Source organism: Salvia hispanica, chromosome 6, assembly GCF_023119035.1.
Source record: "Salvia hispanica cultivar TCC Black 2014 chromosome 6, UniMelb_Shisp_WGS_1.0, whole genome shotgun sequence".
Lineage (NCBI taxonomy): Eukaryota > Viridiplantae > Streptophyta > Magnoliopsida > Lamiales > Lamiaceae > Salvia > Salvia hispanica.
In genome coordinates this window covers 40,731,691-40,797,851 of record NC_062970.1, presented here as the reverse complement: position 1 = coordinate 40,797,851, position 66,161 = coordinate 40,731,691, and the positions used below count along the sequence as shown (strand labels likewise).

General features: G+C 35.3%; 14 protein-coding genes, 1 long non-coding RNA gene and 1 other non-coding gene across 22 annotated transcripts; 9 read left to right on the top strand and 7 right to left on the bottom strand.

Moving 5' to 3' along the window:
- The first annotated feature begins 677 nt into the window (after positions 1-677).
- Positions 678-3,269, top strand: LOC125197544 (armadillo repeat-containing protein LFR). The gene is made up of 8 exons (XM_048096310.1): positions 678-906; positions 1,372-1,541; positions 1,620-1,762; positions 1,863-2,119; positions 2,233-2,338; positions 2,424-2,562; positions 2,645-2,772; positions 2,867-3,269. The coding sequence occupies exons 1-8, from the start codon at positions 702-704 to the stop codon at positions 3,120-3,122; spliced, it is 1,404 nt and encodes a 467-aa protein (XP_047952267.1). The 5' UTR covers positions 678-701; the 3' UTR covers positions 3,123-3,269.
- A 1,720-nt stretch (positions 3,270-4,989) lies between these two features.
- Positions 4,990-6,035, top strand: LOC125192464 (uncharacterized protein At5g64816). Its single transcript, XM_048090044.1, has 2 exons — positions 4,990-5,105; positions 5,541-6,035. The coding sequence occupies exon 2, from the start codon at positions 5,546-5,548 to the stop codon at positions 5,924-5,926; it is 381 nt and encodes a 126-aa protein (XP_047946001.1). The 5' UTR covers positions 4,990-5,105; positions 5,541-5,545; the 3' UTR covers positions 5,927-6,035.
- A 221-nt stretch (positions 6,036-6,256) lies between these two features.
- LOC125192463 (major allergen Pru ar 1-like) lies at positions 6,257-6,820 on the bottom strand. Its single transcript, XM_048090043.1, has 2 exons — positions 6,637-6,820; positions 6,257-6,555 (listed from the first exon to the last, which is right to left on the bottom strand). The coding sequence occupies exons 1-2, from the start codon at positions 6,818-6,820 to the stop codon at positions 6,257-6,259; spliced, it is 483 nt and encodes a 160-aa protein (XP_047946000.1).
- On the top strand, positions 6,444-6,912 carry LOC125192465. The gene is made up of 2 exons (XR_007171401.1): positions 6,444-6,529; positions 6,643-6,912. It is a non-coding gene; the product is annotated as an uncharacterized LOC125192465 (long non-coding RNA).
- Positions 6,913-7,770: 858 nt separating this feature from the next.
- TRNAK-UUU lies at positions 7,771-7,843 on the top strand. The gene has a single exon. It is a non-coding gene; the product is annotated as a tRNA-Lys (tRNA).
- Positions 7,844-8,430: 587 nt separating this feature from the next.
- Positions 8,431-10,273, top strand: LOC125191964 (transcription factor UNE12-like). Of its 3 annotated transcripts, none has more exons than XM_048089406.1 (6): positions 8,431-8,733; positions 8,907-8,981; positions 9,173-9,286; positions 9,366-9,431; positions 9,506-9,571; positions 9,679-10,273. In XM_048089406.1, the coding sequence occupies exons 1-6, from the start codon at positions 8,518-8,520 to the stop codon at positions 9,934-9,936; spliced, it is 795 nt and encodes a 264-aa protein (XP_047945363.1). In that variant the 5' UTR covers positions 8,431-8,517; the 3' UTR covers positions 9,937-10,273. The 3 variants fall into 3 exon arrangements, with proteins under 3 accessions (XP_047945363.1, XP_047945362.1, XP_047945364.1); XM_048089405.1 differs by having other exon boundaries at positions 8,904-8,981; XM_048089407.1 differs by lacking the exon at positions 8,907-8,981.
- Positions 10,274-11,901: 1,628 nt separating this feature from the next.
- LOC125196418 (rRNA-processing protein EFG1-like) lies at positions 11,902-15,013 on the top strand. Its single transcript, XM_048094926.1, has 7 exons — positions 11,902-12,193; positions 12,541-12,670; positions 12,781-12,908; positions 13,265-13,403; positions 13,845-13,950; positions 14,265-14,319; positions 14,399-15,013. Exons 1-7 carry the CDS (start codon positions 12,020-12,022, stop codon positions 14,774-14,776), a joined length of 1,110 nt encoding a protein of 369 aa, XP_047950883.1. The 5' UTR covers positions 11,902-12,019; the 3' UTR covers positions 14,777-15,013.
- Positions 15,014-15,889: 876 nt separating this feature from the next.
- On the bottom strand, positions 15,890-16,980 carry LOC125196670 (auxin-induced protein 22B-like). Its single transcript, XM_048095277.1, has 2 exons — positions 16,684-16,980; positions 15,890-16,585 (listed from the first exon to the last, which is right to left on the bottom strand). The coding sequence occupies exons 1-2, from the start codon at positions 16,812-16,814 to the stop codon at positions 16,222-16,224; spliced, it is 495 nt and encodes a 164-aa protein (XP_047951234.1). The 5' UTR covers positions 16,815-16,980; the 3' UTR covers positions 15,890-16,221.
- Positions 16,981-28,738: 11,758 nt separating this feature from the next.
- LOC125196326 (auxin-responsive protein IAA7-like) lies at positions 28,739-30,135 on the top strand. Its single transcript, XM_048094797.1, has 5 exons — positions 28,739-29,068; positions 29,158-29,387; positions 29,466-29,601; positions 29,693-29,754; positions 29,848-30,135. Exons 1-5 carry the CDS (start codon positions 28,848-28,850, stop codon positions 29,883-29,885), a joined length of 687 nt encoding a protein of 228 aa, XP_047950754.1. The 5' UTR covers positions 28,739-28,847; the 3' UTR covers positions 29,886-30,135.
- A 1,724-nt stretch (positions 30,136-31,859) lies between these two features.
- Positions 31,860-33,390, bottom strand: LOC125197489 (magnesium transporter MRS2-3-like). 2 transcript variants are annotated; one of them, XM_048096241.1, is made up of 4 exons: positions 32,891-33,390; positions 32,672-32,803; positions 32,418-32,594; positions 31,860-32,343 (listed from the first exon to the last, which is right to left on the bottom strand). In XM_048096241.1, the coding sequence occupies exons 1-4, from the start codon at positions 33,335-33,337 to the stop codon at positions 32,056-32,058; spliced, it is 1,044 nt and encodes a 347-aa protein (XP_047952198.1). In that variant the 5' UTR covers positions 33,338-33,390; the 3' UTR covers positions 31,860-32,055. The 2 variants fall into 2 exon arrangements, with proteins under 2 accessions (XP_047952198.1, XP_047952199.1); XM_048096242.1 differs by having other exon boundaries at positions 32,672-32,800.
- Positions 33,391-33,930: 540 nt separating this feature from the next.
- Positions 33,931-36,076, top strand: LOC125197111 (magnesium transporter MRS2-I-like). The gene is made up of 10 exons (XM_048095813.1): positions 33,931-34,134; positions 34,427-34,456; positions 34,648-34,774; positions 34,873-34,994; positions 35,076-35,150; positions 35,226-35,357; positions 35,431-35,475; positions 35,560-35,604; positions 35,708-35,857; positions 35,954-36,076. The coding sequence occupies exons 1-10, from the start codon at positions 33,931-33,933 to the stop codon at positions 36,038-36,040; spliced, it is 1,017 nt and encodes a 338-aa protein (XP_047951770.1). The 3' UTR covers positions 36,041-36,076.
- A 676-nt stretch (positions 36,077-36,752) lies between these two features.
- On the top strand, positions 36,753-40,418 carry LOC125197110 (magnesium transporter MRS2-I-like). The gene is made up of 11 exons (XM_048095812.1): positions 36,753-37,172; positions 37,478-37,507; positions 37,829-37,985; positions 38,179-38,300; positions 38,716-38,790; positions 39,071-39,295; positions 39,453-39,497; positions 39,701-39,745; positions 39,833-39,862; positions 39,946-40,065; positions 40,149-40,418. The coding sequence occupies exons 1-11, from the start codon at positions 36,915-36,917 to the stop codon at positions 40,233-40,235; spliced, it is 1,194 nt and encodes a 397-aa protein (XP_047951769.1). The 5' UTR covers positions 36,753-36,914; the 3' UTR covers positions 40,236-40,418.
- Positions 40,419-42,214: 1,796 nt separating this feature from the next.
- On the bottom strand, positions 42,215-43,642 carry LOC125194229 (40S ribosomal protein S15). Its single transcript, XM_048092340.1, has 4 exons — positions 43,554-43,642; positions 43,326-43,471; positions 42,783-42,840; positions 42,215-42,649 (listed from the first exon to the last, which is right to left on the bottom strand). Exons 1-4 carry the CDS (start codon positions 43,554-43,556, stop codon positions 42,401-42,403), a joined length of 456 nt encoding a protein of 151 aa, XP_047948297.1. The 5' UTR covers positions 43,557-43,642; the 3' UTR covers positions 42,215-42,400.
- A 1,197-nt stretch (positions 43,643-44,839) lies between these two features.
- On the bottom strand, positions 44,840-47,932 carry LOC125194228. 3 transcript variants are annotated; one of them, XM_048092339.1, is made up of 8 exons: positions 47,744-47,931; positions 47,064-47,133; positions 46,770-47,006; positions 46,617-46,691; positions 45,641-46,532; positions 45,358-45,461; positions 45,186-45,280; positions 44,840-45,097 (listed from the first exon to the last, which is right to left on the bottom strand). In XM_048092339.1, exons 2-8 carry the CDS (start codon positions 47,098-47,100, stop codon positions 44,957-44,959), a joined length of 1,581 nt encoding a protein of 526 aa, XP_047948296.1. In that variant the 5' UTR covers positions 47,101-47,133; positions 47,744-47,931; the 3' UTR covers positions 44,840-44,956. The 3 variants fall into 3 exon arrangements, with proteins under 3 accessions (XP_047948296.1, XP_047948295.1, XP_047948294.1); XM_048092338.1 differs by having other exon boundaries at positions 45,641-46,529; positions 46,770-47,133; positions 47,744-47,932; XM_048092337.1 differs by having other exon boundaries at positions 46,770-47,133.
- Positions 47,933-49,938: 2,006 nt separating this feature from the next.
- LOC125194290 (stAR-related lipid transfer protein 7, mitochondrial-like) lies at positions 49,939-53,351 on the bottom strand. Of its 2 annotated transcripts, none has more exons than XM_048092432.1 (6): positions 52,825-53,351; positions 51,609-51,774; positions 51,093-51,269; positions 50,910-50,993; positions 50,657-50,738; positions 49,939-50,584 (listed from the first exon to the last, which is right to left on the bottom strand). In XM_048092432.1, the coding sequence occupies exons 1-6, from the start codon at positions 53,217-53,219 to the stop codon at positions 50,127-50,129; spliced, it is 1,362 nt and encodes a 453-aa protein (XP_047948389.1). In that variant the 5' UTR covers positions 53,220-53,351; the 3' UTR covers positions 49,939-50,126. The 2 variants fall into 2 exon arrangements, with proteins under 2 accessions (XP_047948389.1, XP_047948388.1); XM_048092431.1 differs by having other exon boundaries at positions 51,609-51,777; positions 52,825-53,350.
- A 1,157-nt stretch (positions 53,352-54,508) lies between these two features.
- On the bottom strand, positions 54,509-57,471 carry LOC125192757 (protein WVD2-like 3). Its single transcript, XM_048090392.1, has 7 exons — positions 57,355-57,471; positions 55,824-56,370; positions 55,629-55,714; positions 55,416-55,500; positions 55,257-55,328; positions 55,047-55,157; positions 54,509-54,964 (listed from the first exon to the last, which is right to left on the bottom strand). The coding sequence occupies exons 2-7, from the start codon at positions 56,352-56,354 to the stop codon at positions 54,725-54,727; spliced, it is 1,125 nt and encodes a 374-aa protein (XP_047946349.1). The 5' UTR covers positions 56,355-56,370; positions 57,355-57,471; the 3' UTR covers positions 54,509-54,724.
- Between the last annotated feature and the right edge of the window lie 8,690 nt (positions 57,472-66,161).

Here is a 66,161-nt window from a genome sequence, read left to right as displayed (position 1 = left end):
ATAACCTATAGGGAAATGAAATGAAATAGGAAAATTAGTAGTTAGATGCTCAACTAACCAATCAAATTAAGTTATTGAGGTGGTGGTTGGGATAAATATTGTTCAAGAAAAGGGAATTTTGGTTAACAGTTTCCAACAACTCTTTTACTATCCTAATAATGCATACGTATAGTATAAATATAAGGGGTCTAGTAATCAAACCAGTGGCTATTTTGGAGTGACCAAGTTTTTAATTAAGACATAAAAGGAGACTAGAATAATTTGGCACTAAAAACAGTCGGTTAACTATAATTGGAAGGCTTGTTGTTAGGCAATTACATGTATTATCAATTATCATGGTGTTTGTTTTGATAACTATAGTTCGACTGATTAGATAGGGTATTTAATCTTGAGATTGTTCCACATATGTATTGTCTTGATTTTTTTATATGACAACATTGATATTTGGGCCAATTCAATTTTATGGAACCTCATGAGAATGGATTTCTTATTTATGCTGTTGTCGTGGTTATTAGATAGGAGATAAATAACTTAGAGCATTTTTAGAAGATGGAGTACTACTGTAGTGCTTGCAAATTCCAATATTATTTGGGCTCGAAAAGGCCCGCAATTCAATCAATTTTAAGCCCAACTAATGAATTTCAAATTAAATTAGCTTTATGACGTGGCTCGAAGAAGCGATTCGGCCCGTTCAGAGAGAGATGCAAAAGAGAGAGCAAATCAAGCTGGGCGGAGCTGCCGGCGGCTCCGCCCCTCCCGCCGCCAAGAGAGGCCGTCCAATCGGCAGTGGAACCAACCACGCCGCGTTATCTGCTGTAGCGACAGCTGCGGCCGCGGCTTCTGGTGATTCTATCGCACCCTCCATCCTCCTCGGGCCCTCGCTACAGGTCCACTCCGCATTCGCCGGTAATTCCCTACCAAACCCTAATTCCTCTGATAGTCCAAAATTATGTTTACAATTGTATCTATGCCCATGATTCTACTCGGAAATGCTGTTAAAATCGTGAATTTGTAGTTTTGAGCTTTGTGACCTATTCCGCGTGGTGGATTTGTTTAGTAGTTAGAATAGGGGATTCTTCTTGTGTATGTTTAATTGTATGTTTTTAATGTGTGCTTTAGCTATCATACTTGGCAATTCTTTACAGAACTGAGATAATTCATATGTTAAAGACAGCGGTTTAGCAAGATACAGATTTCCTGGTTTGTGTCCATAGGAAAAGTCGAAACATAGGGTGTATAGATTAGATATGAAGTGTCCAAGCTAAAGATATAGTATGGAAATGTCCTTGAAAGTGGTTTAATTTTATTTACTTTCTAATTTGCTTATGGTTTACGAGTTTTTTGTTTGTCCTTCTGCAACTACTTTACCAGAGCAGAATAACAAAAGGATAGTTATGGCTCTTCAAAGTGGATTAAAGAGTGAGTTGACATGGGCATTGAATGCTCTCACATTGCTTTCATTCAAAGAGAAAGATGATGTCCGAAAAGATGCCACTCCTCTAGCCCGGATTCCTGGATTGCTTGATGCTCTACTTCAAGTTGTATGTAACGATTTCTGCGTATTTACTTACCTTTGTTCTATGTATTGAGCTTACATGATTAGTTTCCAACTTGAGCAGATAGATGACTGGCGTGACATAGCTCTACCAAGGGTTCTCACAAAGACACCAAGGTCGAGACTGCTGGGTGCTAATTCTGCTGTTACTGGATTTGGGAATGATTATGAGACTGTCAATTCCGGTGATTCTGTTCCACATCCTACGTAAGGAATAATTAACACCGTCTCTCCTGTTGATTCAACTTCATATATTTCAGTTTGTGATACTGGCTTAAATCCTGATATGTATTTGTGCGTATGGTAGTGCTGGCTCTGGTTCTTCAAATAAAGATCCATCTGCCCAAAAGAGTACTTCGAAGTCTCGCCCTTCAGGTTGGTGGTTCGAGGAAGATGGCCTCTTTAACCTCAATGATGAAGGGCGTGCAGAAAAGCAGCAGTGTGCTATAGCTGCTTCAAATATAATTAGGAACTTTTCTTTTATGGCTGAGAATGAACTCGCGATGGGTCAGAATCGTCATTGTCTTGAAACAATGTTCCAGTGTTTGGAAGATTATGTTACAGGTTACGAATCTTGTGTCATGTTGTTAATATTATAGTGCCCCTAAGTTCTCCATTTTTTTGTTTACTTTCACCATTCTTTTCCTAAATTTTCCAAAATGCTTGAATATGAACAGAAGATGAAGAACTCGTCACAAATTCCCTTGAGACAATCATGAATCTGGGCCCATTGCTAGACCTCAGGATATTTAGCTCATCAAAGCCTTCGTTCATCAAAATGACGTAACTCTTTTGACTCAATATTTTGCTCTTGTCATGGATGTGCTGCATGTGACCCGTTACTCTAATTCCTATTATGTCTATCCAGAGAAAAACGTGCCCTCCAGGCCATCATGGGGATGCTCGGATCTGCTGTTAGAGGCTGGCATTGTGCAGCTGCTGAACTGCTTGGCCGCATGATACTCAACCCTGAGAACGAATCTTTTCTCATGCCGTTTGCTCCACAGGTCACTTTGTCTATTATATAACACGTAGCTTAGATACCTTTCTTCTCCTAGACTCGTGCCAAGTAACTCATACAAATTGCAGATATACAAGCGATTGGTTGATATTATTAGTTTCCCAGCTGGCGACGCTCAAGCAGCAGCTGTTGGTGCGCTATACAACCTTGCAGAAGTTAACATGGACTGTCGGCTGAAACTAGCTAGTGAGAGATGGTTAGATGCAATTCGCAAAATCTGCTAAAATTCTTCTCTGTCTCTCAAGTTAAAAGTTCGTGTCTAAATAATTCCAGCGATAAATATTTTTCAGGGCAGTGGATCGGCTTCTCAAGGTGATAAAAACACCACACCCGGTGCCAGAAGTCTGTAGAAAAGCAGCGATGATTCTGGAGAATCTCGTACTGGAGCCTCAGAACAAGCCAGTGCTGCTAGCATACGAGAATGCGTTTGCAGAGATGCTCTTCTCTGAGACAAGGTACGCTGACACGTTTGCTCGGATATTACATGAATTGACATCTCGACCCAGCAACAAAATCACATCTGCTCGTGGTATTTGGGGCATGTAATAGACTCAAACTGTAAAGTGTGGCTTCTTGCTTTATCTTGGACGTGTATCACGCTTAGTAAGTTTCTTGATCTGGATAGCTCTGCTCTGTAATGTTATTACACATTCACCTCTTATCTTTCCTTATATATATGGTCTCTCCCATGAATTATGCAAGTAATGTATAATAGATAATCACAAGTGCTCATGGTATACAGTCTTCTCCCTTTAGAAGCCTGCAAGCTCCTTGCTGATGTCCGAGGGCTGAACGGGCATGCCCACAGTCCGTGCTATCTCTTTGAGCATATCACTGGCATACTACTTACGAAATGCCTGATCAGAAATGCCATGGTTCAGCTTGTCAACAATCTGGAGACGGAGGTGGGGCGTCTCAAAACTCCGCCTGCTGCATCTTGTGCACCTGGTCGTAGATCCTCGGCACTGGCAGTGGAGAGGGCGGCCAAGAAATCATAAAGAGCTGACTTTCTACTGCACTTGTACATAAGAATGAAATCTACAAACTCCCAAGAAAAAAGATCCCAAAAACACCATAAACAGAGCTCTTGTACATAAGAATGAAATCTACAAACTCCCAAGAAAAAAGATCCCAAAAACACCATAAATAGAGCTCATAATCTTTGTTCACATTGAAGAGAATGAAAGAAGAAACCAAGAAAAACTCTGAAACTCAGTGAATACCGGACATCTCATCAAAATAGTACGATCAAATATCATATTGTTACCTAGACCTGCTCAAACCGAACCGAACTGGTAGTTAACCGTCGGTTCGTAACCGGAACTAGAAATGGCGCGAACCGCTGGACGGTTTGGCGGTTCCTACGGTTCAAGTTCAACATTTTGAGGAACCGGAACCGCCGGTTCGCCGGTTCAAAGTAGGTTTCCGATCTAGGATATACGCTTTTCAGGCATTGCAGGCGTAGGGGTGCAGGAAATCGGTTTAAACCGCCGGTTGCGGCAACTTTTCAGGTGGCAGGCATAGTTCGGCAGGTCTAGACCTGAAAACCGGTCAGAGATTGCTGGTTTTAAGTCAGCTACCGTGGACTTGAACTGCCGGTTCCGGCGGTAAATCTCTCCTTCGCCGACTAATTGTTCAAAACTTCAATTATTTTTGTAAGTCTAGTTGAAATTTATAAGGGGGTGTTCGGTTGCCAAGATTAAATCCCATGATTAATTATGTATCATGTTTGGTTCTTAAGATTGAACCCTACAACTTAATCCAAGATAGATAGTCTCATGATAATTAGTTATAGTCTATCCCCTCCAACTAAAATAATCTCACAACCTAATCCTAGATGGATAGTCTCATGATTATTAGTCATGCAACCGAACGCCACCTTAGTATATTTAAATTTATTGTTTAAAACTTTAAGTCTTTTGTAAATTGTAATCGTTATAAGTGTAAGTTGTAAGTTCTAATTTGTAACTTGTAGTCTCGTTAAAATTTATATCAATAAAATTGCAACTTTCATCCTTATTGTTTTAATTTTATTTATGCACCTTTTGTAGATAATTAAAAACTAAAAAGACAATTAAAAAAACTGCCGAACGGGCCCTGAACCGTCGGTTTTAGGGCCGACGGTTCTGAACTGTGAACTGGAACCGCTGGACACCTTGCTGGATCGGTTTAGGTTCAATTTTTTTTGAATGGCGGTTTTTGAACCGTGAGTAGGTCTATTGTTACCTTATCAAAAATTTTCGGAGTATACCGGTATTTCGGCATGGTGAATTTTAAAAACCGATACCGTGGAATATTGCTCTTTCAGTTTATATTGCATGAATTGCCGTATGGGCTAGCCCAATAAACAGAAAATGATTGGGCCTAAGCTGGGCAACAAATCGCGATAGCATCGAATTTATCATCTTCTTCTTTTTTTTTAATTATCGAAGCGCGACATTTTTCAGGTGTTTGAATTCCACCCACCGTCCTCCGCCGGCCATCTCTGCGAGCTAGGGTTCCGGTCAAGAGACCGAGCGCACTTGCCAGGTGACGCGAGCTGAAAGACTACTTTCCTTTCCAGATTAATTTTCTCGTTTTATCCAATGTTTTTTGTCTTCTTCCCATTTTCTGCAGTTTTAGGTCAATAGCGAGCTTAGGGATTTGCATTACTTTAGTTCTCACTCTTTAACTGAATTATGAGTTTAATTGCAGTTTTAAATGTAGAATTGGGATATAGTGAAATCAAACTGATGAAAATGAAAAATTGAACAGAAGCTATTTGAATTTGAGATTTTAGGCATTTGTTGGACTATCTCTTAGTTTGGCTGAATTTTCTCCCTAAATTGGGGAACTGCTTGAGAAATGAGAATGATGCCTCAATTTGAACTTGTGAATTTTGTGATTAAAGCATGCATTTTAAGAACTTCAAGCAAAGTGAAATAGAAAAATGATTCGAGAAAGTTGAGATTCTCTCTGTAGCAGTTGTAATGGTGGAGGTATGGTGGACACTGCTCGGTGCAGCCGTTCCCGTTTTCGCTGCTGGTCAAGCTCTGAGAATCAAGGCGAGACATGCTGAGGAGCAACGGATCAAAAGTGCTCGGGGAAGGGAGAAGAGCGCAGACGACATCTTTGTCTGTGAGAGGGTTTGCACGTCGAAGAGGATGCTGAAGAAAGTGGGGGGCTTCTCCAAGGATCCAATCCCAGACACATGTGTCACGGTCTGTGGAGTTTCTGAGCTTGATGCTTGCGCGGATGCCTGTGCTCGGACTGTGTGCGTTAACCAACACCAGGTACCCAATTGGAACGACGTTTGCCTTCGTAGATGTCAGAGTGAATGCCTCAAGTTATCTGCTTCTCACTCTTCATGACATATATACATGTTCTTGTTGTATCTCCTTTATCAGTTTGTGAGCAATGTTGCACAAAATGGTTGTTTTTGGAAACTTTGGAGTTATGATATGTTGCTCATTTGCACCATGTTTCCTTGTTTTCCTTCATTTCTAGTGATATTATTTCATGATCATGTCAATTGTTTGTTGATCTCTAGTTAACTTTTTAGTTGATTAATACTCAGAAAAATGTATTGAAAGTGGAACACATTTTATTACCCCTCAAAAAGTTGAACAGGAACACCAAAGCTGCAGTGAAGGAAAAAAAAAAGCAAAGAGAGGGGGGGAGAGAGAGCATATGACATTGAATCAAACATAGGCATCTGGGTTCTGAATGAGGAAAGCTTCAACAGCTTTGTACATTCCCAACACCCTCTCTTTGCCTGCCTTGACTTCCTCCTCCTTCAGAGTGAAGTCCCCTGCAGTGTAGTACTTGCTCGTAACCTTGGAAATTGAGCCCCCATTGCCGGACTCCTCGAACTTAACCTCGTAGGTTATCTTCTCCAGCTTCGCTGCCAAAGCATCGCCTTCCACCAATGTGTAGCAATAAGTTAGTGTCTTCTCATCCAGTTCGTCCACGCGGTATTTCACACACTTGAGAGGGCTACCTGAACACGATGCTTAAATTTATCAATTTTCCAATTAGCATAGCACTATATATAGGGGAAATAATAACTTTGAAAGCTGACCTTCAGCAAAGTTGATCTGCTTGATGCTCCCAGCACCTCCATCACCTTGTGTGATCTCAATGCTTTTGATGGCCTGCGGCAGGAGCTTCGGGATCAAGTTGTGAGAATCAACGATCGAGGCCTTGAAGATCCTCAATGGCGCAATTGGGGAAGTGTATTCGTCACAGAATGTGGTAACACCCATGATTCTTCTCTTGACTGATGAAGGATTAAGTAGATTTCTGTTGTGACTTGATTTGGGATGAGGATGAAGAAAGCATGGGTATTTATATGTGATTTTGGGTTGTTGAGATGATTCCAAACCGTGTCTTTAAACTGCAGACGGCCGAACTTATACCATAATTATTCCATTTAAAAGTTAGAGAATAGTTTTTTTATGTAATTTAGTGTCCCAAATTCACATCCAATCTGAACATGTAAGACAAAGAAGAGCATATCTTGAGCTTTGCTCCAATACAAACAATAATTCAAGACTCAGAATAAACTTTTATCTTTATTTCACCATAATTTCCAATGAGGGGCAAAACAAAAAAATGGATTTGTACCTGGATATATGCTACTCTTTTTTACTAGCAAGCACCAGCTAAACTTCGTCATGGCTAAGTTCATCATCATCCATGTTAACGATGGTGTAAAAAACGTGGCCCTGTCCTTCCTCGTCTGCTCGAGCTTCTCCACAATGCCCTTTGGAACTCCACAGCACTTGAGGTTCGAGCATCTCTTGAAAGGTAGCTACAACACCCATTGTACCTCCCATCAGCTCTAATTCTCTCATCTGTCTTGCAATTTAAAAGTCTTCCGCAGATATCACACTTAGTTTTTGAAGCTGTAAACAAGAATCAAACACTTTCTCAGCTTGCAAAAAACACCCTCCCTCACCATAAGCATCAATGTTTGCATAATAGCACTCAGGAAGTCATCCCCCTCCACGGTAAAACCTCCGAAACCACGACCATGACTCATCCACCAAGCCGGATTCTATATATACATTCTAGTCAGGGGAGACCGAGTAAACTCATCAATCCCCAATCCTCTCTCATCCATCTTCGCCGCCAGCTCCTCTGCCTCAACAACCATCTGCTGATTAATACTGAAATAAAATCATTACGAATCAATTTGTCCATTAAACAGCAAGCCGTCTTAGCTCAGCTGGTAGAGCGCATGGCTTTTAACCATGTGGTCGTGGGTTCGATTCCCACAGACGGCGATTTTTTATATATTTCAACTGTATTTTTTGGAGTTATATTTCTGTTTTTGCCTTTTTTACAAGTATATGTAGTTTAGCTGATGTTTATATAAGACCTCTTCGGCGACGGCCTCATTCGAGAGCCATCATTCCATTCCATCCATCTAGTCAACACCTCGCTCATTCTACGCTCAAAACAAATAAACACCGCGAAGTGCTTAATTCAATTTTCAGTTAATTATATCATGAATAGTAAGTTTGTCATGTCTCATATGTCTTACTATTTCATATTCATTCAATTAGATATGGTTCTCACATGCCAAAACCAATTATAGGATTTAAAATTTTCTACATAATTTACAAATTGCCCTTTTCTGTTGAACTGTAAATTATCCTAAAATACTTAATAAAGGTTTGGTAAGACAAACTAAAACGCAATCATTAACCAATACCAACATTTTTCTATGAAAAGAATAATTAAATCTTCCACAACCTTTTAATTAAGTTACTTTTGTTTAATTTAATCAAACCTTTTATAGATGAGATAAATAGGGCCACAATAAATAAATACACAAATAAAAATGATTAAATTCATATAATCGCCACTGTTGTCATTTCTAGCTCCCACTTTCCAATTCTTCACACCTCGAAAACCTAATCCCCAAATTTTGAACGCAATTGGCACAATCTCCGGCATGGCCACGAACCCGTCGGAGGGCTACGCCGCCGACTTCTTCGACCAAATCCTCTCGATGCCTTCCTACGCCGGACTCACCGCCACCGCCGTCGGTAGTTCGTCGGTGACACCGCCGTTGAACCCTAGTGCCTCGCAGCTCTACCAACCGCCGTCCATGTTTCCGCCCGGCCTCAGCATGGGTAGCTCCCTTGCTGCCGTCGGCAACGCTGGACTTGTAAGCTCGATTTTTTTAGTTGTATTGTTTTTATCGGTTGAATTGGGTTAATTTGGTGCCTTTGCGTCGATGAATTGGTTGCCGATTTTGAGAAAAATTGCAGTTTTCTCTGGTGAAGTGGTGTGTATTTGTGGTGAATGCTCCTTGATTAGATTTCCTCTCTGTTTCAGCAGGATGCAGTAGCTGTGAATAGCATGAGCAATTTGTATCCTTGTTTTGATCAATCACAGACTCATTCTATCTCTCAGGTTCAACAGATCATTCTCTAGCATTCATTTGTCATCTTACTTGCTTGCAGTTGCGTGCGTCCTTTTCAATTGTCATCTATCTTTGGCTGAAAAACCATTTCAAATTGCTAGCATCTGTGGGTTCCTTTCAACAGTTTTCTCGTTTTTCGCCTCGCACTAGAGATAAACGAAGTCTTTGATACCTTATGCAGGCATTTCAAGGTCATCCTACATCTGGTCCAGCAGTCTCTGCGCCGCCTTCCATTAGGCCAAGGGTACGGGCACGAAGGGGGCAAGCAACGGATCCGCACAGTATTGCTGAGAGGGTATATCATTATCAAAGCAAGTTGCTAGAGAATTTTTTGTTTTCTGTTTCTAGTGAATCTGATTTATGTTTTGATACAGCTGCGTAGGGAAAGGATATCGGAGAGGATCAAGGCATTGCAAGAAATCGTTCCCAGCTGCACCAAGGTGCGCGCGTCTATTCTTCAACAATGTTTATGCTCGTTGCACATTTTGTGATTATGGTTATACTCTTTTGGCAGACGGATAGAGCTGCCATGCTCGATGAGATACTGGATTACGTCAAGTTCCTTAGGCTTCAGGTCAAGGTATAAGAGTCGCTTATAATATAGTGGATTTAATCACCCTGTGTGAAATGTGCATTCATACATTTGGTGATGAGATAATTTTTGCATTCATTTTCATATTGTGAAAGGTTCTGAGCATGAGTAGAGTGGGTGTGGCTGGAGCGGCAGCACAGATCAATGCTGAACCTAATAATCCCGTGTGCGAGAAGTGGGCGAGCGAGGAAACAGAATGTGAGGTAGCTAAACTCATGGAAGATGATGTGGGAGCTGCTATGCAGTTCCTCCAATCCAAATCACTCTGCATCATGCCTATCTCACTTGCATCACTAATCTACCCCACTACTCTACCTGACGACTCTACACTTGTCAAAGCTGAGCCCTCATGAACCATCTAGTAAACTTTTTGCACGTGCCTTTGACAACTCCCGGTATCCCCTCTACTCGCCTATAAATGGATGTAAAAATCGCTTTCTACTCAGTTGTTTTGCGAACTTGCAATATGCATTGATTGCAGTCCCACACTTTTGCCTTTCTCGGCTTTATCATGTCTTGTGGAAGTCGACTCGACTACTACTTTTTTCGTCAACTCTCCCTATGACCCAGCTGGAAGGCTAAACTTTGGATAGATGCTCCCAGAATCATGATATTGTATGTTGTATGTAAATCTAATATTAGGTTGGCATTGTATGTTGTATGTAAATCTATGGTCATAATTTTGCCTCATGTTCTGGCCCTTTATTTTGTTGGCGATTATATTGGTGAAAATGGACTTTTGCATCATCATCATCGACAAATCAATTCAATTATCAATCAAACTGGCCGATTAATCACCACCTAATCCAGCATGTTTACCTTGCCTATAATCAGTGGCGTATCCAGGATATTTGGTTTGAGGGTGCGCAATAATGATATACTCCCTCCATTCGCAAAATGTTGTACATATTTGACTCAGTGCGGGTATAAGAAATGTGGAAAAAAGTGAGTGAAAAAAGTTAGTGAAAAAAGTTAGTGAAATATGAGTTCCATGTTTATATATTAGCAAATTATAATAGAATGTGAGTGTAATGAGTTAGTTAAAAGTTTGCTCCACTCACCAAAAATGAGAAAAAAGAAAGTGTACTATATTTCGAGTAAAGATCGAAATGACAAAAATGGACCACATTTCATTGACGGAGGGAGTAACTTATTAAGAGTACAAGACAAAAAAAATTATAAATTATTTATTAATATAAATTAAAATTATGATAAAGAAAGAAGTGTACAAATTGAGATAAAGAAAAAAAAAAGAAGAAGAGTAAAAAGAACTTGATCCCATTGAAATGAAAAAAAAAACTATAAAGAAAAAAGTGGACAACCTAAGATAAAGGAAATAAAATATTGAGAAATTAAGAAGTGTATAAGATAAAAAAATAAATTAAAATTAAGATAAAGAAAGAAGTGTACACATAAGATAAAGGAAAGAAAATATTGAGAAATTAAGAAGTGTACAAGATAAATAAAGAAAGAAAATATTGAGAAATTAAGAAGTGTACAAGATAAATAAAGAAAGAAAATTGAAACAGATTAAAAAGTAATCCACAAATTGGCAGTGCTAAGATTCGAACACGGGCAAGTAAATTAAATATGCTAGAGCTTTACCACCAGATCACATGCAACAATGTGTATTCTTACCTCAATAATACAATTAATTTTGAAATTTTGGGGGTACAGTTGTACCCCTTGTTCCCACATGGATACACCGCTGCATATAATGTGACCACTCTTGTATGTGTATAATGGAAGTGCTTTGATTAGAATTACAACATTGATGGAAACAAGAAACAAATAAATAAGAGACTTTTTTTTACATCAACAAACAGCACAGAGCATACATGGTGAGGAACTTAACCTCAAGCAGCCATATTGTGTGAAATGGATAATTGTTAGCCAGCAATAAAGTAACAATTTCCTAAACTTTTTTATGTATTTTCAACACAACTTCAAAACGTAAGATAACTTTAGACGAGGGATAACTTTAGACTTTTGGGTTGATGGTGTTAGGAAAATTTAAAGAAGATAGACTTAGAAAAGTGAGAAAAGACAAAGTGCAACTAATTTATGACATATCGTGTCCGACATTAAATTCGCATTAAAAGTGACAAAAAAATGGAAATCATTTATTTTGAAATTCAAATCCCGTCTATTTGCATTGCACTGTTATCATAATTACGTAACTAATGCCAACTTTATTCCTACTAATTTGAGATTATCATCAAATCAAATACTATCAGATATACTGATGATTATACAAAAATCATTTAAATTAGAAGCCCAAAGTAAAACCTAGCTAACACATAACATGAAAGCCCAAACTAAAATACGTAATTGAAAAGGAATTTAATTAAGTGGCGCCTCCATTTCTTTCTCTCTCCCTCACCGGCGAAGCCCTCCCCCACCGCGCCGCCGCGCCGCCTTCCTCAGTTGTTGAATATGGGGCACGGAGGCTACGGGAAGCGCAAAGGCGCCTCCACCATCGAGAGGAAGAAGCCCGCCGCCCAGCGCCGCCCCAAGGCCCTAGCAATCGACAAGAAGTCCAAGGCCGGCAAGCCAAAATCCGTCACTTTTAAGAACCAAATCCGCTCCATTGAACGCATGCTTCGCAAAGTATTTCCTTCCACTTTCCCTTTTTTAACGGTTTTCCCTGCTGTATGTTTACTTTTGCTGGCTATGTGGTGAAATTTTGCGTTTGATTTGGCGAAACCCCTTATTTTGGGGGTAGATATCGGTTTATTGAAATCAATTTCTGTTTGGTATTACACTGAAAGTAAGTTATTGGCTATTGCAAAGTATGTAAATTAGGGTTTTTTTAGGTTAAGCATTAGTCTTTTCGGATGCTAGAACTTGTAAAACTCAAGAAATTGGATGTCAGAGTGTTGATAAGCTAATAAACTCTTATGAATTTGCTAATTTTAACGAAAGGTGTAGATGATCAATTCTATGGTGATGCACAGGATCTGCCTCTTGAGATAAAGGAAGCTCAAGAGAAGAAGTTGGAGGAGCTCAAGAGACAACAGGATATTCAAAATCGTCTGGCTCTGGAGCGTAAAATATTTTTGCGGTATAGAAGGATCAAATTTTTTGGTGAGTAGAGAAATTTCGTTTGGTTCTTTACTGCAAATGTCCTTGTTCTTAGTACTCCAACTCTAAAGAATTGCTGGAAGTGTTTACTAATTCCAATCTTTCGTTGCCAGAGAGAAGAAAGATCGAAAGAAGGATAAGGCGGCTGGAGAAACAGCAGCGAGCTTCAACTGGGCAGGCTCAGGAAGCAGATATATCTGAGCAACTATCTAAACTGAAGGAAGATCTTGAATATGTCAAGGTATGTTAAGGCATGTTATGCTGCTGAACAGATACTAATTAGTCATCCTCGAACTGTATATGGTCGTACTATCTTTTAATCATAGCTATCTCTATCTACACAATAAGAGCTATAGATTCTGTACCCATCTTAATCAGATTTGCTTTATGTGGAAAAAAAGAGCAGCTATTCCTAGGTGATTTGTGGTGATGAAACGGAGCAGAATAAGTTTATGCACAAAGTGATTTGGGTTTATTCAACGACATATAGTGCTATAAGATTGCATATATTCTTTTCTCATTGAAATTGAGTCCGTGCATTAGTTTCAGAAAGACTCTAACTAATAATTTATTCTTTATTTTGTAACATCAATGCAGTTCTTTCCAAAAACCGAGAAATATGTCTCGTTATATGTTGGAGGTGACGAGGCTGAAATCATGGAAAAAAGAAATACTTTGCGCAAGCAAATTAAGGATAATCTGATTGCAGCTGCTGCAAGTGGAAAGGAGTTGGAAGGTACTTTTTTTTGCTAAGTAAGAGTACTAGTTTTGCTTAAGCTGGGTAGTAGTTGGGTTTTTCTAGGAGATAGAGTGAACGGATTGTCTTATTTGTATTCTCCTAGGACCAGTATCATACTTCTCAAGTAATTATGAAGTTTAGAGGCCATTGGTATAGAAGTTAATTGGAAAATCATATTATGCAAAAACATTGGTTTGTTTATTGATTGTTTTGTCGATTAGTAAGTGAATAATATTTTGCTGGAGCTACATTTCTTATTATAAAATATAAGTAAAGCAGTAGCTTCTATTTTAGATATAGCTTTCATCCCCTGATGATGCTAGTATTGAAGAGAGCTAGTGTGTGATGTGAGAGCACAATATGTCATGTTTTTTATCACTACTGTATATTTTTAACATTACTTCAATAGAATTATATCAGTATCAATTTATGCCACAGAAACAGGGAGTGAGGATGATGGTGCCTTAGATCCCAGTGATGATGATTTCTTTCTAAATGGGAGCTCTAGTGAAGAGGGTGAAGCAGATGATGAATGGAGTGCAAGGTACTCATCCCAACTAAGGGCTGTCTCAGTTTTGCATTTCATTTCAATTCAATATCCCAGGATCTCTAGAAATTCTGCTTTCGTCCTTTGATTCTCCAAAGCCCTATTAGAATGTGAGCCCCAAATATTCAATTAAAGATGCTGTTCTCATGCTATGTACAAGCCATTGCATTGTCTCGATGATGGCAATATTTAATTAATCTTCTTGTCGTAGGAAGCTTTGCTCCATAAAGTGTATAATTTACTATCAGCTTCTCACTTTCTATTTCTTCATTGAGTACACTATCAAGAGAAACTTTTCATTTGGCATGCAGGGATCAAGCCTCTGGCAAGGCAGCATCCGGAATGTCCAGTGACGAAAGAAATCAGGTTAGCAAGTGGTATAATGGTTTCACTTATTTCATACTACAAGCTGAAAGCTGATATTTCTTTTTTTGTATACTTTCAGAAGCTGATCTCTGCTCGTGCTCTAATGCCACCTCCTGGTCCATCCAGGAAGCCAGTTGCAAGTTCAACTAAGAACGAACCAAAATTTGCAGGATACAATAAGAAGCCATACAACAGAGCTGAGATATCCACATCTAGCAACACTTCTAGTATCAACGGTAGACCTACCTATGATAAGAAGCCATACAGCAAAGCTGACGGTAAGAAGCCTTACAGGAGAGCTGAAATATCCACATCTAGCAACACCTCTAGCAGCAGCTTCGGTAGACCTCCCCCACAAAAGAGAGGCCCCGTGGACTCTACTACTGGTACCTTGAGCTCCAACTCAGACGCTAGAAAACCACGGAGAAAGAGGAGGCCTAAGAAGAAAAAGCAATAGACAAAATAGTCATGAGGCATGTTTGTGTTAATCTTCTTACTACGATCTGAGGTGATTTTGAATTTGATTCTTGATTAAGGATCGACTCAACACTGGCTGAAGAATGTTGTCCTTTCTAGTTGTAGGTTGATTGGCCTACTGTTGTTAAGATATGTAATTTAATCTTCCAACTTCTCATCTGTAATATCTAAACCAGTTTTGCTATCAATTTCTCAAATTTAGTTATTTTTTGTGACATTGTGATAGACTCCCTTTTTACGTACTCCCCTGTTACAAAAGGAATCTTACTCAACTTAGGGACATCCCAAAAATGACTCGCTAACATTGAAATGTCCCAAAAATGAATTTGAATCACATTGAAATGTCCTAAAAATGAATGCGAATAACTAAACAAGGGACTAAATCACACTTTTCTTCAAGAATGATTAGGTAATCATGCCTTTTTTCACGCAAGAGCGGCACAAAGACTGTTTGGCCATAAGTAAAGAGGGGCAATGGTTAGTGCTAACATTAATATCTGTATTTTCCTGGAGAAAAAAGAAGCTGCTTTTCTAGCACAGGGCTCTAAAAATAGTGCAAAACAATGCTTAAAAAAACTTCTTTAAAATATCATCGAATTATGATGGATGGAATTATAAATCTAGGGTAGTGATAAAATGCAAACTTATATATTGTACAAACTCAAAACTCCTCAATACAGCTTCAACACTGTTTCAATACAATATCAACACAATATCAACACAGTGTAAAATTTTAAGATTTTAATGTCAACACAGTATCAACACAACATCAATCATTGACAACGTTGAACTTCTGTTGATATTTTCCTGTTGATGCTTTTTTGTGATCTGTTGACAATTTTCAGTGATCCAGATCATAGTTTTGAGTTTGTACAATATTTAGAGTTTTCATTTGATCACGTTACTATAAATCTATTTGTATATATAACTATAACACCAAATTTAGTTTAAAAATTTAACTACAAAAATCAAATCTCCATTACATGAACTCTCTCATTTTCATCTTGCATCTACCTGATCACTGAAAGATTCTTGATGTCCTGACACTAAAAAATCTATGGATCTTACAAACAACAGTAGAATCAAAATCACATGAACTCCAAATAGTCAATGATTCATTTCATTTCAATGTGTCAACCAATGACACAAGATACAACCATTGAATTACACAACACATGAAGAACCTCAACCCAAAACTCGAAAAGAAATACACTGTATTTACACAACAGCACCAAAATTGTGTATGCCTTCGGTTTACTCTCCCCCCCCTAATTGCAACAACAAATACATCCCAGGTTGGATGCTGCAATATTATCAAGAACACCTCTGTTCCAAGGGGAAGTTTCACTATCTTGTTTCATCTTCGAAAACCCAAGCTCCAGGATGATGATGATGATCTCTCCACATCCTCTCTCTCTTGATGATTCATACAGCACAGCCTAAGCCTCTGGCATCTGAGGCTTTCATGATCCTCAGCTTCTTGCAAGATGACTTGAACATCTCCCATGGAACATCCCCAACAAGCATCAAGTCACCATCTTTGTCTTCATAGGCAGGTGCATATTCAGACCCTTTGTATCCCTCTCTCTCACTGTATTCACCTATGGTGAGCTTAAACATCTTCTCCAAACCCTCAAGAAGCTCCAAATAGCCATTGTAAACCTTCAAATCAATCTTCCTGAGGTAAGGAGCTCCATCCATGCTCACCTTCACAAAACTCCCACTTTCCACCTCCGCCAAATTGTTCTTCCGGTAAGATCTAACCGGCGGCCACCCCACAATCTGTGCCCTATTGTCAAAAAACCATTCACGTAAGGTCAGCCACAGCTACAAAAATTACAAAAATTGAAACCCTAACACAACAAATTAAAGCCCAATTCTTCTTACTTGGGAGGTGAGGGGGCGGAATCGGAGTCAGGGGATGAGCGCTTGTTGTTTTTGGGGGGAGAAATTGCATCGGTGGTGCCGGGAAGCCCCAATCGGAGCTCGGTGGCCTTCAAATTGAGATCGGAATCCATTAAAAATCGAGTCTTGGAAGGGGAAAAGTGAAATGGTGGTGATGGGTGAAGAGGATAAGGATGGAGAGGTGGGTTATAAAGGAAGGGTGCGTGAATATGGGAGAAAGAGAGGGTAGAGTTGTCGGAAGGGGGAGGGACAGGAATGGAGGGAGGAGGGGACAAGGGAGGGACAAGCTCAGCCGCCCAGATGGTCAAGATGCGTTTTTGGGGGTTTTGTATAATTGGTTTTTGGGAAATTTCAACACTTGGACGATTCAATACCAATTTTTTATTTTATTTTCATTTTTTAACTTATTTCAATTCAACTTTTTTATTAGATGTATTTATTTAAAATTTTATATTTATAAAAGTAAAGAAATGACAAATAAAAACCAAATTTTACTAATTGAAATTTCAAATTTTAGAAGAGTCTGTGTTTATTGGGATTCATAGAAAACTAGAACTAAGATGATGGTGTATTCATTGATTCAAATAATACTATAATCCGACTCAACTACATTCGTACAGTAATAATTTACTCTTCTAATTTTGATTATTATATGAAAGTTCAAATAATTAAAATTCGTGTAAATAAATATAAATGCAAAGTTTAATAATTTTTTATGTTAAAATGGAGTAATAGTTATGTGGAAATAGACATAATAGTATTTGATTTGCTAGATATGATTATTTGAAAATTAGTTGGTTCGTTGGAATTGGCTCTAACCGGACTCTGTTTAATTGAATAAATTATAGGAGTACTATCTATATATGTGGAAGTGTGGAACGTGAAGTCGGAATCGGATAACTTATTTAATAATAATCTCCAGTTGATAGTTTGATTTTCATTTTTCATTTTTTAATCTCCAGTTGATAGTTTGATTTTCATTGCATTAATAAGGGTTTTTTCGCTAAGTTAATCTCTACCACATAGTAGTATTATATTACATTTGTTAAAATCCATCATTTTAACTAGAAGTAGTTTATTTCTTTCTTTTTCTACTACATTAATATAACACGTTTTTAATTTTAAATAAAACCACGCACATTCATTTTTATGTAGTACTACTAATTTTAATGACTTAGGCCGTGAGATTTGACTAACCAAATGTTTATTATGTTCACTTCTTATTTTCGAACTATCGATTCATGAAGGTTTATTTTGCCAAAGAATAAGAAAAATAATTGTTCAACAACTTTATACAACTATAAATAAATAAAACTAATAATTCGCTATAATGATTAATTATCAATCATTACTATTGATTCTCCAAATGGAGTAGCATTATTTAATGCAATATTATTGAATCTTATATGAATTATGTCAACTTAAAATTAAGCATTTTTTCTATAAAATACTCAGTGCTGCAAGGAATATTAATGACGACCCCAATAAAATTATTGTGTTCATTTAAATATTAGGTTGCGATTCCTGAAGAAACGATTTTGATTAGTTGAAAATTTCAAAATGAATTATGAATCCATTTTCTAAAAATAAAAATCTTTTATTTAGAAAAGATACCATTTTCTGTCTGCTTTCTGTATGACAAATTATATTTAACATTTCTACTTTTTCTTCTTGATTATTAAAAGTGACTTGATAAATTTATTTTATTTCTTCGATATGAGAAGATGATGGGATCAAGTTTTAGAATATAATCACAACCTTTCCACACAACTGATTAAAATGTTAGATGTCTCATCATTTACCATTTTAACTAATTTTATTTAATGTGTGGAGCCAACTAAATTTAGGGTCACATGAAACGAAGCTAAAATCTTGATATTTGCCTGACAAAGAAAGGGATACACAACTAACAAACACCAAATATCATAAAGAATTGAGCAACTCATACTTTGTTTCTTATCCACACAAAAAAAGAGAGAGAAAAAAAATACACTAAACATTTGATGAATTATGATGTGTGGATATGCCTAAAGTTCGGTAGAACGAATTAATTAAAATTCATAATCCAAAAAAAGAAAAAAGAAAAAAAAATTAAAGGATCCCTACAAAAGGTTTGCAATGCACTAGATTAGTTAAAGATCACTTTTCCAAAGACAAATGTCTTTTAATTAGCAAAAATTGATTAGACAATAATCAAACTTAGTGCAAACTAACATGCAAATGTAACATTATAATATTATGTATATGTGTATATTAGAACAAAGTTTGGTAGATGATCATGGCCACCTTGCTTTGATAAGAGAGTATCCTTAAAGCCTAGACATGATGGCACATATGTTGTGCAATTATATGTGTATTTCATTATTCAATTCACAAACACAAGCATTAATCATTTTATGTCTACTAAATGTTATGCTCTTTCGCAAGATGTAAAGACAACAAATTAAATGTCGTTAGGCTAGGTTAGTTGAAGAATAGGAAAAAGATAATATCGGTTTGATTTCTACAATTTCTCTTTCCCTAAATATTTTAAACAAAATTACTACTACTATATACTAATGTTTGGACATTCACTTATACAAAAATCACAATTTTGCTTAACCCATGTACTTAATCATGATCATTCCGTTGTTTCATTTTTCGGTCCTTAGCTGAAGGAAAGAGACAAATAATTGAGGCAAATCAAGCTCTCCGACTAGCTAGGACAAGAGTCGAGGCTGTCAGTGCAATTTCATAACTAGTTGGTGCGTTCAAATAATCAAAAGAGTTTCTAAACCCTATTTTAATTGCATTCACTCGACAGAATCCAATTTTGATACAACACAATTTAAAATTGAAATAAATAAGAAGTGAACATCTTTCTTAGTAGCGGGGTCGGGGGAAAAGAATAGGAAAGGTGATTTCACTATATTTCTGGCCGGGGACAGGGTATTTTTTTTTATTAGGGCGGTAGCTCTAAAAAGACAAATTTCCTACCTTTTCTTTCATTTCGGGAGAAATACGATCGGATTTATAATGTGTGATCGGAACATATCTATATACTAAGAAAAATAACTCAGATAGCTATGAAAAGAAAAAATTAACTCCTCCTCGGCTCAAACAATGGCATATGAAGTTAGCAAGAACCTTCTCTAGCTGTTAGCCGGTGAATTCCGGCTCCACGAGTTTTATTTTCTGAATAGGATAAAATATTGGAGTTTCATGTAATAAATCCGTGGGTGTTAAATTGTTGCATCTCTGGATCCAGAGCATAAATATCACTAGTTATGGGTCCATTGCATTGTACTGCACTTCACATGTTATGGATATGCTCAAAAGTTGTAAGCTATTTTGTGTGCTCTAAATTTAGTCACGCATCATTGTTTCTGTTTACTCACCACTCACCAACCCTACCTTAATTCATCATAAAAACATTATTGCTTGAAAAATATACCCTCAACTTGAGTTGTGCAATATATAACAAGCCAGCAATAAATAAATAAATAAATCAAATCAAATACTCTATCGAAACCATTATTAAAGTAAAGCAACGAATGGGCACAAGAAAACAAAACAACGGGTAGTATGCATTCCAACATTATATGTTATGCTCATTCACTAAATGTGCATTGTATTGTATTGTTTGACAAGTACTAGAGAATTTAAAACCGACGAATACTTAGCCAATTCACCATAATAATGCCTAAAATCGAGACATTGGCACACCTAAGCCAAGCAGCAATGAGCATATATCCATATCTAACGTATGCGAACCCATACTCTGCTAAAGAGAATCAAGAAAAAAACAAACAAGAAAATACTCCACACAAAATAAAACTTGGAGGGAATCGTTAATTCTGTCTAGAATCAACTAAAATTGTTTGGCAAATCTGATTATAGATAAACACTCATAAACATAATAATCAAGTAAATCAAACACTATGATTTGTAAAAGTACGTAGTTATTATTGTGGAATTTGTGTGTTGACATTACTTTTACATACGCGTGTACAACAAAAAACTTACACCATTATTTTGTAACTGGGGGAAATATATAGCCAATGTATGAATAATGTGCAGGCTATAGGTGAAAATTAAAATATTTCAGCACTTTCTAATATTAATCAAGTTTACAATCTAGAAACTTAATTAGAGCATAGTGAAATAAAATAAAACTAAAATTAAAAAATATATTGTGGCCCAAAAACTTCCACCCACCAACCCAACAACGCAACGCGCACGTGTTCTGTCACTAAAGCGTGTGGAGCCCTCCAACTTCACACGATTGGCTGTTACTTGTAATGTCTATTTCATTCTAATAAATAAGACTACTGTTAGTAGAATTTTACTAAATGTCGATTCGGATTACTGGATTAGTAATCAATCATTGTTTTCATTCCTCAAATCAACAAAACATATTATACAAAATATTGAAAGATGTTGATATTATGAGATTATTAATTAAAGTAAAATAGATAAAATAAAAAAGGTAGTAGGAGTAGTGCACTATGTTGATATTATAAAATTATTTACTAAAATATAAAATAAATTATTTTAACTTACAATTAACTCCTTACTTAGAAATTATTACTATCATTTGGTGACTTTTTTAGTAAGAGACATGTTTCTAGTAGTATCAGAAATGCTTTTAAAGAACAATATTTATCGTAATAACACACTTATGTTATATTGTAGTAACATATTAAAAATGCTTATTGGATGATTATTTAGAAAGAGTTCAATCATCTCTAAGCCACGATTAATCATAAAGTCCGTCATTCGATTTGCTTGATATTTGTCTCTGCAAGCCATGGTTTATCAGCCTAAAACTAGACATGTCTAATGATGTCATAATTGTTGCCCCTATTTCTTTGCTTGTATGCAAGTTTTATGGTCATACAATAATTTGTCACTGAGTGAAATGAATATATATTTGTTGATATGGTGACTATAAATCTAAAATATTTTTTCTTCTCCCAAGATGATTCGGTATGGTAATTTATCATGATATTCAATTGATTAATGTTAGTACTATTATATTTCAACTTTCGATTTGGATTCGATTTGATTGAGTTTGAAATCTGCTCCCTGTCAGTACTTCTCCAAAACAGGGCAGACCATAGCCACACTTTTTGCAAGTTGAAAGTCATGCCACGTCAATAACTATTTTACCAATCATTTCTTTTTGGAGTAATATTTTTATATTCAACAATTAAATAAGCGATTTATTAGCATCGATATTGTTTGATAGCAAATTTATTGCGGTGATTGAGAAATAGTGAGAGACAAAAATGAGATTTTAGCATAAATGAGAAATTGTTAGTTGAGGAGAATGATGTTAGAATACAGCAAAGAAATGTGGTTGTCTTTAGATGAAAGCATGATCTATAAAGACGACGGGGCTTACTACCTCCGATTCTTAAAAATAGAAACTATTTTTATTTGGTATCTTTTATTAAAAATCGAAATTATTTAAACTTTCTATTTTAAAAAGTGGATCCCACAATTCACAAACTCTATTTCCACTACATTTTCTCTTTCTCTTTCTTGCTTTACCAATTCTTATCTCATACTCCTTCTATCCCAAGGAATATGATCCTTTTCTTGGGCGACACGGGATTTTATACACTTTTATATTGTGTGTTAAGTGGAGAGAGTAAAGTAAGAAAGATGGAATAAAGTAGAGATAAAGTGATTTCTACTTTTAGTAATAGGTCATCTTGGGTGAGACAAACTAAAAAGGAAAGTGAATCATCTTCGGTGCGACGGAGGGAGTACTTCATTTCACCACTTGTGTATTAAAACTCGTGTCATTTCAAATACTTTAGTACTGGATTTTGTTAAAACGGAGGCAGTACTATTTTGATGGATTGACTCGTCACTAAATTTTAATTTTATCAGATCAAATTCGTGACTTACACCTCACATATCCATTCGCTATAATCTACATGCAAGATCAAAATATATTTTTGATCTTTTTTAATCAATTTAAATTTCATGAAAGAAGTATTAAATTTTGGCTAACCTTTTTTAATCAATCAACGTGGTTTTTTAGTTTTTACAGATTAATTTAATCTTCAGCTAATCTTACCACGCCACTTTCAATTTTTCATGATATTAGAGATAGGATAATGATTTTCAACTTCACCAAAATAGATTGAAAGTACACATTGTTTTGGGCCTCTAACATGGGCTTAATGGCTCGTGAGTGGTCCATCAATGGTTTAAATAAGTGAAAGAGATATTATTAATATAAAATCTAAATGAAAAAACATGAAAAACAACGAGAGTTTAACATGGATGGCATATTATCACTCTCACAGTCGTTGTTATTATTAATTTCAGAAAAAGAATTAAATTTCGGATAATTATAATAATGGCTTGATTAAATTCATAACGGGGTCTGATTGTGATGGGAAGGAATGTCACAGCAACAGTTGTTCTCTGTTTTGGTCCAAATAATAATTGGATTATATTTACAGGGAAATTCAAAAATCAGATTTATGGCAAAATTGACTCTTAACTTATTCTGGACAAAAAAAATTAATTCTCATGGTTACCCCATCCATATTACATAAAAATATTAATGTTACAAATTAAACATATGAGAACTTTTATAAAATTACTATCACTATTATTCAGTACTACAAATCTTATTTGATTATTAAATCTACATTGTTGCTTTTTACAATCGATTTGGAATAAATATCCATCCAATTAAGTCCATAATAATTTGACTATAAGAATTTTGATAGTTTATTCGTGTGTAAGCAAAAGGGTCTTTGGTGACGCCGAAATCATAAACTTTTAGTACTATCAAATATTTAAATACGAAAACTTTAAACTGCACAAGGAAAAGTGAAGTGGTTGGTGTTAGATTATTTGATATTCTTACTATATCATTCCCTAAATGTGCGACATAATTAGTAAGTTTGGGCATGATTAGCACCACTAACGAGATCCACACTAATATAATAATAAAATAATTAAAAACACTACATTTAGCAATAAAATAGGGGAACAACCAAAAGGTTAATCCTGTCACATATATATAATACAAAATGAAGTGGAGAATTTTGATTGCTACAAAATCTTTAGAAGATCAAACTAAGCCGTATCCACACTTGTAAAGGTGATTCTATCTGATTGTAGGGGATTTTCATCATCTTTTTTGAGCCCCTAACTTATATTATATGATGCAAAATTTGATGTTTGATTTAATTTGATTTTATTTTTTCTCAATCTCATCTAATGATCTTGTTTATCCAATGATTGAGATCTTTTGCTTTTTTAAACCTCTAAACTGATTTTATGTTTAAGGAGGGTAAAAAGCAAAACACATCATACATGCCATACATATGTTGAAGATAAATCTGCATATTATTGTGCATAAATTAGCATATAGTTGAACACAAATGCTTAGATTCATGGAGACTTTCTAAATTATAGTACTGATTTTTAATTGATATATTATGAATATGATAGTTAATTTCTATAAATTAGAGGAGTATAAAAATAAAATAAAATAATGAGTTTTTTGTCCTCTAACTTCAAAGGTAATACTAAATTACTAAGTAATACATAATGTATTTAAAATATAAAAACAGTGTGTGATATATTCTATGTACATAAATAAATATATACTACTACAATTGAATTTAATAAATTATGCATGTAACGAAAATATAACGACAAAAACTGAAATACAGTAGAAACGAGATCTTAGTTGTGTCCAAATAAATATAAATACCCAAGCAACCAATTGCTAGATTCAGCTCCCTTTTCCATTAAATCAAATTTGATATATATCTTGTCGACTTTTAAAACAAATAAAATAATAGGTGTACAATTAAAACTAGTAACATAATAGTAGTAGCAGCAGTAGTAATAAATTTAATATACTGTATACCAATTACAATATTGTCACAAAGCTAGTAAAATAATAGGTGTACAAGGTGTTAATTTATTCGATTTGATTGAATTTGACATCTTTTACATAATCCGTCCAGATCGATGTATCCCCTATTTATGAGATACTGATTTCAATAATTATTCGTGTCCAACTCGAAAAGGTTAAAAGATGATTAATTGACCATGAAATAAGTAACAAGATAAAATAAAGTTTATACTAAAAACAATTGAAAAAGGGGGAAATAATTGTTGACTGCAAGAGACAATATTAACAAGAATTTGAGCAATTAATAAAATGGTACCACATGAAGCGTGTGTTAGATGGCAAAATAAAGAAGAGATGGTGCGCTTTTAAGACATTTCAAAGAGGGGCCCCACCAATTGCCATGGGGATCCATTGTCCCATTTTCAACGAACATATGGAATATTTATTATTGTTCCAAGATTCATATTTATATTTCTATATTTAATTTGCAGTGTGGGTGACCCACAACAGTTAATCATACTTGTATTAATATAATGGACATTTAGTTTAAGTTATTACCAAAAGGATTTATTGGTTGAGTAAGAGAAAATCATAACTTATGGATTCAAGTGCTCCACATTGATTTGTAAAGAATTTTATATGTGATTTATAGATCAAATAAACTTTATTTTCTAATAGATTATTTTTTAAGATTAATTCTTCTTTAGGTATGTAACATTGGTAATGTTACCGAGAATTTAACGACTTAAGTTAGGCCTGTCAAATTAGGTACCCGCGGATATCCGATCCGAAATTTTCGGGTATCCGATCCCGAAATTCCCAAAATTCAATACCCGATACCCGACCCGAATTTGATTTCGGGTACCCGGATACCCGACTCGGGTATCCAGTCCCGAAAAATCGGGTATCCAGTCCCAATTGTGATTTTGAATTTTTTTTACTTTTTTTTTTTTGAAAACTAACTACAAATTTTTAGAATTTATTTAATATTATTTAATTCAAATTTAATACAAAGTTGAAGTACTAGTATTCAAAGTAAAAATAATTACAAACTTTTAGAAATATCAAATTCTTATAATAGCTCGAATTTAAGAAAAAATAACTACAAATTTATAGGAATACAAATTCTTGTAGTAGTTCGAATTTAAAAGAAAATAACTACAAACTTTGAAAAATACAAAATTCATAAGTTATACTACATATTAACATCTTTTATCCATCCACAATAAGTCAATAACCATCAAAATTAATAAGTTCAAACATTCATCCTTTATAAATATCACAATTCAATAATTCATAAGAATCAAGATCTAACAATAATATCATAAAAAATTCAAAATATCACAAGTCAATGAAATTAAAATATTAAAAAATTAAATTACATATCTTATATGCTAACTATTAAGTATTAATTAAATTGTAGTTAAGAAATTAAATTATATTTAATTATAATAAAAATATAATTTATTAATTTTAGAAAATAAATCGGATAAATCGGATATTTCGGGTATACCCGATCGGATATCGGGTAACCCGATACCCGATAATCTAAAATTCTCGCTACCCGATCCCGATCCAATACCCGAAAAATCGAGTTTCGGATATCCAATTATCCGATTTGGATATCGGGTATCCAATACCCGATATCCATTTTGACAAGTCTGACTTAAGTGATGACCTACGAATAGTAATATGGTGAGCATTATAATAAAAAAGGATAATAGAAAATTGCACTCAACCAAGCCTACCACTTCGATCTCTGTCATCCCTTAATCTACTCCAAAATTTCAATCAAATGACATAGAAAAAGTGGGAAATTTGAGTACCAATCAACAATAATATTTTCTTCTCGAATGTCCAATTTGATTGAAATTATACTTAGTGATCACTGAAATGGCGAACTATGTAGAAGTAAATTCAATAGTTAATTAGTGGGTACTTTATTGCTTACACTGACAATCATATAATTAATTTGGACTATTTATCAATTACCGACAAATTAATTTCGATTGTGTTTGTTTAAAAAAGATTTAGTAGATGTTGATATGTGTCATGAACTTCCAAACTTATTCTCTGTCATCAAATTCAGTAGGCCTGTCACACAATTAATTAATCTTTCCTCCATATTATTTGAGGATTAATTATATAATGGATTATTTATTTCGACTAAAGTTGATTTGATACATTATATTAAGAAAATAAATAATTTTTCTTAGTTATTGAATTAAATGTGTGGTAGTCTTATAAACACAACCTTATAATCATGATAGAAATCTTCAGCTTAATTTAACTAATCCAATTTGAAACCTAAAATCGAAGATATCCATGCATGTAACATAAATATCTATAACTCAGTCGCATGTCTACCATCCATTTGCACATTCTTAGAATCAAATTTCAAAAAATACCAAGATATGATCAAATTTGTTTCTCATTATATATTTTATACAATAAAATAAATGTGTGTGGCTTTGAATTTTTATTACCTAACACTTTAAGTTATTAACTACATGACCAATGTGGTCCAAAATGTGAAACTGATTATTCTTTTCTATATTCATGTATCTTTGTTAGGGGTTGTTTGGACCACTTGAAACATATCCACATATTGAATATATGTACATCACCTTGGGTTATCATTAAAAAAATAAAGCTCCAAAAGTAAACTCAAATGGTAGTCACTTTCTTTTGATTTTTTCTTTGTTTTGCCAAAAAGGTATTAAAAATAGTTGTATTTTTTCCCAAATCCGAAAAACAGTCACTTGTTTTCTTGCATGATTTCGACTGACGCACCAAGTTCCAAAAGATGAAAATAGATACATCATTCTTTTAGATATTGTAAATTATAATTAAAGAAAATGTTGATAGGAACCATCAAATTTGGTAGAGAAATTTGGTCCAACACATGCAATGTTTCTATAAAAAGATTATGATTATGGTGCTAGGGCACAACTAGGGTTTGGAAATGTTCCCTCTTTGTAATTAAAGTGGGATCAAGGTGGATTCGGAGGGTCGATCAACTCCACCGCCGGTTCGTGAATATTAGAAAAATCAATTGAATCCAATCTTTGAAGCTGCTAAAATCAATTGAATCCAGTCTTTGAAGCTACTGTGAACCCCACATCAGGACAGCTCCGCCCCATATTTCGAGGCGATATTTTCTTCCATTCTTCGTCCGTCATCTATTGCAAGCATATCTGCATTGCATTATACACATATGTTTATCTCTAAAAAGACTTTCACATAATTAAGAATATAATATACAATAGTTGGTTTTATGCTTTAATAAAATGTTTAGTATCACAGAGACAGAGCGTAATTTAGTCAAAGCAAGCATTAATTGTGACGATTAAGATTGATGCCAGTTTTACAGAAAAAAGAAAAGGACTATTGCCTGAGTTTTGTACAGAAAATAATCACTATCAGAAAGAGTTCATTTTGGATGAGTCACGAATATTTCCACAAGCAACACTATGATTAGTCAATTCATATATTTAGATAATTCATCGAACCATTGATTCCAATTTCATGAATTAATTGAGTTTTACAACATAAGCATCGCAACATGCACATATATATTTGGACTATATGGTGATATGATATGATGATAATTCTTTTAAAATGCTAAAAAGAGAGAGAGTAATATGATATCTCTAATTTATGATGATACCCATGTCAAAAACTCAAAATAATGAACTTTCTACTTTTGGTAATTGCCTTATGATTGGATTCGTTCTTATACAAATTTTTTTTAATCATTACTAATATTACATTTATAATAAGACTTTTATTGAACTCATTATTCTCACTATAGTATTTAAATAACTGACACTCTCAGATAAGACTAATGTTTATGTATTTAGGGAGTAGTAGTATAATTATTTAGATTAAAGTTGTCAGAGCAATAAACTGTCACACCACTGGTAAAACAAAAACACCATACTAAATAATTGAAGCACCTTATTTGTCATTTCACCATACCACAAAAAGCTGAGATTTAGGGGAATTCATTATCATTTATATATTGGCTAATTAAATCATTATCCTAACAAAATGCTCTTGATCCAAGATGATCACAACGCCACGTGTCAGCACGCGATTCCTCGCGACATGATGAGCCCAATGCAGCTATATATACACGCAAACCACGCTCACACACATTTGCTCTTGCTCCCTTCTCATAATCATTATTACTGCAAACACGCACATTTTTCTACTGCCACTCCAATTGAAAACGAAATCGGAGGAGAAGAATAAACCGGCGAATTGAATGGAAGTCGGCCTGAATCTGAAGGCGACCGAGCTCTGCCTCGGCCTGCCCGGCGCCGCCGCGAAGATCACGGGAAAGAGAGGCTTTTCCGAGACCATCGATCTCAAACTCAACCTCCAGTCAAACGAATCTGACGCCCTGGATCTGAAGGAAAACATGCAGAATTCCTCCGCTGAGAAAGCTATGCTGCCTCCGAAGGATCACATCAAGCCTCCTGCCAAGTGAGTTTTCTGAGATCGAGTCGTATTTGACATTTCCCTCTCGATCGAGTGTTCAATTTGATTTAATTCGATTCGATTGAAATTTCTAGGGCACAGGTGGTGGGATGGCCGCCGGTGAGGGCGTTTCGGAAGAACGTGATGAGCCACCAGAAGAGCAAGGGCGAGGAGTCGGAGAAGGCGGCATGCAGCGGTGGAGCCGCCTTCGTGAAGGTGTCGATGGACGGCGCCCCCTACCTGCGCAAGGTCGACCTGAAGATGTACAAGAGCTACCAAGAGCTCTCTGATGCCTTAGCCAAAATGTTCAGCTCCTTCACCATGGGTAATTCAAATCAATTGACAAAAACTATATTGCTGTGTGATTGCTTGGTTTAATTATTTGATTTTGGTGTATATATAGGGAATTATGGGACAGAAGGAATGATAGACTTCATGAATGAGAGGAAATTGATGGATCTGTTGAACAGCTCAGAATATGTTCCTAGTTATGAAGATAAGGATGGTGACTGGATGCTTGTTGGTGATGTTCCATGGGAGTATGTATTTTTTTCTTCAATGCTAACAATAATATGAGATCTATTGTTTGGATCATTTTTAACAATGAATTACTATAAATATTTCATTCAGGATGTTTGTTGATTCATGCAAGCGTCTCCGAATTATGAAAGGATCCGAGGCGATTGGATTAGGTACGTTACACAATAATACTCATATTTCATATAGTAAAATGATAAATAATTAGTAGGGTACTCATTTTCTTTGCTTTTTTAATCAATATTTAGCACCAAGAGCAATGGAGAAATGCAAGAGCAGATGCTAATGGAATATTATGTGATAAACCACTGGTTTGATGATGGTCAAATTAAGTATCATTATATTTCGGTTTTTGTGATTTTTTTTTTGTAGTTTTTTGATGAAGTATTGTCTGTATCTTATTGTAACATATAGATATGAAGGTTTTATGGACAAATTTGTATTAGACAAGAAGCAAACGCATCATCTGTTGTCTGGTTTGTTATGATTAAAGTTTATGACTCATTTTGGTTAATAAATTGTTGATTTGGCTGTCACAGTTGTGCCTATGTCTTTTTATTATTAAAAAATGAAATTTGTTTTTTCAATTACAAGATTCTTCGTAACTTGCTACTAATATTTTATGAACATTATTAGGAGTATTTCATGATTATTGTAGTATCTAAGCTAGGTAGGGTGCAGAAGGGAACATGACCATGTGAATGTTTATGGGACTATTCCTGGCAAATCTATATTTTATTCGGTATATGCATTAATTAATCTTGCTACTACTTTTAATTTATCTGGATGATTGAAGCTAGTATTTAATTTTGATTGAATGGTCATGGTGGTAAATGCAAGTCAATTAGGGTTTGCTTTGATATATGAGCTGGAATTTAATCAAGCATGATGGGAGGTAGGGAGCACATGCATGTGTTATGCTGCATATACAATTATACATACATATACAGATACATTTTTTCATTTATTTGTTTGCCAAAATATCACATATTGTCTCATCATTTAACTTTAGATATATTTGCGAAAATGTTAGTATAATAACTCTTTGGTACATAAATAAAATAATGTACCGAAACGATTTATACTAAATATTTGTGTGTGACGATGGCCCAGTACTATTATTTAGAAATTCAATATTGTTATTTGTTAATGGCGTAATTAAAATTTAATTTGTATAATATTATCTTTCGTAAGAATATATATTATACACTTTATAGTGTACGTTGATTCAATTACTTTTAAAACTTAAGGTTAATTATCCAAACACTTGGGCCATGTTTGGTTGCCAGAGTTCTGTTTGGAAAAGTAATCTGATTCCTTAAATTTTAAATTCCTGTGTTTGTTTTGATTTTTAATCAAACTGGGAAAGTAATCAGAATCCGAGAGCAAGGAAAGTTAGTACAACTTTCCAGGATTCTAAATCCTAACTATTCTAGGATTCTTACATATTTAATGCAATATTGGCTAGTTTTATTATTATTATTATTATTATTATTATTATTATTATTATTATTATTTATAAATTATGATGTTTTAAAAATAATTTAAGCTTAGTACTTAATTTTAGTATAATAAATAACTACGATTAAAATCATCATAATTATAACTATATTTTATAATATTTCATAAAAGTAATTAATAATTTATTAAATAATTAAAATATAATTATATAATATCAATTGTATAATAAATAATAATTATTATATTTATTCAATTATAATATACATAAATATAATAATAATAATAATAACAATAATAATAAAAATAACAATAATATTTATAATTATAGTAAATGAGTTTAATATTCTATGTGACTATAATTACAATTATATTATTATATATTGTGTGGGCAATCCATATTTAAACTATCCATCATAATAATAAATATACTAATATAATTTTTATTATTTATAATTAGTAATAATTTATTAAATTTTTTATTTTATTATTGTTTTTTATAAATAAAAAAGTTATAAGTATATTTTTAGTTTGATGTTTAAATTAAAATTAAAATTTAAAATCTTGATATTTCCAAACACAGGAAAATAAAGTTACTATGAATCATATTCCTGGGTTTCATTTTTCCAGGAATCATTTTACTTGCCAATTTTATTTTCCCGTCAACCAAACATGGCCTTGAAAGATTTATAAATTATTGAGACCTTAAATATACTCCAATACTCCATAATCTTTTGAATCGCAAGATTAAGATGGGCCATAAATTGGGCTAGTTTTTCCTTTTATTTGATAAACATTAAAATGGGCCAGTCATGAATTCGTTTTCCTTATTTGTTCTATTTATGATCAATGCAATTAAATTGATGATACAATTTAAATCATTACATCCACCAGAATATTTAAGATCATAGTATCAGCTTATCATCTCATCTAAAATTATTAAAAAAACTAAGCAACAATCATAACTAAGAGTGAGGTAGCAAGATTGTTGTGCCTCTTTAATCCAAAAGACCTTGGCTCTTGTACCAGATAACTGCCACAACACAACAGAAAACCGAGGCCATGGTGCCTCCACCGACGGTCCAGAGAAAGTCGGACGTCCCATATTTGGTTGGATCGAACATTTCGATGCCAATGTTCATGCCAAACACCCCTGTGAGCACAATAAGCGTGCCAACCGCCAAACTCGTTGTATTGATCACCACTTGCGTTTGCAGAGACTGGTTCTGTTTCACATCCAGCATTGTTTTTATGTATTCTTCTCTGCTCTCCACCATCTCCCTCAACTATATCAACATAAACCACACCTCATCAAAATAAATACTAATATCATTTTCCCAAAACGAGTAAAATGCCTTACATTTAATAGCTTATTCAAAGTGCCTTCCATTTCCACAAAATATGCTTCTAGAATCATCTCGAGCTCCTCCAAATTGGGCCTAACATCCTCCTCTTCGTCGTCCTCTAACTTCTCTGTCAAATACATCTGTGCCATATCTTGATCGTCGTCAAGCAAATGCTCCAACTCATCCCTCACCTAATACGTCAAATAGATTTTATTAGTACAGTACTATATTTTGAGCATATAAGAACATTTAATTACCAAATATATACCTTTTGCACGCGGCCGGTTATTGCAACCAAACGCGTCTTAATAACTCGAACCCAATCTAGATTGAGATTGCTAATCTTGGAAGTGAGCTTATCCAATGCCGGATGAGCTTCTTGCTCCAGTCTCGTTGCCTGCTTTCACACAAATATCCAAATCAAATCGAAATATTAAAATAGTTTAATTTAAAAAAAAAAAAAGTTGCATAAGAAATGCATCCATACTTCCTCATCCAGGCTCTTGCAAGTAGCTTGGAGGCACGCCTCGAGCGCGAAAAATTCAAACGGCAGAATCACATTCTCTTGATCATCAGTTTGATCCATTGGCGCTTCTTTAGTGGTGTAAAAATCATGGCGATGGCGAAAGAGTTGTTGCATATTGTTGATGAAAGAGGTGAGGTAAGGGTGTTTGGAATTGAGGAAAATCATCTGTGTGGATGTGATGATGCAGCTGATGCTTTCCAAATTGACCACGATGGCCTCGTCTCGCCCCATGATGGCGGAGGGGTAAGAGAGAGCAGTGTCCAGCATACGAAGATCTCGGCTCGGGAGGCCTGTTCGCTGCATCACGGCCTGCTTCCCGACCTCCTCCACCGCCCCCGTTGACTTCACTACTAGCCACCCTCCCTTCTTCCTTCCCCCGGGATATTTCGCTCTCACTGATTCCAACATCTTCCCTTTCAATTTGTGCGTAATCGTGTTAAATTGCTCTCAAGAATGATCGAACATACGAGGGAAACGAACATAGGCTAATATTTGAATTAGCAATAGAGCCTATATATATGTAACAAAAATCCTCTTGCTAATTGGAAAGGAAAGGATAAAATTAAATAAATAAATTTATGCAATTAAGGGAGGGGATAGAATTTGACATAAATAAAATAACTGAAATTAAATCCTAAACTGAAAAACAACAAAAAGATAAACTCGTGTGATCTTATTTCTAAAAACAACAAAAAGATAAACTCGTCTGATCTTATTTCTATGAATTTTAAAGTTTTTTCCTAAAATAGTTTAACCGAATTAGTAGTTTTTAAATCAGGTGATCCCTAAGTAGATCGGATATTAATACAAATCGAAATAGAAATTTATCCTTATTTATAATAACACTTATAGTTTGAAAATTTACTCTCAACATTAGTTGCTAATAAACACGCTCATGCAAGCCAAGTACAAATTGTTGTAACTATTTACGTAATTCAAATCGGAGGTGAACCAAATCGAAGATGCTGGATCCGCTACTAGTTGTGCCGGCTTTTGGTGGGATGAAGAAGAAGGGGGGCGGGTCGCAGTCGCACAAGTGGATTGTTTTGGATTCAACGGGTCAAGAAATAGTTCTAGATGTCGACAAATGCGCAATCATGCATCGCGTGCAAATACACGCTCGTGATCTTCGCATTCTCGACCCGCTCTTGTCATACCCACCCACCATCCTCGCCCCGCACGGAGCCATTATTCTCAATTTGGAAGTAAACTTTCTCCTCTTCTTTAGGTTTATCTTTATATTTTTCTATTTTCAAATAATTTTTTTCCACTTTTCTTTAGGGTTTATGTTTATGCATTAATCGATTTTCGGGGGTTTCTTAAATTTATTGCTTGGATCTTTCGTTAGTCGTTTGGAACAGTGATGTTTTGAAATTTTGAATCAAATTATGTATATGTATCACTTTCTTGAATCTCCAGAGCTGTTTTTTTTTTTATTTATTTGAGATTTTCTTTCCTATTATTTTTATTATTAAATATTATTGTTTATTGGTGCAGCATATCAAGGCCATAATCACATTGAAAGAGGTGAGGTTTTAAGTTTTGAATTACTAAATCTATTAGCGTGAGCCACAATTAGAGTTTCAACTTAATTTCATATCAAGCAAAAGAATTTACTAATCTATGATTTAAGCACTAAAATTATTTGTGATGGGTTTAACTTGCTAAAAGTATGCTAATAATTATATGTGATACAATTTAAAAATAATTATTTGTAGGTTTTGCTTCGCAATCCGTTGGACGAGAATGTGGTTCCTATCGTAGAAGAACTCCGAAGGCGATTGAAACCACAAATTGATAATCGGGAAGCTAACGGTGATGGCTCTTCACATATTGGTGAAGATGGTATATACTACACTAAATTCATTAGTATTTGTTTTGCATATGTAGTTTTGATTGCTTGATGCAACACTCATGAACATTCTTTGTTTTCTTTACAATAGATTCTCCATTCGAGTTTCGAGTACTGGAGGTGGCATTGGAATCTATCTGTAGTTTCCTTTCTGCTCGCACAATTGAACTCGAGACTGAAGTTTACCCATCTTTGGATAGGCTTACCTCAAAAGTATTTTGTTAGCATTTCATATCTAATGCAGTATTAAACTCTTAAAAACTCATTTTCTCTATGCAACTTGTTAATTTCCAGATTTGTAGTCGTAATCTAGAACGTGTACGCGAGTCAAAGAGTGAAATGGCTCAGTTGACTGCTCGTGTTCAAAAGGTAGAACAAACCCCTCTTATGACTTGCATTTGTTGAAATTTATTCATAGACTTATTACCCTGTATGATTTTGAAGCTGCGAGACGAACTAGGGCAGCTTCTGCACGAGGATGGTGACATGGCCGAACTCTACTTGTCGCGGAAGTTGGCTAGTGCAACCGTGCCCGGAGATGAAAATGATGTTGATGAAGTTGAAATGCTTCTTGAGGTAAATTCTTGAACCATATTCTCCTCAAGTTCAATTGAACTTTGATAGATGACTTTATTACTATTGTTTGCAGACATATTACATGCAAATAGATGACACATTGAATAAATTGACTACGGTATGTAGATCATCATCTTATTGCATTATAATAGTATTAGTTAATAGTACTTACTACTAAGTTTTTATGTATTGTGTAATTCAGCTAGGGAAACATATTGATAATGCCAATGCTTATGTGAGAATCAAGGTAAAGAAACAAAAAATGCTGTGCTTGTGTGTACTATATATGATATGATATGTGGAGTAGTAATTGAACTCGGCTTTGTACCTCATATATCGATCGGTGGCAGCTAGATAAAGATCGGAATCGTCTGATTCAGTTGGATCTGATTCTCAACACCGGAAACCTATGTTTAGACATAAGCTCTTTGGTAGCTGGAATATTCGGTATGAACATTCCATACACATGGAACACCAATCATGGATACATGTTTAAATGGGTGAGCAGTTGCTTCATGTTATGCTAGATTGATTCTTGTTCACTACTATACATCACTCAATTTATTATTTGCTTCATGTTTGTTTGTACTTTGTAGGTGGTCATCTGCAGTGTGATGTTTAGCTCGCTTCTGTTTTGCATTATAATGTTTTTCTCCTACTGGAAAGGCCTTCTCGGATCTTGATGTTCCAACCATAGTAAGGGATTAATTGCATTTATATATTATGTAGTAATTCTTAATGCTGTCTGAAAATTGAAACACACATAATACTTGTCAGCCGTTATTTATTACTCCTATAATTTAGATAAGGAAAGTCATTCAATTGTGAATAATTAATATTTTGAAATCGATCATGATAAAATTAAGTTGGAGAAGTATTTATAGAATTTAGTCTCGCCTAATTTGGGACTTAGAAGTAGAAATTTAAAGAAACCATAAATTTCGTATTTGATAAAATTCCTCTAGTCAACGCTTGAATTTAAAGCTATCTTTTACGATTCCCTCATACCTCTTTAATAAAGCCAGGTTACTTACCAAAAGAATATTGGCCGCATAAACTTTTTAAACAATTAGTAATACCCAAATTTGTTAACAATATTCGATTACGCTAGGCAATGAGAGGTTTTCAATCAATTTCATCTAAGATGTGATGTACTTTTTTGATTAACGATTCAACCTATCTCGACCTTTAACAATTTTATCAATTCTATTTAATGTATTCTAATTTCTCAACTCACAATTTCATTGAAAAATGAGGAAAACAATTGATACACTAATAAAAAATAGAATCAATAAGATAATCACATGTGAGTAATATTAATAATAAGCAAAAGGAATATGTGATTATACAATCATTTATTTATTTTATTATTTGTCATATTCGATATAGTTAGGAGAAATCTCAAGCTCTTCACTTCTTCTTCTCAAAATTCTCAAAAACACACACGAAAAGAAACAGCAAATAGCAAAGAGCAGTAGATAATCCAAACGCTCAAATTCATGCAATCCAATTAAAATTCCAGCAATAATTCTTCTTGCCAACTGATGTGAATTTCCGATGACGGGCCGAGAAGGAGGGTACGTTGTGCCGGCGGAACCTCTGAATGCCGTCGGCGGATTGAAGAAGAAGGGCGGCGGGTCGCGCAATTGGATCCTGTTGGATTCATCGGGTCAGGAAATCGTTCTGGATGTCGACAAATACGCGATCATGCACCGCGTGCAAATACACGCTCGTGATCTTCGCATTCTCGATCCCCTCTTGTCGTACCCGTCCACCATCCTCGGCCGCGAGAGAGCCATTGTTCTCAATTTGGAAGTAAAAATTTTCAGCTTTTTTTAGGGTTTATGTCGATTTTTTGGGGCTTTTATGTAATTGTTGCTGTTTTCTACTAGTTCCGCCTTATGAATTGAATTCCATCTTACCTTTCTCGAACTCTGTCAATTACTACTAGTTTGGAACAGTGAAGGTTTGAAAATATGAAAATTAAAAGCTTGGGCTCTGAACATCATTGTTAAAATGTGACCTTTGATCATTTTTATGGTTCATTGCATATTCTTTAATTATGTATTGAATTTTGGTAATTATCTTTTATTAAATGTCTTTTGTTTCTGTTGCTGCAGCATATCAAGGCTATAATCACATCTGAAGAGGTGAGGTTTAATCTCTTACTTCTTATGTAGCATTACTCTTGTTTCAAATCGTTTATTCCTGTTTTTTAGTTTGTGAGACATTAATGATATTATAGCTTATTAGTTTGGACCAAATCTATCAACTATAAGCAGCATAGTGCGGTGCTTGAGCAGGATTACAGTTGGATTAGTTTGAACTTAATTTTATATCATAGGGTTGGAACCCACCCTGTGCTTTTGCTTAAGTATCATGATAATAAACTAAAATTGTGAAATGCCTCTTAGAAACTAGTATGATGTTTTCACTTATATGTGACGTAGTTTCAAAATAATTATTTGTAGGTTTTGCTTCGTGATCCATTGGACGATAATGTTGTTCCTATAGTGGAAGACCTCCGAAGGAGATTGAAACCACTAACTGATAATCAAGAAGTTAATGGTGATGTGCCTGATGGCAAGGAGTTGCCTGCACAACATGATGAGACTGGTGAAGAAGATGGTATACCATAAATTCATTGTTTTGCCTATGTGGAAAGTGTGGTTTTCGTTGCAGTACTCTCATTCTCTCTGGACATTCTTTTTTTTGCTTTTGTTACATTAAGATCTTATGTAAATTTTGAAAAGCTTTCTCCCTTGACATTCTTTACAATGCAATATCCTCTAAATGCTGATAGGCTCACTATAAACTGCAGATTCTCCATTTGAGTTTCGGGCCCTTGAGGTTGCACTGGAAGCTATTTGTAGTTTCCTTTCTGCTCGCACAATTGAATTAGAGAGTGCAGTTTACCCAGCTTTGGATATGCTTACATCAAAGGTAATATATTTTTTTGTTTTTAACATATAATACTATGTTATGTGGAAGAATTCCTGTTTCTATCCATTTTTTATGAACTTGTAGATTATGTTGGAACTCTGATTGATCTTTCTTCCACAACCTGATTAAGACATTTGATTTGATTGATAGGATAGATTGATGAAACCTATGATTGAGTATTTTGAAGGATAAGATGGTCAAACAAGCTCAAAACTAATATATTGAAATAAACAGAGGATTAGCATGGATTATTTTTTATCAATTATTCCTGTCATTCAGAGTAAAAACCCCCTAATTGTATTCAATTTATCAAACTTAGTTTTAATTTATTGATACACGTATCCTTTATGGACACTGACTTCTTTTATTTACGGATAACTTTGAACTTCATTTTCTGTATGCAACTTGTTTACAGATCAGTAGCCGTAATCTAGACCGGGTACGGAAGTTAAAGAGTCAAATGACTCGCTTGACTGCTCGTGTTCAAAAGGTAGAACCTCAACTAGTTTACAGTTTCGCATTTGTTTTCCTTTCTATTCTTCAGTTGATTGCACTGCTTTTAACAATGACATATACTCCTCTTGTGCTGTAATGTTTTTTTGTCAGACACTGATATTTGCAAAGCTAAATCAAGAGACGTTTATTGCAAATATCACTTTGTATTGGACAAGCATGTATTTATTTTGCTGCTTATATTTGTGTTATATGCTTCTTTGCATACTGAATTTTTTTTTAATTAATTCATAGACTTGTCCTTTATCATTCTGAAGGTGCGAGACGAACTGGAACAGCTTTTGGATGACGATGATGATATGGCCGACCTCTACTTATCGAGGAAGTTGGCCGGTGCATCACCTGTGAGTGGCTCGGGTGCAGCCAGTTGGTTCCTTGCATCCCCTACCATAGGCTCTAAGATATCCAAGGCCAGTAGGGCAAGTATAGCAACCATGCGTGGGGATGAAAATGATGTTGAGGAACTTGAAATGCTTCTTGAGGTAATTCAAACCATCTTTCCCCTCAGTTCGGTCTCTTAAGAAAAAGGATAGACGACTTAGTATCTATTTTACAGATCTATGAGGTAATTTGTTAAACCATCTTCCCCTCGGCCGTGTCTCTTAAGAAAATTGATAGGACTTATTATTTGTTTTACAGGCCTACTTCATGCAGATTGATGGCACGTTGAACAAATTGACCACGGTATGTAAACCATTATACTTGCCCTTCGAAAACATAGTCTCTAAAATGTGAATATAAATCTGTTTAAAGTGTTTCTTTTAAAATGTGTGTATAAATCATTTCAAATGTTGCATTATAATGGTTTTCTGTAGTTAATTTCATGTTTCCAAAAACCATTATATTGATTGTTCTCTAGGAGTAATTTTCTCTGTTCTGTTATTCAGTTGCGTGAATACATCGATAACACTGAAGATTATATCAATATCCAGGTAAAGAAACAACCAATATTTTACTTGATATGCCTTTTTTCTACAAATATCTAGTAATCTAAACCTCAATTTTGCACCTAATTGCAGCTTGATAATCATCGTAACCAGCTCATCCAGGTCTCTCTTAGCAGATCCAATCTAGTTACTCGTATACTTCACTGCCTTGCCAAAATGCTGATATTTTCCGCGTCTTGTGCCAGTTGGAGCTGTTTCTGAGTGCTGGAACAGTATGCTTATCCATTTACTCTTTGGTAGCTGGAATTTTTGGTATGAACATTCCATACACATGGAACGACGATCATGGATACATGTTTAAATGGGTCAGTAGTGATGATCGAATTGCTTAATGTTAGGTCGATGAATTCTTGTTCACTACAGCTCAAACTATTTGCTTGATTTCCAGGTGGTCATCTTGACAGGGATTTTTTGCGCAGTACTTTTTGTCCTTATAATGTATTACGCGCGCCACAAAGGGCTCGTCGGATCTTGACGTGGACTAAATCAACCACAGTCGATGCATCCAAATTTGGTGCAGCCAAGATGTTCTGGATATATTTAGATGACATTTTCCTCTATGTAGTAACGCAATTTATTTAAGTTGGAAATTTTTTGGGCTTACTACTTACCTGATTTGGAATTTTATATTGTTATTTACTCCCTCCATCCCAACTAAGTTGACTTATTTCATTTTTTGACAAAAAAGCCAAAATATCTTACCACTTTTACTTTATTTCATCACTTACTTCACTCTCTCTCTTACTTTTCAACACAATTTCTTAATCTCCATGCTCAAAATTTTTGACTCAACATAGTTAGTAGTATCTAGTTTTGTTGTTCGAGTATTAGATTTTTATTCACGGCAAGGTTAGATTGTTTGGCGAGTGCAACTCTATGTTGTTCAACATCTATACTAATTAGGGTTAGATTGGTTGCCTATGTTAGAAAATGTAGGAAAGCAAATACTATCACTAGTTTATAATACTTTCCAACTTTTCATGATAGAGATAGGTAACCATTTTCATTGTTTGGTTGCTAAATAGGAATTCTTCCGCCACATTTTTGTAGATTTTGATAAAATAACAAAATAATAGAATATGCAACAAAAAAGACCACTATGTCCCTTGACTTAATTTGTAAACCCCATGTTACCCTTGAACCCTAATTTAGCGGTAAAATAGGAGCCAAAATTTCAGAATACTAATTTAGCGGTAAAAATAGGTGTGAAAATTTCAGAAACCTAATTTAACGGTGAAAGAGGGGCTAAAATTTTAGAATCCCGCCACCCAACTTTTTGCCCATTCTACAAATATTAAATTTCAGCCTCCCCTCCCATTTTCATTGACAACATAGAACTATTGGAAAGCCTCCTACCAATCTTTGCACGTGGGTTCGAGCTCTAAGGACGAAGCACATACTTGGGTCCATCCAATTACCGGTGAAGAAATCGATACCTTCCCAATCAAGTCCGAATCAGGCATGCTTGAAGCCTATCGCGTCGTCCTCGTCAAGGGAGCACAACGAGCAGCGAGTGGTTTCTTCTTCTGTATTTGCCCCAATTTTTGTTCGCCCTAATTGGGCGTGAGATTTAGGCTCCCTCTCAATTGAGGCAGTTTAGAGTAATTTTGCTGAAGTGAATGAGGGATAAATTGGTAAAATCTAATTTAGCATTAATTATTGCAACTATGGATACAACTAATCGCAGGGGTGGAGGGGAGGTAGAGATAGCTCAAAAAATTGGTTAACTATCCCAAAAAGTGAGACGGGTCAGAATAATTTTCCGGGTCAACAACCCTTTCCCAAAAGTAAACCAAACAGAGGAAAATGCAGGAAAACATTCCACTAACCTATAGTTTCAAGGCAACCAATCGAACCCTTAATGATTGTAGGTTACTAGGTATAATAAAACAGTTAATATAGCATTGGCTGAAACAAGAAACAAGAAACAAGTAGAAACTAGAAACCAATTCTAACACAAATGTAGAACCTTAACACAGTGGGGATTTGAAGTCTGCAATAATACCACAACACCGTACGCATCAATGGATATTTTGGAAATATTACTGATAAATGATTAAGTTAAAATGATTGGAGTTTTAGGCTATTTGATTATATAATTTCGTTTCCTCTTTCAATTTGACAATTGTTTAAAATGACATCACTATACCGATAGATTAATGTTCAGTCACTACTTTGGGTGACCAAACCGAAGACAGATAATGCTACAAATCTCAATAAATTTATAATTTAACACTGCTTTTGCAATACAATGTGTTTCATTTTGAATTTCGATTAACTTAACCATATTACCACTTTTGTTTGCTGTGCATGTTTGTTGGCCAAAATCCGCACTTTTTCATGAAGTGCAAATTAGCATCATGGGTTTTTCAAAGGTTAATTTATATAGAGTATTAATTATAAACAGCAAAAAATTATTGAAAAACTCAAGTGAATCATGCATATAATAGACAATAACCTCAAAAAACGATAACACTCATAATCAAAAGCTTGCAGTTGGGTAAATTTGTGAGAGACAGCAAAAATAGTTTAAAGATCCATAGCTCCAAGAAAAACATAGAAAGACCAAAACCTAGGAATTTAAAGTAAACATCCTTCCACCCACTGACAGAAGAATGCTCCCTTCCACTGATAGAATGCTCACTTGAGAGGAATAAACCTCGATGAGTGGGTGGCACCGATACCAGGTCTACCGTGCTTGACTGGCTTGTATGATATCGAGAACTCAGCAAGATAATGGCCAATCATCTCAGGCTTGATTTCAACTGGATTGAAGGTCTTGCCGTTGTACACCCCAAGGACACTCCCGATCATCTCAGGGACAATGATCATGTTCCTGAGGTGGGTTCTGACAAGGGCGGGCTTTTCACCAGCAGGAGCTTCGAGCTTCTGCATAAGTTGTGATAATAAACCAGAGTAAATGAAATGCAGATGAGTTTTGACTATAAAGTTCACTACTAGAACACCACGGGACTAGCAGTCGGATGTCAGGGACACAACCACAAAAGTAAAGATGACTTACAGCCTTCCTAAGCTTCTTGATCAAAGCCATTGGCTTCCTGTTCAAACCCCTCTGGAACCTGAACGTTTACAATTAAAAATTAAAATTTTGAAAAGAGTTGAGACCGTAAGCACAACACATGTACAACCAAATCTGGCATTCAAATTGGTTTGAATCAACTGGTTCACAATATCACACAAACACTATACTTATGCACAAAGAAAAACAGCAGCATTATAAATCAATTCAAGACAAAATCGACACTGTTACAATCAAACGAGATCTAGATCATCTATCCAAATTCATCTCCAACCAAGTATCACTCACAGTTCGCATATACTAATAATGATGGAAATTAAATCTAAGCAACACATACAACAATATGACAAGCAATCGAAAACGCATTGTAGATTATTGAATCAATCCGATCCTGTTCTCGGCAACAAATTGATTTCTTAAAACGCAGAAACCATAAAAATACAAAGAAACAAATAAAACCTAATTCGCGAAATTAAAAACGTCCAACACAATTTTTAGGGAAAAAAGTAAGATAAAATGGCATACCTACGCCTGGCCCGAGCGTTCAAGAGCTTGACGAGCTCATCAATGGGCATATCAAGGAGCGCATCGAGATCGACGCCCTTGAAACTGAACTTCTTAAACGTCCTCTTCTTAGGCTGCGCCGCGGTGACATCTGGATTAACGTCAGCCTATGACGACACAGATAGAGAGAGTCAGTGAATGCCATACATACGCCGCCGGTAATCGCACGGCTGAGAAAAGATGGCTTACCATTGCTTCCGGTGAATGTGAGACGCTTGCTCTACGGCTAGGGTTTTTCGCTGCTGAGGAGACAAAGTGTGGTTCCAAACTTTCTAGGGCTTTATTAATGAGTGATGAAGGATAATGGGCTGGCCTCTATATGGGCTTTATCCAACAAACAGTAAAATCCAGTCCCTTTAATAATAATACTATTAATTTACTATTATTATATTCTTTTCACCCAGCAACATTAAAAAAAGAAAAAGAAAAAAACACTCGTACAATAATTAGATTTTTTCACTCTGTTCAGTTTTTGTTATTTGGTTTCAACTCAATAAATTTATCACTTTCTGGGTTCCATGTTAATTGTATCATTTTTCTATATCGATAAATTTCAAGATATTTGAGTCATTTATATTTTTGATAAAAAAGTAAATCTTTCTTTTACTTTATTCTCTTCATCTTTCTTACTTTATTAACCATCCACTTAAAATATTATTTTTAATCTTCATGCCGAAAAGAAGTGTCTTTATTAACAAGGAATGAAAGGAGTATTATTTGTATAATAAACCCTCCGCCCCGGATTAGGACTTAAGAGTCCTATTTAGTTATTACACGGATTTTAAGAAATGTATAGAAAAGTGGGTTGAATAAATTAGTGGAATATAGCGCCCACTTATATATATTACTACCTCCGTCCCTGAAAGTTTGTCCCATTTTTTTACTTTCGTCCGTTCTCCAAAGTTTGTCTCATTTCACTTTTTATTACTCGTATTTTTTTGTAGTGGACTCCATATTCCACTAACTCATTCATACTCACATTTTATTATAAAACTAATATATAAAAGTAGGACACACAATCCACTAACTTTTTCAACTCACTTTCTATAATATTTGGAGGGCGGAGATAGTAATTTTATAAAAGTAAAATGTGAGTGAAATAAGTTAGTGGAATGTGAGGTCTACTTATCATTTATGGTAAAAGTGAAATAAGTCTCTTATTATGGGACGGACCGAAATAATAAAATATGACTCTTGTCGTGGAAGGAAAAAAGTAATTTAATTCATTCAAAATTTGATTACAAAATATGGGTAGAGTTAGAAGTCGACTGACCCCACCACAAGCCCACATAGATCGAAAAACGGTGTTCTTTTTTTTTCTCCATTCGTTACAAATGATTTCTAGATGATCTATTCATATGTTTTACTAGTATTTGAGTTCTTGCTTTTTTCTTGCAAAATATTGCCTTCATTGTTACATTTTTATAATACAATGCTCCTTTGATTCAATTTCTTCAACTATGTAACTATGTAAGTGACTTCAAAAACATTCAATAACATGTTTGATAATATAAATATCACACAAAACAAACAAAATGGATGCTTCCATAATCCATTTCAAAGCAAACAAAAAGAGAGAGTTGCTCCGTTCTTCACTGATCCGTTCTCCGTCCACCATCCATCGTCGGCCGACCAAGAGTGTGTCGGTTGTTGAACTTGGAGTTGAGCTCGGCTAAGGAAGGAATCCGACGGCCGCTACCCAGGCTCCTGTTCCACCAAGCCTTGATTTCATCCTGCCAAACCCACAAACACAAATCAAAACCAACAAAAGTTGTAGTAGTAATCTATGTATGTATGATGAATGTATTGAGTAGTAACAACCTCAAGAAAGTCATGGTTAGACACATATTGTGTAGCAATGGAGGATTTGACGCCGCCAACATCCACCAAGATGGATTTATTTGAAGTACTTTCACCTATGAAATCAACAAAATAATCATACCTTAAAAAAAAACCACATCCATCATTCATCATATGCAAAAGCCCCTCCTACCTGTTATGCAACCCACATAGTAACTACCTCCCCCTATTCCCGCGAGCCGCAATCGCACGAAGAAACCCTCTAGATCGCGCAAAGGAGCCTCCGAATCCATCCATCTAACATCCAATTAACCGTACACGAAATCAATCTATATGGTCTCATTCATTGAAACGTACCTGATGCGTAAAAGGGAGACCAACCAAATGCTAGTGAAGTTTTCTCACTAGATATTTTATGTTGGTCTGCTTTTTAGAAAATGACACAACTCACATATGAATATCTCAACGGTCGTTACCTGATAACATCCGCCCGACTGAGCCGTAGGCTCCTGATTGCGTCAAACATCTCCGTCCTAGAAGCTTTATTCTGTGATGTGGCGATAGTCCGATGAGTAGGAGAAACACCGTAGGAGGAGCACCCGATGGTTTCTTCAGCGATCTCCTTGCCTTTTTCCGACCTAAGAGTGTTGGTAGCGAGACGGGTAATCCACAAACTTGTACGAGGTTTGCTCGGTCCCACTGTCGTATTCGGACACGCTTCCCTTTCAGGAATCTTCGTCTCTTCGCCTAAAGCATCAGCAGCACGGGCCATCCCATCCGAAGCCGTATCTTTGGCTAAGTGCTCAACATGTATATTTTCAGGTGATTTTACACCATCCACCGCGCCTTCTCTAGAAACATCGATGGGCTCAACTACCTTCTCCTCTCCCGCGCTCAACTCATCCGTCTCTCGACAGTACAAAGACTGCAACACGGCTTGAAACCCCATGCTGATGCTTGCAGCTGCAGAGCCTCGTGGTTTGAAGCACACGAAATTCTTGCTGTAGACATCGTTCGCACAAGCAAGAGGCAGAGGTGATTCAGAATCCTCATTATTAGGATGAGGACGACGGTTGGTCATCATGTTCGATATCCATTTCATGAAAGAACTATCTGGTTTCATCACAAATGTAGATCCATCGCTTCCATGAATCTGCTTCTTCATCTTCTTGCTCCCGAGAATCGCATCCTCATCACATATCTTTCTCTTCACACCCTTCGGAGTCAGCCTAGTGCTCATAGAACTCTCCACACTGTCATCCTCTTCGTCCGACGATCTCCTGTAGATGTCTCCATCCGACAACGCCTTCCCTCTCCTCCTGCTTCCCATACATGAGCCTTCAGCCGGGGCTTCAGGAACCACGCCTTCTTTACGATATAAAACAGAAACATTATAACTCAGATAAATGGATAATCATCATTTTTATGAAAGAAACAGAATTATTATCATACCAGCAACTTCTATCCTCGATTGATCGGTCTGGACAGTCTGCGGATGGAATGAATCTGCCTCCCTCTCGACCACATCTTCATCAAACGGAAAAAAATGTTGATATGATCATATAATTACACGAGAAATCGTGGGTGCAATAGAAATGGACTCACCATGACTTGGAGCTACTAACTCCTTATCAATGATCAAGTCATGATCATCTCCATTTCCTCGTTCCATGCTGCTCGGTCCAACATTCCACAGCAGAAAAGGCTTCTTAGCATCGTCCCCACGATTAGCACATTTGAGGCTCAGGCCGGTGTGCGGTGACCAGACTAATTCAGACAGAGGATGATCCGTTGTTGCAAAAGCCAGCAGGTTCACACTTGATGCTGCATTTACACCTGCACCTGAGCAAGTACTTAGCAATTTCGTGCGGATTCTGAAATTCGTAACATCCTCCCCACCTCCTGAATCGACATCCTTCTCGTTTACATTCGCCATCTGCTTGCTGCGTCTCAAAAGTGGCCGCGATTCCTGAAATAAACACAACAAACATGTCATAGTAGGCCTAATAAAGCCTTTTTGCACACCTAAATCGATGTTTTGAAGTTATCAACGTTCCAAACACAAACGGGAACACAAAGAACAACGAGATCAAAAGAGCAATCGATATTGTATTCATGAAACGAACTAGATGAAGGTAAATATAGCTCACTTTGAAACCAATAATTTGATTTTTTTTCATAGTTGATATGCGAAGTGAGACCAATCAAATCCTATTACGATTTCATCCTAAAACCAATTGGTGATATAAGGGTATTACATACCTCAACATTTGCTGCATTGACGATCATCAACTATATGTATCTATTCTAAAAAACACAACCTATAAAAGCATAATTAGTCCTGATTAAGCACACACACTTCATAATTTTTCATAAACAATTTGCCGGTGATCGGATCAGAAAGTTGTCAACACAAGAAGCTTCAAACACAAAACCCAAGAATTAGAAAATTCAAATGCTATGCTTGAACAATTTCCACAGAATAAAAGCAATCAATATAAAATATACGAACTAGCTAAGAAAATAAAGTAACAAAACTTATTCAATTAAAGCAAAATCAAGACAGAAATCACACATACCGTTGGCCACAATAATGCCTTCAAACTGTTTGTGCTTTAGGAAGTACACAAATGGAATCCAAATACATGCAACACATACACATAAATATACTCTGTGTATATATATATAGAGAGAGAGAGAGAGTGAGAGGATGAGAGAGAAGTGGTAAAGCTGTGGTAAGTTGAAGCAGGCGTGACAGAGGAGAGGAAATGAGGAGTTGTATGTAATAATGGCTGAGATACTTCCACGTCCTATACTTCCATTTGCATGTCTCAAAATACAAATACACCGTACTTATACTATCCATATACTTATAATTTCACCTTCCACTACCAATGAAAACATCCATAACCATGAAAATGCATATACTCCATATACATGTCGATTTGCATCATGTAAGGAAAGGGACCTTACACATTAGCAATTAGATCTTAAGATTGGTTAGTTAGAATGTAATTGAATTTGTATCTTATCTTTAGTCAAGCTTCATGTGGTACCACTAATTATCTACACCAAAACTCTAGAAATGGTCCAAATCTTTTGCACTTATATTCGACTTCCATTTTCTCTCCCCCCACTTGTGCACTAAACAGTATCTACCAAATTCTTTGAATTGACCTTTATGTATCATATATGTTTCTACATTGGTACTTTTGAGTTCGAAATTTTCTTTCCTTTTATAGACGGTAAGTGATCTTTTTTAGATGATAACTCAAAATTAAATGATAAGTAACTTTAATTTAACCAGCCTATGCACTTATCAACTTTTAATTCAGTGATATACTATCACATTTCATGTAGATTCCTATTTATTCATGCTTTTATATATATACTATATCAAAGGTTTATTGTACCCTATATAGGTTACATATTTATTTTCAAGAATTTAATCTCACATTTTTGGACTAATATAAATAATTATTGAGGTTGATAAGTTTAAAGCGGTTAGAATTGATGATAGTGTATCTTTTATCATAACAATAACATAACAATGTCATGAAGCTAATTATGAATGGTGACAAATTTGTAGGAAGATAGAACCTCAAATTTAAATGACCAATTAAAAAATTCTACTTCAAGAAAGTCAAGTCTCTATCAAATGTGTTCAAGCATAGAGACACCCCACGGGACATCATCCATCCATTCATATTGTCCTAATAAACCCAAATTTTAAGTTGCTTTCATCATAAAGGCTTTAACAGTATGGAGCACTTAATTATTTTTCTTTTTATTAATTAATGGGGCGATTTTATATATATATACATTATTAACCTATAAACAAGTGTATGGCTCTGGAAAATGCTACTCTACTTTCGAAATTCTAATAAAATTACGCCTTTCTTCTTTCCAAATACAGATTAGATATATTCTTACATTATTTCGGTTTCTGTACTTCTAAATTTAGATTTGTTTTCTTATACTACATATATAGACAGACGTTACTGTAACAGGTTTAATAAAAAAATTATTCATGTATAGACATATACGGCATTTGTAAGACCATACACAATGCCACCGAACCCGTGGCCAGTCACATTTGCACCGCCTAGTGGTAGAACGATAATGTCTTAAGCCAAACATCTCGGATTCGAGTCCATCATACGTGATCCCGTTGGCCTCCATTGCAGATGGCCTAAGCCTACAGTAACATGTCATGACTCACGAACACATGTGGTAGAAGAGAGATAAAAGTTAGTACTACTCTTACAGAATTGTTGAAACTTGGAATTTGTTGCAGCGCCTGTGACTAACAAACTAACAGACAGTGTAGCTAATAACAAATCTTGGACTAGTCCATCGATATATGTCCAAAATTTTATGTATACCCTCTTTTTCTTTAATTGATAACTTAATGAGGAAGGCTGCCCTCTTTTAATGTGAGTGACGTACGTGCATATGCAACATTGCGTAAAAATGGTCCATAGAGTGTACGCACAATGTATAACATCGCACAGCCTCCGATACAAGCTTATAACACAGTCTTGCAGTGAAACGCTGTTGAGCGGCACAAGCCTACCTCTACTGATGGTGTGGCATGTGCTGCTCACTTCATCAGTCATCCAACGTGGTTTCGATTTTAATGCAATTTGTAAATTGTGAATGATAGTAAATGAGTAGTGTCTCTGAAATGTTCCATAATGCAGTTATTTACCACAAATTTATTTAAAGACAAAAAAAAATACATTTATTTCGATTTTAAAGTTGCAAACGAGGATAAAGAAAAAGGAGAACACATAATTATGATGTTATAGCCAGAAATATTCGAGTACATCGAGGAAAGCCATGACTAGGATCTGGACAAGGCGTGGAACATCCAAACCTAGAGCAATAATCAATATGCAATGGCAAAGGGTACATCTCTTATAGCTGCATTACTCAATTCTAAAGCCTCTTTTCACCCGACTATCGCCTTCCATTGCCTCGTCTTGTAGCAATCCTGTGCCCTGCTCCTCCAATCACCAACGCTTTACCAATCAGACCTGTTTTCAGTCCACAAACAACAGCCAATGTTCCACCTATTGCTACCCACTTCCAATCGATTCCACCGCCACCTCTCTGCATGTCCACTCCTGCCAGCTCACTTTGCTGTCGTTCGTCGGGTTCTTGCTCCTTAGGATCATTTCCTTCCTTGCACGAGATTTTCGTGCTTGTTCTGGCCATGATAGCACACCTGGTTAGGGATGATGACTCTTGCTTTCTAGCATTCTGGTATGCTCGAAAGCCAGCATGTAGCTTCTTCACAGTTCCCCACATCCCGTGACGAATGCCTAGCTTAGCAACGTCTTTTGGGATCCCCATGTCTTCATAGTGAATGAGTGTGACCTCGCATGCTGATGTATGGCCATCTTTACGCGATTGAACTGCATGTTTTGCATTTCGTTACAATGAGATACCGAGAGTTGATCTTAATACCATTGATAACGAATTCTCACCAGGCTTGATAACCCAGCTCGAAAAATATAGATCGACACGCTTAGGTTTGTCACGCCTTGGCAAAGCTGCATATGGTACTCCCTGCACCAACAGCATTTGCAGAGTAATGTCCATTGCCCATAAAGTTTTGGAGTAAAATCATATCATACATCACATTCGAAAAGCAAAATGCAAGTTCCTAATAGGAGTGTTCAACTTCATAAGATGCAAATGGCAGAGGGAATACATGCCATGTAGAGCCAAATACCATACCTTTGTCACACAATAATATGTGTTTCCTTGTTCCCATATTTTCCTCCCAATGATATATTCTCGATCGCTGCAGAAGAAAGGGAACTGTATAGGCAGGAATAATTAGTGTTGTTAGGTGAAAAATCCATCAAGAAAGCAAACATGAAAGTATTGAAGTGGCACAGCTGCTTCTGCTTAAAGTACCTTCTTAATCCAGTGCATAGTCATCATCCCCGTAATAGGGCATTCTTCCAGTATATTGACACATGCGAGCATAGGATCCCATTTAGGCCGAAACTCATCATCCCAGAAAAAATCTCTGACAAGCTCTGGAGTTGCATCCTTAAAAATGGTTTTGCTTCGGTAAACTGTTGGGCCATTCTGTGAATAAAATATAAAGAATCAGGATTCATAAGCTTGCAAGTCCTATGGAAAACATTTCCTAATAGTAGGATGAAAGACTGATGGTAACAAGAAAACTAGATATAAGTCACATGTGATTCTCAAATGCTAGACATAAGAACATGAATCACGGAGTCACCAATATAGCAAGTGTTCGACAACATATTGTTGAAAAGAACCTACAAGGTAAAAACAGATGTATAATATCATCTTTAAGTTTTTATATGCATTAAAGAACATAGAGACGCAATTTCCCATGAGAACTTGATCCAAAACTGCAAGATGTACAAAGTACACATCCTACTAATAGTCTCATACCATAGGCTCATGGCGCCAAGCTTGGTAATGCATGTTTGTTGTGGAACGCTCCATCATGTTTTGCCATGCCATGTCTCCAGTTTTCACATTAAGAAGCTTTAAAAGGTGCTCCAAGTCTTTTTCTATGACAACATTCGATTCTCCATCTGGAGCTCCAGTTAGGTGCCTACTGAAGGAGCAAAGCTATTAATGAGCATCATATATTTATAAAATATTCCACAGATCAAATCAAAACAGTAATTGGTTTTGAGTAGTATACCAACCAGACAGCAGTTTCCCATTAGTTTAATGAAGAACTGGCTGTGTATTAACAACCAGTAACTAATCAGTAATCAGGAAGAAAATTGCTAAAATGCATCAACCTTCACAGCAAAAGGTCAAAATAATATCATGAGAAAGGATAATAAATTACTGAATGGCTCTATTACTGGAATTAACCTATATTGTAGAAGAAAGCTGCGAAAGCATGACGAAGAAACCAATCGATCTAAAATCATTCAATAACCCAAAGAGGTGATGTCAAATAATGGAAAATGCAGCTATTACCACCAATAGACTAAATCACTATTTCCTTCCACATATTCCATTAAAAACCCTATGATAAGATATGCATGGTAATCAACCATTCTTAAGCAACAATGTTTCCAAGATTCAACCATGAAGACTCCATAGATAATCATAAAGCAGATATTTCTCGCTTATCTGAGCCAACAGATGGAAACAACAGTGATCATTAACGCATTTAAACATACGTGATTAGCGTAACTGCAAGATGTCATCCTTGACACCTTTATCATTCAAAACAGAGTTCTGGCCAAGTAATGCGGCATACTATATTCATGTGTTCCTTCTACATATTTGTGAACACAACAGCTAAAGATAACACGAGAGCTCTTCGAATTGTAAACAATAGTAATCATAGTACGTGTCTGTATATATCACGGTGAAGATTAATTTTCTTCATCCCGAATCCAAAGGAATTCCAAGTTCTCTATTTCCTAATTAACTTTTACTAACACCTCAACCACTAACCTCACTACAAAAACTAGAACTAAGCACACAATTAATTGCAATTTATAGCACATTTCTGAACTGTATGCGAATATAATAAATGTTCTGTGTCAAGCATCAATTTCAAAATTGAATACAATAAATCCACACACCAACAAAAATAATCAATATGCAAATATTTGCGTAGGAATTAATAAAATATAACCTCATATCACCGCAGCTACCATTATCAACCGACTCCTGAGCGGAATCAGACGCTGAATCTGCCGAAGACTTGTCCACCTTCCCGCTCACTCCACGGGATCGAAACCAGAGGCCGCGGCAAAGCGAGAATGCGGAGAGCGCCGTGAAGGCGAGCCAGAAGCGGCGCGCACCGAGCCCCGGCGGCAGGGTCCAAACATACCGGAGCTTAGATCGGAGGCCGAGGAAGATCAATCCGGACCACCGCGGGCGCCACGACCAGCCGATCAGCAATCCGATCATGACCGCCACCCAAATCGGCACCGCGCAGACCAAGACGTCGACGAACGCCTCCATCACGGCCGTGCTATTGAAAAATTCCATAGCACTGTTGTTCAATCCAGGCCATCCCCCTTCCATGTAGCCGAAACAACGAGGGATTATCGTTTCAAGCAGCTCTTAATTGAATCTACATGGGCTAGGAGAAAGAAGGATCTGCGGTGGAACAAAAACTCTATTTTAACGGTGATAATCAGGTGCTTCGATTTTCGATTCGGATAAAATTGAGTTTTACGGTTCCGTACAGTGGCTTCAAGCCAATGGTCGATAATTTTCAGCAACACTGTGGGAAATAAAAAAAATAAACATTTTACCACAAAAATCTAATCGTGATGAGATATTAATCGTGCTTTGTATATGGGATCGAACAAAAATATTCTTGATTCCAACGGAATCGAATTGGTATATATAATTCGTTCCAGTTTGAATTTTATATAAAATTTGATATCTATATTCTCGAATATTTTGGATCCTTGCAAAATTTATACTCTCAAAATTTGAATTTTTGAATTGATACAAATTAAGCAAAAATAAATGTAACTTTATTAAAGTATATTTGTTCAACTAATAAATATAAAGAAAAGTTAATTAAATAGATACATTACTATAAAATTAACTTAATAGGATTAATATAGTTGGGGACTGCTTTATTGAAAATGGGAGTATATCCATGGAATATTGAATAATTGAAGGTTTAATAGCCGTGTGATATTTGGCCGACATAAAATATTCTAGAACCGCGGTTAATTGTAAAAGTAAGGAAGTAAGGAACCACAGAGGACATAACTGGAGAGGAGATAACCGGTTGGTGGTTGAATCTGTAATATCTGCTCGATGAGGATAGTTCTCTGGTTCTTTCCAACTATCGTAGTCTCAACAATGGAGCGTCGTTGCACGCGCTTTGGTGGAAATTACTCCGTGCTCAAAAACGCGACCGCCAGAGCGTGGACCGATGTTCTAAGTAGTCAAATTAAAAGTAGGACTGCTTCACTTAAATATTTAAGTAATACTACTCCCTCCGTCCCCCATATTTTGTCCCCTTTTGACCGGGCACGGGTTTTAAGAAAATGTGTTTGACTTTGTATTAAATGGAGATGTGTAGTGGAGTATGGGTCCCACATTGAAATTTGGGGGAAAAGTGAAGGGTATTTTGATAGTCTATTTTAGGTAAATTCTAAAGGGGACAAATTTTGTGGGACGGACGGAAAAGGAAATATGAGACAAATTTTCAGGGACGGAGGGAGTACTATTTATTTCTGAATTTTAATTTTGAATTTAAATATATGAACTACAGCATAATAATTTTTTTCTAAAATTACTAAGTTTCTTTAAAGTGAAGCTGTAAGTATAGTCTATAAACACAGATTTGATTCACAGTAATGGAAAAGCAATTCATAATCAGACAAAAGTTTTTACAAATGCATCTGAACAAGTTACATAAATTTACACTTCCACGCATCAACATAAATACAAAGCAGTGAAGCACTCATATTGAATTTTGGATGAACAAGGCACAATACAGAGCTTTTCATCTCTCAATAGATCAACTTGTTTCCAACACTAAATAAATAACTTATAACTGCTCTTCAAGAATGAACAGCAATGTCCATGTGCCTCTCTCCGATCAGGCTACACGTAAACGACTCATCCATCTCCTCCCCGTGTTCCTGGCTTTCCCAGCCATTCCGTTTATCACTCCCGGTTTTCCTGTCTCTGAAAATGTGAAAACCGTGGCCAGCTTCATCTGCCCCTCTATTGGAATCTTTTGTATCACTGAAGCTCTTTCTTCGGCCCAACTTTGGAGATTTTGCTCGAGTTGGAGGTGGCTGGTTTTTCAGAAAACAGTCAAATGCAAACGCTACTCCTAGATTTTGCTTCATTATAGTATACAGAATTCAAATGCAGTACCTTTTTCAATTCGACTTTTGGAGGTGGTCCGTCATGATAGAAGCTCGGCATTGGACTTGCTTTGAAATTTAAACTCTTCCTCAGTTGCTTGATTGCTGCTTCAGACTCTTCCTACAAAATCGAATAAGCCAGAAAAGTACTGCAATGAAACATTTCACAACCAGATTTGAGTTAAAGCAAATTTTCAAAGAATTTCAAATTTGTGACTACCTTAGTCCTTGCCTCATACTGATTTTTCTCAGCTTGTAATGCTTGATGCTTTTCCTCCAATTTTGTAAAAAACTAAAATGGACGAGTATCGTCACAAAACAGGACATAATCACATATTCTACTTTGCTTGCAAGGTAAAATCAATAGATACTATAGTACCTCCCTTCTTCTTTCAGCACGCTCGCTGCTCTTAAACGTTGGGGCTGAGGCAACTGTTATCTTATACTTTCTCGCTGGCGCAACAGTACTTCAATAGTTTAGGCAAATCAAGATAAGCAGTCACACGAATACTACTACTATAACAAATAATCATGATGATGATGATACTAATAGTGTAGTATTAAAAAATAGGTTTATGCTAAAATAGGATATGGTGAGGTAACGGAGCAGTTTTCTTCGTCAGCTACCTTCTTGTTATCGAGCTGCAGTGGCTTCCTTTGGACAATAGGTGTGACCATCTGCACCCACGTGCTCAAAGAGTCACTATAGTAATACCTTAATAAACTTTCATTAAAACCGGATCACATATCCAAACAGATAAATGTTCTAATTGGTCTGCGAATTTACCAGATTCTGCTTCACAGAACTAGGCTGCAGCGGGACACGAACATGTGATGGCTTGTCTCCATCAGTGGTATTGCCGCACTCACCTCCATTAGGACGGGCTCCATGTAGAGCGCGTTTTTCAGTTGCCAGAGCAAATGGCTGTGGCACTGTGCATTTTGCTTTGCAGCTCCCAACAGCTGGTTTGGTAGCTTTTCTGCCACAGGGTTGTGCCTTCTTATCATGATCTCTCGCCTTTTGACCTTCTGCTGTCACACCATCCTTCTCGATCCCATTCTTGGATTCAGGAACACTCTCCTGCTGACAAGGTTTTGTTTCCTCGGACTTGACACTATTGCATTCCTTCACCACACAGTCGGCATTCTCATCTGATACATCAACTAGCTGAGGATCAATGTCGATAATCTCAGGCAGCTGTGCCACATCCTGCTCACAGGCATTCCTACAACCTGAGCCGTGGGTGTCACCATTTGCGTATATAATGACACCATCCGGCTCCTTGTCAATATGAACATCGCTGCCATCTATCTCCATATCACTAAGACAATAACTACAAAAGCACAGGTTTAACAATCCATGTATAACGTTTTCTACTTTTCTAAAGTGTTTACATACTCAATGTCTCAGTACTGAAGTGATTTCACATAAAAGCAGTTTAAACATCCATATACCACCATGTCATCTCAATCAACAAAAGAAACAACATCTAAAACACTTCATCAAACTTGGTAGCATTCACAACACTTCACAAAACTCGATCCTTTTGAAAGGTGTGTGTTAGTGCTTTCTAACCTTGAACTAGCCACCAAAATATACTAGCTATCGATCACGGATGAAACAGAACATGAAAACAAACCCATGATCATATTTACCTATGTTGGCAATAAGCATCCTTTTTCCAAAATACACAAACACAATCATAATATCATATTTACACACATTTTAGAATTCAATTCCAAGAGGTTTATCAATATGAGACACTAACGAGCATCTAAACAACCGATGATTCGATATCTTCCATGTCAATCGAAATCTAGACATTATAACTTCAATATTTTTCTGCATTCAGTGATATGTAAATCTAATTGTGACAACAACATTGCTATCAAAAATCAGCCAACCAAGATTTTCGTTTTCATTATACCCCTAATTATTCATTAACAGTAATAAGAATTAAGAAAATGACATATCTTAGTCCATGCCCCAGCTTCTTACAAGGTACAACTCTGGCTGCACAAGGTACCAGATGATAAAATGAAAAATGCATACTTCGCCGCAGAATAAATTGTAGAATCACTCTTATCAATTTCAAAGTTCAGAGAAGTTCTGTTAAATTTCGTAAAGAGGGAATAATTCCAGCACCCAAACATTCTTATCAAAATCAGATCTGAGGTAAAAAAAAGTTCATAAATCAGATAAAACGAAACATGAAGGAAAATTTGATCAATAGTTACAGTTTTGTGCAAGCAAAACGCACACAACATAAATATTGAGAAGAGAATAAAGAATTGAAAATGTAGGAAATTCTGCTCACGGGTATGCTAAAAATCAAATCTTTTTTGCTTAATTTGGCTTCTGGTTTTCCTTATCAAGAGCCTTCTTCAACTCCCAGTGTGTGAACTGTGAACTGTGTGACGGTGGGCTTTTTCTGTCTTCTGTTGCAAATAGTTATAGAGAGTAGAGCGGAAAAAAATAACGACGTTAGTTGACGGCGGTTTAAATTTTCAAATTTTATTTTTTAAAAAAAGTAAATTGTGCCTGGAAATTGGAGGTAAAAAATTTGAATTATTTTGTACGTACATGGTTTTCTTTTTTACTTTTGTTTGTAAATTTTTAAATTTTATAGTATGATAATAGAAATATGTAAATAATTGGGAAAATATTTCATTCCGACTATTGGATATATTGAAAAAAACTTCCATACTTGCACTTATACATTCGAAACATTTATTTTTCTTATTTTTATATTATGAACTAGTGAATATTGTGAATTAATTATGTATTGTTTACTACTATCAATCTATCATGGTGCATAGATTGAATTATTTTGTAATAGAGTGCAAGAAACAACCATTCAAAGAGAGAACTAACTTTGCTTTAACTCGAAGTTGAAAATATGAGTCCAAACATAGGAATATGTTACTTGTACTTGTGGTAAAAGAAGATTTTTTACATCATTTTATAAACCTTGTGAATATTGGCCTAAATTATCCTCTGAATCATGAAAATCTGCATATTTTCATTACTTAACAAAGTCACGGTCTTTAATTTTATGAAATACGCAATTTATTTTCATATTGCATCTTGAATTTCTTGAAGCAAAATAAGGAACAACTGAAGGAAAAAAATTATTTTTGATACAGAGAGAAAGGAAAAGAAAATTTGTAATTTCTTCTCAATCTATTCATGCTAATTACGATTTGTTTATTGAAATAAATGGGTGGAACCATAGTTATACAGCTAATGATAATTTTGACAGTCTAACTATGAAGGGATAGATTGTCATAACGACGTTTAAGTCTCAACTGTTTAGACAATTGTAATTAGTATTTGCCATTTGTGGCCCAATAATTATTGCATATGATGGATCCCATCACTGATTAATATTGCTAACCCTTTTGATATTGCCCCTATACCTTATTATTTATTACTCTATATTTTTGATTAATTCTCATTTACTAAATAAAGATTAATATTTTTTTTTAAAATGTTAGTGTACAGCATGTTGATTTATTGATCACTCAAAATAACGACTTAATCTCAAAAAATAATACTATGCTCAAGAGTTGAATACTGGAGGAAATGGAAAAGAAAGAGAGAAAAAGAGAAACTAATCATGCAAATACCAAAAATCTCAACCTTTTTCCATTAATATATATGCTCAAGAGTTGAATCTTTCTTTTTTTAGTTGGATAAGGTTGATAAGCTCATACCTAAAAAATAGGAGTAAACAATAAGTATGACATATATAATTAAATTATCTTTGTATCTGAATTTTTAATATTGTATTTGTTTTACCACCTTTGAATATCGTTTCGTAATCAACCACTTAATATTTATAATTATCTAAAATGTTCAGCAAATATTGGTTGATCGCTTTCATTATGTAGCGATTAGTTACCGACTAATCCTTAATTTAGCAGCTATTTTGGGTTGACAATTTAGTCGAGAAACATGCCTAGCTAATTGAAGCCGAAATAAAAAAAACTCAATTAGCATAAAGTGTTTCTTAACTTTCTAAAGTAAATACAATCTAATAAGGTATTTTTTTGGAGTTTTATATTGCTAATGAAATTGACTTTTGCTTGTATTTTGATTTTTTGGGATGATCATTATTAAAAAAAAAAGTATGTTAGTCTTTTATTGTACGCTTTTTGAAACAATTTTTTTTAATGGCATTAGTGAAATTTAATGAATATGTATAGTAATATCATAGTACAAAACTACAAATTACTTATAATGTTTGTGATAGTATAGAGGTCTGATTTAATTTTTATGATAAAATTATAGTTATTGAAAAAGAAATATGTGATAGTTTGTAGACACTGTGGAACTTGCTTTAATCTCCTTTTCTCGTAATACAAAACATTATCATATGCTAACATTCTACAACGACTTCTGTAATTTGATGCTATTGCACTCTCTATATTTTTAATGTAGCTCAATCATATCCATTTTCTACAATTTAAAAATAAGAATAAATATTTTTAAAAAGGCTAAGTTACAAATCAAACAAACGAATTGCTGTCCATGTTTTTTAGGTCTATCTGCACCTTAACTAAAGCGCGGTAACCTATTAATTATTGTGTTTAATTTAATCCAATCTATAAAGTGGTTATCGAAAAGGATGATCCTTCTTTTCTTACCAAACCCCAAAAACCTCTACTTATACATATTATAATGGAAACAAATATAGTTAGTGTAACATTTGGTAATGGAATAAAGAGACCGATAGCTTTTATTAATATTGTAACTTTGTCCTACGCTTAACTAATATGCCATACAAGAAGTATTTTGATAAGTTGTTGAGGTTTCAGCCGCCAACACAAGTATAAAAAGATTATTCTACTTTCAAATCATCTATACCATAAATTCAATTACTAATATTTTATTACAATGTTTAAAGTTAAATTAATACATATACAAACACAACATATACTCCCTATATAGTAGGAGATACATGACAATGTAATTATCATAATTGGAGTAGGATGGTACGACTGATCATATAATCAATTAAAGGTGAATATAAGACCTTTTTTTTTTATCTTTCAACATTGTTGTGTTTGTACTTTTCTATTCGTCAATTTACTCCAACCTATCGTCCGTCAATAAATATTTTACTCTCTTCGTTTCGCGGTAGTAGACACGTTTTTTTTCGGCACATAATTTAGAAAAATTATGTTAAGTAAGTAAAATGAAAGAAGAATATTTTAGGAAATGTAAAATGTTACAAATGTGTTGACTTTTACTAAGAAGGGAAATAACTTCTACTGAAATGGCAAAATGATTATACTCCATTAAACAGAGGAATAACTTTTTTTATTGGCTTGAGTAATGAAAAATGTAAAAGACTATGTGGAAAAAATTAGTAGAATCTATCTCACATTCGCTCTATATTTTAATCCTTCGGATTTCGACAAATATGATAGTATGACATCGATCCAACTTGTACACTTCGGATTATTTAGTCAATTTTTAGGATAATTTTCGCATGTAACTTAGCAATCAGATAGTGTGTGAGAGAGATGTGATGACTGATGAAATTATAATATGGTCATATATGTATCAACAAAGCTGAAAACGAGCAATAAGACCATAATATTATTGTTATAATTCAATAATTTTCAAAACAAAGAGCAAAATGCAACTAGAAACATAAACAATTTATTTAGATACTTACAGGCACAGAGTCCTTAGTAACAAGCTCAACACATCAAGGAACATTGTTTTATATCTCCAGGATGCAGCTCCAGAATAACTGAAGTTACATCAATTTTTTGACAAAAAGAATTAGCCCCAAAGAGACGAATATAGCCTGAAGAGTTTTATTTGTTCTACATGAGCGGCGGATGCAGGTGGGGTCGCACGGGGTCGGCCGACCCCGCCGCCATCCCCGGAGAACCGCCGGAAGACTCCTCCCAACAGCCCCCGACCCCACGGCATCCGGAACTCCGCCCCACGATTCATCCTCAGACCTCAAGCTATTTTGCTCTGCGAAGGTGCACCATGAAAAGATTTCATCAGTTTCTTTCACGCTCAATTTATTCATTCTCGTCTTTTACGCAAGTACATAGTAATGGACTATGTTGGTAAATTGGCAATGATAAAATTTTATAAAATTGAGATTCACTTTCCACTCAATCTATTCATAATACACTCAACTAATTCATTCGAAACTACTCCCTCCGTCCGTGAAATGTTATCCAATTTTGTCATTTCGGTTCATCCGCAAAATATCGTCTGCTTTGCTTTTTTTTCTTTTTCTTTTCCATTTTTAGTAAATAGTCTCCACTTTCCACAGCGCAGCTTTTCCGATGACCTCAAGCAGCGCAGCTTTTCCGTTCTTCTTCTTTTTATGTATTAGGTTTGGGCTTTTTATTAATTAAAAAATACAATCAATACTTTTCTTTTTAAATATCTTTATGTAAGTGTTTAAACTTTATTTTTAAATAAGAATTCTCTGTTTCTAGTTTATTGATCATCTTTTAATCATAATTTATTATTTTTTAGTTTTATTTTTTAGTAGTTTATTGATTATCTTTTAATCATGTTTTATTATATTTTACTTTTATTTTAAACTATTAGGAGTAGTAACTAATAAATTTTTTTTCTAGTTTTAATAAATATAATAATTGCTTTTGATCATTGATTTTAATCACTTTTCATTTAGATTAATGGATACATTTCTTTTATAAAGATTTTGCGCTTTCATCTGTTCTTCTAGTACTAATGTTGAACACGAACAACTATTAAAAGATATATTCATAGCTATTTCCAATGAAATAACTTTAAGTTAGCTTCCAAACATGAATACTCGTAGAAGTCAATTATCGCGCTTATAAAATAGAGATATTTCATTTATGTATTTTTATTACTATTTTATATATTTAAATATTACTCCTTATATTAATTTTCTCATCCGACCCCACCATTTTTAATTTCTAGATCCACGACTACATCTATTTTGAGTTCATACTTTGTATTCACATGCCGTTGTTTCGAAAAAAAGCATTGGGTCCTCTTCCATCGATGAATATCGATCTCGATATATTCAATCGCATTTTTTGTTCTTAATTCATCAATTGTGTTAACATGCCTTTGGCGGAATCCGTCTAATCCTAATCAATTGTTTTAATGATCGGGTTAGAGGATTAACGCGCTGCCAACTGCGCTCCGACCGTTGGTCTTATATATATTTTTCATTTTAATATCACAATTCCTTTGGAATTTACTAGTGGAGGAATACTATTTTTTAATAATGTTTATTTAGCTTTTGAGAAGTAAATTAGAAAAACATTCAAAATTTACCTTTTATAGGTTTTCTTAAATTTAACAATGTCAATCACAACATATCTGGCGAGTCACGTAGTACCAATGCCGGATTTAAGAAGAGGAACTCGCAGGATCAGAATTATGAACGTGGAATGTACGACAACTCAAAAGATCAAATTTAATACTTTTGGGTACTCGTGGGTCAACGATGGTACAAACCGACCCCATGTGATCCCACCTCCATATGTCCTCGATCCTGCCACATGTAATCCTAACATTAACTACCCAAAACCATACCCGAACCTCCGAGTTTCGGGTACCCAAAACATGCCAGGGGTCGGGGTCGGGATCGGGTATACCCGAAACCCGACAACTAAATTTTCACCCCTAGCCCCTACACTTGTAATTTACCTTAATATTAAAACCAATTCAGTGTAGAATATTTTTTCTCAAAATGAATGACGGTCGAATTCGGCAAATAGCAACCTAATACAAAATTTAGTATATTTTCTAACATATTTAGAGATGTGATATACTCCCTCCATCCCACATTTGGAGTCACTTATTGTTATGGTTCGGATTTTAAGAAAGAGTTGAAGTGTGTAATAAATGAAGTGAGATGGTGGAGTGTGTAATAAATGAAGTGAGATAGTGGAGTTGGTTGAAGGTGAGTCCCTTTTGATTTATTTTAATGTAAATAATGAGATTTTTATGTAAATTTGAAGAAGAATGGGGTAAAATTGTATGACCAAATATGAAAAATTCTAAAAGTGACTCTTAAACTGGGGCGGACTTTTATAGCAAAAAGTGACTCTTAATTTGGGACGGAGGGAGTATATCGGAGCGGATCTCCTACTCCATCATTCCTACTCCACACTTACAACTTAATAAAATAATCCTACCATCACTTAACCATCACTACAGTATAAGATTATTTTATTAAGTTGTGAGAGATAAAGTAAGAATGGAGTAGGAAAGGCGGTGTAGGAGATCCGCTCTGGATATAAGATCACATATTGAATATTAAATACAAGACAAGTGATACTAAAATTAAATGTTCTACTACCGATCACGATTCCAACAGTTCTTACAGTCGATATGAGATATTGAGTACATAACAAATAGCTAAAAAATGGTTGATTGGGGAGGATTATAAGGTGATTTACGTGATTGATTGGTCGAAATTTGGGGATTATGAGAAGGGATGTCAGTGTAGCCTGCAACCTGTGGGCTGGCCCGAATTGCTCGCCAAATTTATAGGTTTAGGGCCGAAAATTTATAGCCCGATAAAATTAAAACCTTATTAGCCCGCACCCGATTAACCCGCAACCCGTTAGGGCCACCAGACCCGAAAACCCAATAAAATTTCTATTATTCTATTTCTACTCCTAATTTGACACTTTATTGATTAGTTTTATAATATATATAACTAAAAAATAACTTTCAATTTTATATTAAATATACAAATTATATATTTAATTTTTATTAATATAAATAAATTAAAAACTTCAAATTCTCAAAATAAATTATTTAAAATTTCTAAAACATGCATCAAAATTTCATAAAATATCTCAAATATTAGTATTGATCATGTTTATGATTAAGTTTAAGCATATATCTCAAATTTATCATAATTAAATATTTTACATTTTATGAATATAACTATTTTTCATCATTATTTATTGGATTGATCGCATGTTACTATTACCGGTACCAAACCAATTAACCCGCTGGGCTAGCCCGGAACCCGACCTTTTAGGATTAGGATTGAACTTTTATAACCCGAAAGAAATCACAATCCGACTAGCCCGCACCCTATTGACCCGCAACCTGAATAGGGTTGGCCCGAAATCCGGTGGGCCGACCCGATTGACATCCCTAATTATGAGTTGGATTTTGGGTGTGGGAAAGCGGTTTGGGTGAGTTTGGCGTTGTTCTTAGAAGATTTGATGATTTTGATGAACATAAGGGAGAATGATCGGACTGAGGTGTGGGTGTATTTGGATGAGTTGGATATGACCTATTTTGAGAAGGATCAACACATTCAAATGTTTCTTGCAGATTAATTATGAGATTATTGTTAGAATATAAATAAATAAACTTAACTTTTTTAGAGAAAAATCTAGATATAAATTAAAAGGTAAAGTAGAGAATTCTAGAATAATCAAGGAATGCCTATAAATAAGAGTGTGTTGTATCATTTTGTAAGTTGTGAAGTAATATAAAATGTTCTTAGTTTGTCCACATTACAATCTCCTAAATCATTTGTCATATATTCCTCCAATTGCCTTCTCACAAACAATTATAATGTGCAATATATGATCATGCACAATTGTTGTGTCAACTGACTTGTGAGATTATCATATTTGATCCTATCACGTTTTTAAAAAAGTTAATTTTTTGTAAACTTCATTGTTAGTATTTTCAAACTAACTTTTTATTTAATTGGAAACGTGATCAATATCAAAAAAATTGTGGACAACTGCCGATTTTCAGCCAAAACCACCGGTTTCGGGCAAACATCCTTCCTGCACCTACAAAGGGACCTTGAATTCAAGCAAAAACAAAATTGACAATTTAATTTGTAAAATACTATTCTAGCTATAGTAATCAAATATAAAAGAGTAAAATCTATTCAATAATAAAAATGAGTATGACCTTTTTTTCTTCCTCCGATACATTTTCATTGGAGCCTTGATAGAACTGAACTGAACAGTTAGCCCTTTAAGTGATGGAGTCAGAGACACAATGGAATTATTCGCACTTGTGTATTTTTCGTCCATCGACTCATACGAAGTGGATGCACCATCTTGGCTCGTACTGATCTCATGCAGAATCTGCAGTAATTGTGGCAGAACTTCGAAAATGGACTCCTTTATAGTTGAGTATTTGGCGTCCATATCATTTCCTTCGTCCTCACTAGGCTCCTCATTACTTTGCTTCTTGTTGATTGCTTCGTCCCTCTCCTTCTTGACTTTTTCTTTTTTTCTTTTCATCGTTTTCTTCTTCTTGACAACAGTTTTTGCTATATTCCGACGACGTGAATATATAACACCGAACAAGTCTTCTTCACTCAAAGACATGAAATATATTGTTTTTATTTCCTCTGTCGTCGGTTCCATAGGTGTAACAATCAACTGCAGAATAAATTTAAATGTATATTAGACAAACAATTGATATTCATGAAATAATTTTAAGATATTCAATATAACAAAACTTACGTCTGCTTTATCCAGCAAAGGGACATATGAACCCTTGTTTATAATCTGCCGCCATCTCAGACATCGAGGTAATTTTGCACCGTCAATCTTTTGTGCAGCCACATGTTCCAGTTTGGGAAAGGTCTCATATGCCCAGTAATGCAAAACCCAAACTGGACCATTTAAACGGTATTTCTTTTTACCTTCCTTCGGTTGAGCCATGTCCACGTAATCAAACATCATTTGATACACGTATGCACCCCATGGAAAATTGTTCCATTCCTTTAAATCTTCCACCAACACCCATGCCCATTCATCTATCGTGCAATCCTCTCGGGCAAGGAGGTAATAGTAGCAAATAATCAAATGTGTTGCCTTGATATAAGTATCAATGCCTTCCAATTCTTGGTTGATGAAGGCAGAGTACAATGACTTCAATGTTACCTTAATTTTAGTATGCATAAAATGTGTGTAAAACATACTACTTTTAGGAAGTGCACTTTCTTTGATGGCTGAAAATGGGATTTCCCGAATCTGAGCCCCGTGATAAGGGCAAAATCTGTTGTCGTGAACTTAATTTGTTTCTCAACAATTTCAAACCAGTGCTCATTCAACGGGATTTGAATCCCCGTGATCTCTCGGTGTA

What these genes read in the sequence shown, in the direction of transcription:
- LOC125194290 (XM_048092431.1), bottom strand. Translation starts at nt 53,219, where the DNA reads ATGGAAGGGGGATGGCCTGGATTGAACAACAGTGCTATGGAATTTTTC. An exon ending in GGTAGCTGCGGTGATATGAG is followed by an intron (nt 51,778 to 52,824) that starts GTTATATTTTAT and finishes TTGCTCCTTCAG; the next exon opens with TAGGCACCTAACTGGAGCTC. An exon ending in CATATTATTGTGTGACAAAG is followed by an intron (nt 50,739 to 50,909) that starts GTATGGTATTTG and finishes CTGTTGGTGCAG; the next exon opens with GGAGTACCATATGCAGCTTT.
- LOC125197111 (XM_048095813.1), top strand. Translation starts at nt 33,931, where the DNA reads ATGAAGAAGAAGGGGGGCGGGTCGCAGTCGCACAAGTGGATTGTTTTG. An exon ending in TGACTGCTCGTGTTCAAAAG is followed by an intron (nt 35,151 to 35,225) that starts GTAGAACAAACC and finishes ATGATTTTGAAG; the next exon opens with CTGCGAGACGAACTAGGGCA. An exon ending in ATGCTTATGTGAGAATCAAG is followed by an intron (nt 35,605 to 35,707) that starts GTAAAGAAACAA and finishes GATCGGTGGCAG; the next exon opens with CTAGATAAAGATCGGAATCG.
- LOC125192464 (XM_048090044.1), top strand. Translation starts at nt 5,546, where the DNA reads ATGGTGGAGGTATGGTGGACACTGCTCGGTGCAGCCGTTCCCGTTTTC.
- LOC125197544 (XM_048096310.1), top strand. Translation starts at nt 702, where the DNA reads ATGCAAAAGAGAGAGCAAATCAAGCTGGGCGGAGCTGCCGGCGGCTCC. An exon ending in GATTCTGTTCCACATCCTAC is followed by an intron (nt 1,763 to 1,862) that starts GTAAGGAATAAT and finishes TGCGTATGGTAG; the next exon opens with TGCTGGCTCTGGTTCTTCAA. An exon ending in TCATGCCGTTTGCTCCACAG is followed by an intron (nt 2,563 to 2,644) that starts GTCACTTTGTCT and finishes TACAAATTGCAG; the next exon opens with ATATACAAGCGATTGGTTGA.
- LOC125196326 (XM_048094797.1), top strand. Translation starts at nt 28,848, where the DNA reads ATGGAAGTCGGCCTGAATCTGAAGGCGACCGAGCTCTGCCTCGGCCTG. An exon ending in CACATCAAGCCTCCTGCCAA is followed by an intron (nt 29,069 to 29,157) that starts GTGAGTTTTCTG and finishes TGAAATTTCTAG; the next exon opens with GGCACAGGTGGTGGGATGGC. An exon ending in GTTGGTGATGTTCCATGGGA is followed by an intron (nt 29,602 to 29,692) that starts GTATGTATTTTT and finishes TATTTCATTCAG; the next exon opens with GATGTTTGTTGATTCATGCA.
- LOC125194229 (XM_048092340.1), bottom strand. An exon ending in AACGCTCGGGCCAGGCGTAG is followed by an intron (nt 42,841 to 43,325) that starts GTATGCCATTTT and finishes GTAAACGTTCAG; the next exon opens with GTTCCAGAGGGGTTTGAACA. An exon ending in TCAAGAAGCTTAGGAAGGCT is followed by an intron (nt 42,650 to 42,782) that starts GTAAGTCATCTT and finishes CAACTTATGCAG; the next exon opens with AAGCTCGAAGCTCCTGCTGG.
- LOC125192757 (XM_048090392.1), bottom strand. Translation starts at nt 56,354, where the DNA reads ATGGAGATAGATGGCAGCGATGTTCATATTGACAAGGAGCCGGATGGT. An exon ending in AGTATGAGGCAAGGACTAAG is followed by an intron (nt 55,158 to 55,256) that starts GTAGTCACAAAT and finishes TCGATTTTGTAG; the next exon opens with GAAGAGTCTGAAGCAGCAAT. An exon ending in CAAAAGTCGAATTGAAAAAG is followed by an intron (nt 54,965 to 55,046) that starts GTACTGCATTTG and finishes CTGAAAAACCAG; the next exon opens with CCACCTCCAACTCGAGCAAA.
- LOC125191964 (XM_048089405.1), top strand. Translation starts at nt 8,518, where the DNA reads ATGGCCACGAACCCGTCGGAGGGCTACGCCGCCGACTTCTTCGACCAA. An exon ending in TCGTTCCCAGCTGCACCAAG is followed by an intron (nt 9,432 to 9,505) that starts GTGCGCGCGTCT and finishes CTCTTTTGGCAG; the next exon opens with ACGGATAGAGCTGCCATGCT. An exon ending in TCCTTAGGCTTCAGGTCAAG is followed by an intron (nt 9,572 to 9,678) that starts GTATAAGAGTCG and finishes ATATTGTGAAAG; the next exon opens with GTTCTGAGCATGAGTAGAGT.
- LOC125194228 (XM_048092337.1), bottom strand. Translation starts at nt 47,100, where the DNA reads ATGGCGAATGTAAACGAGAAGGATGTCGATTCAGGAGGTGGGGAGGAT. An exon ending in GTTAGTAGCTCCAAGTCATG is followed by an intron (nt 46,692 to 46,769) that starts GTGAGTCCATTT and finishes CGTTTGATGAAG; the next exon opens with ATGTGGTCGAGAGGGAGGCA. An exon ending in CTAACCATGACTTTCTTGAG is followed by an intron (nt 45,098 to 45,185) that starts GTTGTTACTACT and finishes TGGGTTTGGCAG; the next exon opens with GATGAAATCAAGGCTTGGTG.
- LOC125197489 (XM_048096241.1), bottom strand. Translation starts at nt 33,337, where the DNA reads ATGTTGGAATCAGTGAGAGCGAAATATCCCGGGGGAAGGAAGAAGGGA. An exon ending in GCAAGAGCCTGGATGAGGAA is followed by an intron (nt 32,804 to 32,890) that starts GTATGGATGCAT and finishes TTTGTGTGAAAG; the next exon opens with CAGGCAACGAGACTGGAGCA. An exon ending in TAACCGGCCGCGTGCAAAAG is followed by an intron (nt 32,595 to 32,671) that starts GTATATATTTGG and finishes TTGACGTATTAG; the next exon opens with GTGAGGGATGAGTTGGAGCA.
- LOC125196418 (XM_048094926.1), top strand. Translation starts at nt 12,020, where the DNA reads ATGGGGCACGGAGGCTACGGGAAGCGCAAAGGCGCCTCCACCATCGAG. An exon ending in TAGAAGGATCAAATTTTTTG is followed by an intron (nt 12,671 to 12,780) that starts GTGAGTAGAGAA and finishes TTTCGTTGCCAG; the next exon opens with AGAGAAGAAAGATCGAAAGA. An exon ending in GATGATGAATGGAGTGCAAG is followed by an intron (nt 13,951 to 14,264) that starts GTACTCATCCCA and finishes TTTGGCATGCAG; the next exon opens with GGATCAAGCCTCTGGCAAGG.
- LOC125196670 (XM_048095277.1), bottom strand. Translation starts at nt 16,814, where the DNA reads ATGGATTCCGATCTCAATTTGAAGGCCACCGAGCTCCGATTGGGGCTT. An exon ending in TCCGCCCCCTCACCTCCCAA is followed by an intron (nt 16,586 to 16,683) that starts GTAAGAAGAATT and finishes TTTTGACAATAG; the next exon opens with GGCACAGATTGTGGGGTGGC.
- LOC125197110 (XM_048095812.1), top strand. Translation starts at nt 36,915, where the DNA reads ATGACGGGCCGAGAAGGAGGGTACGTTGTGCCGGCGGAACCTCTGAAT. An exon ending in ATCGTAACCAGCTCATCCAG is followed by an intron (nt 39,863 to 39,945) that starts GTCTCTCTTAGC and finishes GTCTTGTGCCAG; the next exon opens with TTGGAGCTGTTTCTGAGTGC. An exon ending in ATGGATACATGTTTAAATGG is followed by an intron (nt 40,066 to 40,148) that starts GTCAGTAGTGAT and finishes CTTGATTTCCAG; the next exon opens with GTGGTCATCTTGACAGGGAT.
- LOC125192463 (XM_048090043.1), bottom strand. Translation starts at nt 6,820, where the DNA reads ATGGGTGTTACCACATTCTGTGACGAATACACTTCCCCAATTGCGCCA. An exon ending in GCAGATCAACTTTGCTGAAG is followed by an intron (nt 6,556 to 6,636) that starts GTCAGCTTTCAA and finishes CATCGTGTTCAG; the next exon opens with GTAGCCCTCTCAAGTGTGTG.